We start from the raw sequence: 72089 nt of genomic DNA on the forward strand, positions 1-72089 counted from the left end.
TTAAAGAGGTACAACTCAACTCAGATAAGAAATCTTAGTTAATAGCAAGTCATCGGAATCCGTACGAAGAACGTCAAATGATTTATAGGAATTATACGTCAAAATAATTCCAGGATGCGGCTGCACACCACTGAAAGAAGTTCATTAATATGTTCAAGCCTGAGTGCACAAATAATCTTTTGTGGCACGTCCAGGAGTTCAGAAGATATAAAGTTTCTATACTTTATTTTATCAGAAGATTCCATTCAATGAAGAAGTACTTACAAGACGAAGACTCGCCGAACAAACCAAATTCTTATTGTTTATTTGACGAAGAATATTTGATTTAACTAGATACAGATGAACCAGATAGTACATCTGTGTATCAGTTATTCAAATTAAATATTTGAAGTCAAGCAGAAGTGGTAGTTCGTTCGATCGACAAATCAAGAAGAAGTTATTAAAGTTTAAAAAAGATAGGAAGCAGTTCTACTGAAGATTGGGTGATTAAATATTTTATAGACTATTATTTCACTTCTCAAATAATTATATTAATTAAGTAATTTATTTATTAAATTAATTCACTCCCGAATTAATTTAACTTATGAATTTATATGATTACCTTAATTAAGTGGATAATTTTCTATTAAATATAAACTACAATTTACTTTATTAAACACCTAAACCAACTCAGCAAGACAATTCAGGATTGTCTTGCCGAGTGGATTCATCAAACTGTCCAGACAATCAATTTGTCTGACCGAAGGGATCAAGTGGCCACAGCAAGACAATTTAATTTGTCTTGCCAAATGTTTCAAGTATCTTGCAAGACAATCCCTTGGAATTGTCTGACCGAATGGTTAAGGATGTCAGCAAGACAATCCATTTGTCCTACCGAAATTCCATGTGAGGGACAAGACAATTTAGATTGTCTTACTGCCGTGTGCAAAGACCTTGTAAGACATTTAAATTGTCTTATCTTATGTCATTTGTCTTGCCCATTTTCAAGATTGGCTTGCCCTTCTAAGTAATTGTCTTTCTGCCTTGTTTTTAGCTTGTTAGGCAATTGTAATTGTCTTCCTTTGCTTATAGCTTGTCTTGCCCAAGCTAGATTGTCTTTTCTACTTGTATTTGTCTTGTCTTTCATTTGTCTTACAATTTTCAATTATTATAATTAGTTTTCTTACCGTCGCGCGCGTAAGTTATAGTAGTAGTTGTTTATTTGTTTTTTTTTATGTTTCCGTTTCTGTTTCTCTCGCACCGTCTTGGTTTTGGTTTTCCTTTTTTTTTTAATTCTGATATTTTCTTTTTGTTTACTTATATATAATCTTATTTGTTAGTTATCATTTCTATTAATAAAATTGAATCTTAGGTTTTAATAATCTGTTTTTAATTATCATACTATATTTCAGATTATGAATTAGATTTTAGACAAGTTAAATTCTCCTCAAAATCTTTTGGTCTAATTTGATTAAGTTAAAAATTAAGTTTTCGCGAAAATAAATTTAGTCCTTTGAATGAATCTTATATTACTAAAACGGGATCGTGCACTTGCGATTAATTTCAAAATCATATTTTGAGCACATCAGGAGATGCTACGAAAGTAGCAGTAGTTGCAGTAGGAGTTATTCATTTATCTTTTGGTTCTGATAGGATTTTTGTTTTGAACAATTGTCTTTATGTACCTTCTTTTAGAAGGAATTTGATTTCGTTTTCTAAACTTGCTATGGATGGTTATAATGTTTGTTTGGATCGTAATGTTTCCATTATGATGAATAAACGGATTATATGTTCTGGTACATTGCAAGACAATTTGTATATAATTAATCCTAGTCAACTTGCACTGCAACTACAACATAGGGTATTGAACAACACATCTTCTACCTCTAATAAAAGAAAGGAACCTTCTAGTTTGAACCAAACATATCTTTGGCACTTGAGATTAGGTCATATTAACTTGAGGAGGATTCAAAGACTGGTACTAGACGGGCCTTTAGGCTCATTGGCAGTGGAGCCATTTCCAGTTTGTGAATCCTGCTTGGAAGGTAAAATGACCAATAGGCCTTTCAAGTCAAAGGGGAATAGAGCCAAAGAAGTGTTAGGATTGGTTCACTCTGATTTATGTGTACCCATGAATATCCAAGCAAGAGGTGGTTATGAGTATTTCGTCATTTTCATTGACGATTATTCTAGATATGGGTATTTGTTGCGCCGTAAGTCTGAGTGCTTTGATAAGTTCAAAGAGTACAAAGCTAAAACGGAGAAGCGACATAATAAAAGTATCAAGTCACTATGATCTAATCGTGGTGGCGAATACTTGCTTGGGGAATTCAGGGAATATTTATCAGAGAATGGGATAGAATCCCAGTTGACTGCACCAGGCATACCCCAGCAGAACGGTGTAGCAAAGAGAAAGAACCGAACTCTTTTAGAGAGTGTTAGATCGATGATGAGTTATTCGGATTTACCCAAGTCGTTTTGGGGACATGCCTTAGAGACAGCAGCTTATCTTCTGAACTTAGTACCTTCTAAGTCGGTTCCTAAAACCCCTTTAGAATTGTGGACCGGGGACAAACCGAATCTAAGACATATTCGGATATGGGGTTGTCCAGCACATGTGCTGAACAAGAGCGCGACTAAGCTAGAATCTCGTACTGAAGTAAAGCTGTTTGTAGGCTACCCCGTGGGAACAAAAGGTTATTTATTTTTAGTCCTAAGGATCGGGATGTCACTGTTAGCACCAATGCAAGATTCTTAGAGGAAGACTATATAATGAATCACAAACCCATGAGTAGTATCGTTTTAGAGGAACTAGTGGGAGGGACGAATAATGAACCTGTAGTACAAGTAGAACAACCACAGCAGACTGTGCAACCGGTCACTGATACCGCACCAGTTCCTCGTCGTAGTGGGAGGGTTGTTCGACAGCCCGACAGATTCATGTTTTTGAGAGAGTCTTCGGACTTGGTCTCTGGTGAACATGATGATGATACCCGGACATACGAAGAGGCAATACAAGACAAAGATGCAAGGCTTTGGCAAAAGGCAATGGATTCTGAGATGGAATCAATGTATTCTAATTAGGTCTGGGAGCTCGTGGAACCACCCAAAGGTGTAAAACCTATTGGATGTAAGTGATTCTACAAGAAAAAGAGGGGATCAGACAAAAAGGTGAAAGCCTGGAAAGCAAGACTTGTTGCGAAAGGGTATACTCAGAAAGAAGGTATCGATTATGAGGAAACCTTTTCGCTGGTAGTCATGCTTAAGTCAATCCGTATTCTTTTATCTATAGCAGCTCATCTCGATTATGAGATTTGGCAAATGGATGTCAAGACAGCTTTCCTTAATGGAAATCTTCAGGAAACCATCTATATGCAGCAACCAGAGGGATTCATTAAAGAAGGCCAAGAGCATCTTGTATGTAAGCTGAAGAGGTCTATTTATGGACTTAAACAAGCTTCTAGGTATTGGAACATTCGCTTTGATCAGGCAGTCCAGTCGTATGGATTTGATCAATGTCCAAGCGAAGCATGCGTGTATAAGAGATGTGAGGGAAATGCAGTGGTTTTTCTAGTGCTTTATGTTGATGACATTTTGCTCATTGGAAACAATGTTAAGATGTTGTCTTCAATAAAGGCATGGTTGTTCAAACAATTTGAAATGAAGGACTTAGGTGAAGCAGCATACATCTTTGGGATCAAACTTATAAGGGATCGCAAGAAAAGGATGGTGGCTTTATCTCAGGAGCCCTACATAGATGACGTATTAGCTCGTTTTAACATGTAGGACTCCAAGAAGGGTAATTTACCCTTCAGACATGGAGTTACTCTATCAAAAAGTCAGTGTCCTTCGACACCTAAGGAGATAGAGAGCATGAAGGCAGTTCTTTATGCTTCGGCATGTGGAAGCCTAATGTATGCAATGTTATGTACGAGGCCTGATATCTTCGTTGCCGTGGGCATGGTTAGCAGATACCAGTCAAACCCAGGACAGGAACATTGGAGTGCTGTAAAAGCAATACTCAAGTACCTGCGAAGGACTAAGGAATATATGTTGGTTTACAAGTCCTCTGATTTATTGCCTCTGGGATATTCCGATTCAGATTTCTAGACAGATAAGGATAAGAGAAATTCCACCTCGGGATGTGTTTTTACTTTGGGAGGTGGAGCCGTAATATGGAGGAGTGTGAAGCAGAAATGCATCGCAGACTCAACCATGGAAGCCGAATATGTGGCAGCCTCTGAGGCAACCAAAGAGGCTATATGGTTCCGAAACTTCCTGCTGGATTTGGATGTGATTCCTAATCTGCCACAGCAAATCACGATTTATTGTGATAACACTGGTGCTGTGGCAAATACCAAGGAACCACGGGCCCATAAGGCAGCGAAACACATAGAGCGTAAGTATCACCTCATACGACAGTTCGTTAAGCGAGGAGATATCATTGTGGCTGATATAGCATCGAAGGATAACCGGGCAGATCCTTTCACAAAGAGCTTACCAGCTAAGGCTTTTCAGGAGCACGTGGAAGCGATAGGAATCAGATACTTGGTCACATAGTTATTATAGTTGGTAGTGGATTGCTTGTAATAAATACTGATATACTCAAAAAATATCTTGAGTATAAGTGGGAGATTGTTAGGGTTATACTGAAATATTCGTTTGAAGTATATAACAATTATTTGAGAATCTTGAATTCATGTTTTCACATTGTCTGAATATTACATATTGTAGACAATCTAGTATCAAATGAGATAGCAGAAGATTAGATTGTCATACTCCTTATATAATATAATAAAGGTTCACAATCGAGGTGGTGTTAGACAAACCACTGGAACCGCTGAAGTATTATTTGGAAATAGTTAATCTTGACTATTGAATAATACTTACATACTTTGTGTATATTGAACGGGATCAAAATAGTAGAATAATTGTTTCTTTAATTCTGATAATAAAGAAATAAGATTCTACGATGTTATTATTGCTTAGGTTCTTAATCCGGATATAGTGATTGACACTTGTATTTAATGCACATGCCTTGACTCATAAGTTAAGTAATTTATTTTAAATTACGAATTTATGTATTGGGCAATGACATTATGTACAGAGTGGGATATTGTCTATAAAAGGAAACCATGTCCGGAAAATATATTCAGGTGATGATGTCCTCTTGAAAGCTCATAAAGATAATTATGCTTTAGTCCTGCAGGCAGATTTGTTCTTGCATAATTATAAGGTTGAGTACATGATCAAGGATAAAAGATATTGATTAAATTAATTGTCAGAAATTAATTTAATTAATGGACATGCGATACATGGGGAATTTATAAGCAATTAATATGGGAGCCGAATTAATTAATTAATTTACGGAATTAGGAAAGGTAGTGTAAATATTAATTCTTTAGTGGATTGAATTAATATTTAATGACATTGGGCCTGGCCCGGAATGTCATTGGAAGGCCTGACCTAATGGTCCATGATCCCTACTGTAGCCTATATATATTTTCGTTCTCCTAAAGCTGAAAGATACACCAAAACGAATTCATCCTAGAGGTTGAGAGAGACAGACGTTTTTCTCAAGGAGACAGCTAGGGTTTTGGGTTTTCGCAGCTTTAAGGAGAGGCACACCTTGGGAGATCGAAGGCCACACTTCGTCCAAGGAGAATCAGGGAATACAGTAGAAGACATGGATTTGAATCGCTTGCTCCGTAGCGATTAAGGTTAATATTCTGTTCGAACTTTTAATCAGTATCATAAAACGCAGGGCCAAGGACCGATTGTTCCTACAGGCCAGAGAATATGAAAGAAGAGAAAGAGCATCACAACTTGCTTTCAACACAGAAACAGAAGTTGATGAATGATATGCTATTGATCTTATGGAGGAATTGGAAGCTGAACTTCAACTGGAGAACAAGGATCCTCCAAAAGAAGCACCTAACAAGATGCCAAGGCTTAAAGCAAAAACCAAGATGCCTAATGGAGCTAAGGAAAGAGAAGAAGAACCAATTCAAACACCTAAAACCCAAACTCCAATCAAGGAAACAATGATTGAGCATCTTGGAGTTAACTTCTTTGAAGAGCCTATCATTCCAAAAGAGGAGCCAATTGATTTTGATAACATTCCAATACCAGCCTTTCTTGTCAAGGAAACAGTTTAACCAAAGAAAAAGGGGCAGATCAAGGCAAGAAAGTTGGTAAATGCACCCAAACCTCCAAAAGAACCTGAGAACAAGGTTGACTACCTTTACATCACCAACATTGAAGAGTTTTCTGAACTTGATCTTGAGCTAGATGATCTTCATAAAGTTAGAGCAATTGATCAAACTTCTAGATTACCTGAAAGATTGGTATTTGCTGACAAGAGCAAGGGTGATGTCATCTGGCCTCTTCAGAGAGTGCTTAAAACTGAAGGATTCAGTTCTCTTACCAAGATTTTTGCTGCAATTAAAAGAACTGGTGGTTTCACAACTCCATCCAAGCAGATGGTACTGAGGAGAATCCAAGAAATCAAGAATGAATGGAACTATGATTCTAGTCTACCAAGAAAGCTAAAAATTCCCTACACTGGAAAAAAGATTCATTATGAACCTGAACCAATCATGGAGTTTAGGGATAACAATGGTGCAAGGAAATTTTTCAGGCCTGAAGATCAACTTAAAATCTCTAGCATCAAGACTCTAAAGATTCTGTAATATAAACTCAATATAGAAAACAGTGATGAGGCATGGTTTCACAGAATTTTTCAAAAAAACATTGAGATTCTTGAAGAAAAGCTTAAGTCTAGAAGAAGATCTTCTAGGAATAAGTGAACTGCTCGGGCTAGAGGAGCAAACTCATCTGTAAATTTTCTATCTCTTCTATTTCAATTTCGTACTTTATATTTTTTTGTGTTTGGTTATCATCAAATGTAGAATTTATGTCTACATCTTCACTAGTCATAAATTGGGGGAGATTGTGAGGAATCAATATGTTTGATGATAACATAAACACTGTGTAACTTGTTCAATTAGAATCTTTATCATTTTGTCAGTTGTAATTGTTATTTTATTTGTCTTAAGAATCATCAACGGATGGATAAAATAGAATCGCTAATTGTAAATATCCAATGCCATGTAATTTTTTCTAAGTGAAGGATGTTCGATGGATGAATCAAAGTAATTCAACTGATGAAGGTTGTACTACTTTCGATGGATGAAGATCAAGTATTCAACTGCTAAAGCTGGTACAGTGTTCGATTGATAAAGTTTGTTAATATTTCGATGGATGAAGGAACTTTCAACGGATGAAGCTAACAGCCACATGGATCGATTACACTAAAATGGACATGGAAGCCCATTTGGGACAATAAAGAAGACGCAGAAACATACTTATCTTGTGCAATGCAATCTGGATCAAATCAAGAAGATGGTCAAAGATGAAGACAACAAAGAAGACATGCATATGACAAATATGTGCAGCATAGTTTAGTTTAGAGTGCAATTTTTGTATTCTAGTTAAACTTTTTAAACTTGGAGTATATAACCAAGTTAGTAGCATCAGTTGAACTTGTTCAAAATATTCTAGCAAAAACCTGAGTGTTTGAAAAGTTTGAGTATTGAACCTGCAGCTGTGAGAATTGTAATCTATCTACAGATTCTTCAATATAAACTTCACGGGTGGATCATTCAATCCACCCGTATTTTTAATACTTGGTGTTTTTACTGCTCTGATATATTGCTGTGTTGTGTTCTTGAATATTTTAAAATTTAAAAGATTGTATTCAAGCCCCCCTTCTACAATCTTTCTTATAGTTAGTGTAAAATAACACAAGTTTTTCTTCATGAATCTCATTCTATTTCTAAAGAATCCTATAGAACCGAGCTTCATCACTATCATCTTTGTTAACCTTGGCATGTAGAGATTTCAGAGTTGCAATGCTTGCAATCCCGAGCTAATCCTTTGATCTGAAAAATCTTCTTGTTCCTTCCTTGTCTCTGAACTCCATAATGGGAACTGTTTCATAATGAATCTTCTTTCCAGTGAAAGGAATTTTGAGCTTTCTAGAAAGACCAGTTTTAGATGTGCATTCATTCCTTATTTCTTGGATTCTCCTCAAAACTAACTGCTTTCCTGGAGGTGTGAAACCACCAGTTCTCTTCATAGCAGAATATATCTTTGTCAAAGTGCTAAAACTTTCTTGGAGAACCCTATGAAAAGGCCAGATTGCATCAGTTGAACTTCTGTAGACAAAAACTAATCTTTCAGGCAACCTTGAAGTTTGTCTATTCCCTTGACTTCAACTAAATCATGCAATTGAAGATCAAGTTCTGAGAACTCTACAATGTTTGCAATGAAGAGATAATCATCTTTGTTCTCAGGTTCCTTTGCTGGCTTTGGAACATTTACCATCTTCTTAGCCTTGGTCTTTCCTTTTTTCCTGGGAGGCACTCAATGCAAGTAAATGCAAGTGGTTATTATATTTTCAAGACAGAACTGGAAAAAGTTTTAAGAAGTATAGAAGAAATTAATAGAATTTGAGAACAAAGTTTTCAGAAGAAAAGAAGCAAATTACTAACAGAAGAAGAATTCAATGGAAGCTATAAACAAGCTAACAAAGAACAAAGGAAAATATCAATCTTGAAGAAAAAAAGTATAAAGAATTCATACTCATGATGATATGACTTACTTCACAAAATTTGAAGAAGTTTTTGGCATCAATGAATCAATTGAATTTATGGTTTATTGCACAAAGTATAAATGGGGGGGAGATTGTTACGTAGGAAGATTCATTTATGCATCAGAAGATCATCATAATGAAGCAATAAGGAACAATGCAGTTGACAGAAACTGATGGCCGCATCAGAAACTGATGGAACCTCATCAGTATGCAGATACTTGATCAGTATCGAGTACTACCAGTATCTGGAGATTGAGTTTGATAAGGAAAGAAAGAAGATTGATACAGTATAGCTTATTTATAAAGATATACTTCTGTTTAAGTAAATCAATTTATTAATTGTAGAAGATGTGTACTATATAAACACAGATAATTAGGTCTTACGAAAAAATGAGCAACGAACACAACACGAGTAATATTTTTTGTAATCTAGCAGCTCTTGAGAATGTTGTTTTTCTTGACAAAGTATTGTAATAATTCTTATATAAATTAATAAGAGCTGAGTTGATTTGAATCCTGTTGGTTCTTATTCAATTTTTTATTAGACATTTGATTCAACAATATATAAAATTTGGGCCTAACAGAACACAAATCAATTTTTTGCACCAATGGATCCCAACACAATAGTAGTAATACTGGTTCGCAGCACATCAAAAATGAATTCACATTTGGATGAGAGCTTTCCTATATTTACCTGTGAAGTTAGATCTGTACAAACAGTAATTCCATTGTTTTATTTGACGTCTTCTCACAGATTATATATTCAAGTGGGGAGGCATTTCATCTTTGGAACATAATGTAGCTGTCATGCTTAAGACTACACTTTTTTGTGGTGTTCCGAAAGGATAATGGTTCTTTCCTCTATACATACCTTGTTTGCCATCATGTTATCTCACTGATCAGCTCAGTATCGTATATTTTCTCAAATCGGTTTACCGGTTCAGGCCTTATTGACTTTATTTTATCTGTTTTTTCCTCATATCATAGGATAAGGATCGGCCTTTTAGAGGTCCACATTTACACAAAAAAGAACCTTGCATTTTCTTTTCTTTCCCATAATCTGTCCAATACCAGCTTTAACATTGCCACTTGTAGTGCGTAACTTCCTAGCAGCATGCAGATAAATTTTACCAATTCTAGAATTAGAATTATTGCACATTTATTCTTATACTTAGATAGGATGACAGAAGTTGTCTAGAAGTTTTTACATAACATGTTCAGAGTTTTTATGTATTTTATACTTGGTGCATTATAAAGCTTTATATAATCAATGTTTTAAGTTTGTAATGTGGAGGCTAACATATTAGTTAAACTTATTCAGAATGATATCAAGAAATTTTTAGAAGTCGTTGAGGTTAGACGTTCAATAGCATATTAGTAACTACTTCGTGTGTAATATGTGTCGAGAATAAAGTGGTTGATTCGAATATTATAAAGACAATGTAGTGTTGTTGTAATAAGGTCGGAGCCAAGGAAAATGTTAAATGTAATGAAAAAAATGCTTTGTGCCTAGGAGCCTTATGATATGATTTCTGTAATAGTAATAAATAATACAAAAAAGAGATATTTTTGTTGGTGAAAAATCATTAAACCCCTGCATTTGTGGGTCTAATTATCAAATCATCAAGCAATTTACATAATAGTCCCTCCATCTCTATATACTTTTCTCGTTTGATACGTCAGAACTATTCATAATAGGAAAAGTATTAAGAGACGGAAGGAGTACATATTTGTATTTTAAATCATTCTACAAGTTCCAAAGCCAAAGCGTCCTAAACATCAACAAAGGCATTTTTGAAATGTCATCTCAAGATGTCTAAACCGAACATAAAATTTGTTGGTTTCATTCTTATTGTAAACTTTACTAGGATGGCAAAACTCTGGAATAGAATTTTTGAATTCTAGTTTTACATATTTCAAAACTTTGCGGAAAGTTTAATAAATTAAATTCTAAGTTTGGAATAAAATAAAAATGGATCAAATAGTTATGTAAAAATACATTCAATATACGTTGACTAAATTCCACATTTATTTAATGTGATAAAGTTCAAACATATGCTTTGTGGTCATAATGTAAAACTATTTGTCATAACTCATAAAAAATAGATATACAATAAATTAGAAATTGAAAAGACAAAAAATCAGGTGGTGCTAAAACACGTTTAAAAGTCTGTTATAGTAGTTATACACACAAGCGTCTCTAGTAAGTCCATCTTCTTCATCTTCATATTCATTTTAGCTTCTTCTTGATCTTGATCTTTTTCATATGAGTCTTTGCTTTTTGTAAAACACCCAGAACAACTATTTTTATTGCAAAACATGGTGAAAATAGGAAAAACTGATCATGATGAACCACAAGAAACCCCCAATGATGAAAAAAGTGATACCACCTTGAATGATTTTTCAGCGGACTGCTTTTCAATACCCTTTCTCGAATTTTTATAAAAAATTTGGTGATGTGTAAGCGTGTCTCTACATTCTGGTTCTCAATGATTAACAGTTTTGTCAAGAATCACATCCTTTTCAATGCTTCTGAAAACGAAGTCCTAATATGTAGCTCGTCCAATCATCAACCAAGAAAAGGATTTCTTCACTACGAAACAATGCCTCCCTAGTTATAGTTTTTGAAATCGACAAACTTCTTGCTACTTGACGTAAGTATCCCGAGGAACTGAGTTTCACAGATTTTGCCAAGCACATGATAATTTATGGTTCTGTTGATGGATGTGTGCTTATATTCTAGTAGCAGACATTTGTCAAGGAAAGTCGTGGTTCTTTGAAACCCGGCAACTATGCACTGGAAACTAGTCTTTCTTCCTAAAGCAAAGCATTGGAGGGACTTTTTTTAGCATTGGGTTTTGATAATGTCAATCATAATTTCAAAATCATCTTTATCATTCCTTTCTAGCTATCGGATGGTACTTCTCGTGTTGAAATGTACTCTTCCAGTATAGATACTTGGAAAATTGGTGCTGAAAAGAGGATAATTCTCATTTGTATTGTTAGTTGTTTGCGGTGTAGGTTTACTATAAAAGGTATTTCTTATTGAACAGGGATTGAAAAAGCACTAGGCATCTTTGAAATCCTAGCAACCACTGATCCAAATACGGGTGTCTATCACAGGTATGAATACCCTAAGCATAAGAAGGAATATCCCGTGTACTTACTGAATCTTTAAGGTTCAGTTGTTGCTTTGGCTGAACCTACTTACCTTTATAGAGTCAACTTCGTTGAATTATATGTCCTGGATAGAGACACTTCAAAATGGACAATGATGTATAGTGTTAGACCCCTGACATGTGAAGGATTTTACATTCCTTAGTCCTAGACATAGGTGGATCCTGATAGGGGCAGGAGGGGTCAGTCGACCCCCTTTTAATTTTTGTTTTTAATTTCACATATACTCACATGATGCATATATTTAAATTGATCACCTTAAAATTTTACTTTTTCAATAATAAATTTTTAATAAGGGGAAAAAATATATTAAGTAAAGGCAAAAAAAATAGTAAGGATAAAAAAAATTAGTGTTGCACTAATTTTCTAAGTGTAAAAAAGAAGTATAATAATTAGTCTTGTACTAGTGTTTCTAAGTAAAGAAAAGTTTTAGATTTTTTTAGAAAAACATCAAATTACTAGTATTGAAATTAATATCATGCAACGGTAAAAAATTACATAATTTGAATATTAAAATTTTTTTACCATGTAATCATTTGGTATTCAACATTCTGATTAAGATAGACATTATTGGTTTATGTTGTGAATGGTACAAAATTACATAATATGATTATGTTAGATTTATATGTTAAATGAGGTAAAGTTTAGAAAATGTAACATATGTTTGTGACCCAAACACTAGTTGCATGATTCACAACAATGAATTTGAAAAGCTGGGGCCATCTTAGAATGAATCCTTCGATCATGTTGGGAGCCTAGTGCATTTTAAGGGGATGTTACCCTACTAGGAATCAGCACACAAAAAGTAACAATGGGTACTTCTCTTCCTGATATATCTATTATTTTTTTTGCTTTAAGATTTTCATTAAATATATATGTTCTCTCTGGTCAGGGTACTAGCTCTCATGTTTAATTTTATGATGATATTATTGTTATTGCTTTAAGATTTTCATTAAATATATCTTCTTTGTACTCTTAAAGGCTTCTTCAGATAAGCATCACTCTGTCAGGAAACTGGGAAACTACTCTTCTGAGAGCTTTGATCTGTATAGTACCATATGCTTAAGTCAGAGTTATTGTCTTTCCTCGATATACTTTTTAGTCTTGTTATTTTAGTATTGATGGTAGTAAATGTAGAACTTTGTAATCTTTGAGGCTCTGAATATTGTAATTAGAAAATTACTACTTATTGGCTAATTGCTCAAATTTACCGATTGTACATTTGGGATTCAAGATTTTTTCTAGTTCATACTTATAGTACGATAGGATTCCTCTACATGCACCGACTCTTTGTCCAAATTAGCATTATAAAGAGTGTCACCTTAAGCTATATCATCTTCCGATACAAACAAGGTCATCTAACGCAATCCTAGAAAATAATTATCAATAACCGAGAATTTGGTGCAAGATATTAATTTTCAAGAATTTTACAATTTGAGAACGCTTGAAGAAGTTATTCAGATTTCAGTATTTGCAATTTATGAAGACGTACAAGCCTTTAGGCTGGAGGTAGGGGGCGCACTCTAGACATCTAATATCCACAAAGAGGACAATGTATATTTTTCAAGATAGGAATCATGACTTGGCGTTTAGCAACCACTAATAATGAAAATATGGAGCAAATTTTGTACCCATAACAATATGTAAATGAAAGAATTATAAACTTGGCACTGTGTAGTATTGAGGACGAATAATGTAGTGCATTGGATTGTTTAAAAATTCAAATGAACATTCTAAATATTCACAAAATGATAAATTTTATGTGTTATATAGACCCCTGCTAAAAAACAGAAAAAATAAGTTGATCTCTTCACCAAAGCAATACAAAGCCATAAAATAGCCCCCAATTTTATGCTAATAGTTCTTGATAAGTAAAGAATTGAAAGCAAGATGAGGAAAACAGGGAGTGCACGAGTACCAGAAGTAACAGAGGGCCTCTACTGAAAAAGAAAAAAAATGAAGTACATAATAGCACCGAATGCTCTTCATTCTATTGTTTATATTCTCTCAAGAGCCTCTTCACATATCACTATAGTACAAGAAAAAATTTTTTTGAGAGAGATTTATCTATAAATGTGCATAAATGATAGTTGTAATCTCAGTTGGCGAAAAGAAAATGATAAATTAGCTCTTTTTTTCCTTCATATCGTTTGAATTATTGTACTCTTTGGTAGCGATGTCGAATTTTGGATTCTACATATAATAAAAAAGCTCTCCCATTGATCATGTACAAAGTCATAGAACTATATGCTTCTGATCAAAAAAAAGAAACAACTGATCTATCAACTAAAAGCTATATTTTCGGTAGTAATTTACAATGATTAAACACATGATTAATAAATAATCGAATAACAAAAGATGATGATGGTATAGTAGCACTCATATGATGATCCTTTAGAGAACTGTGCACAACCATCTCCATTATCAAACCCTACCAGATGCGCTTCTCAATCTATTTGATAGTTTTATTATAGGTCCAACGTCATGTAAAAGGAGATAAGATGAACCTGAGATCTTTCCTTCAATAGTGGGACATAAAAAAAAGATAGTCAATGGAGGTTCCGAAAAAAAGAGATAGTCAAGGAGGGAGGAGACCAAACCTTCTCCATTCCCTGAAAAATACAAACAGAATTATAGAAAGAACATAATAATTAAACTAAAAATGGCATAATTAAACTAACGTACAATTATACGTAGCTTACACAGTGAAGCCATAACACATACGTAAATAAAAAACTGCTATAAAGAAGTCAATTAACACCACAACTACTTGTGTTGTGCAGAGAAAATAAATGATAAAATAGTTAATTCCTACTAACTAAACAAATTGCAGAGTGACTTTTAGAAATTAGATGTACCAAAGCTAAGGAGAGATGTAGTGGACGGATTTTCCTGGATAATGAGGTTCAATGGTGTGATGCACCAAGTCGAAGATACCCATATCATTTCCACCTCCTAAACAAAAGAAGCTTTCTCAGTTGTCATCCTTAAAGTGTATGGAGTTTGGCTTTATGCCGACAAATATGGCCTCATTCCCCAAATTATTCTCTTGAGTTAAAGTACACGAAGGAATTTGACGAGACCTCTAAAAAATATTCAATATTTAACCGCCACATCAAAGTTAGTTGTGCGATACTTGGATGGTCGGCCGAGACCTCTTTTAACCAACTTTTCCATGCCGTGGCGCACAAGAAGCCAAAGACCACATGCTGACAATGCTTCCACCAAGTAGTTCTGTTCAGAATAATCAATTGGTACGATCGATGCAATTTTCGTCGCTTTATGGCCTCCTCTCTCTTGATCATCGTCAATGCAATACACATATACATCCCCCACACTGTTTACCGCATAAAACTTCTCCTTGTAGTAAACAATATCGTGGAAGCTGTCAAGAATGACGTCCACATCACTTCAGACTTCATTTCCCCATCTCGCAAAACCTAAAGTACCTATAATATGATAAATAACCATTACAATTGGCAATGGAGTAGCAAGGTTCTTTGCTTGGTAATTTAGACAACATAAAATCTTTTCGGATAAACTGCTCATTTGTCAGCTTCACTAATGTTTCCTGCCCGGTCCACGCACTACGCAGGAAACGTAAGCATCGATGGAAGTGATTTTTGGTGCCTCAGAAGAGGATGTAATAGATTGATTTCCAAATCTCTTCCTAGCGTTAGCAACCATTCTTTACTTTTCGATAATAATAGTTTCTCAGCGGCCTCTGGTAACTGAATATTATATGTTTTCATCGAAGAAAGACTGTATAAACCACGATGAGTACCTAGTGAATTTTTCAAATAATCGTGATTGCCAACTTCATCATCGTCATTATAATATCCTTATTCATGTAGGAATAATCCTTATTCAAGTCAAACTCAGTATCATAATGTGTAGAACCTGGTGCAACCTCTTTAGCAAGAAGAAGCATCGAAATTCTCGGAGGAAACCTCAGAAGAAGCCACCAAGGCCTCTCAGCTATGACAAAGTCTGCTAAAATGTCAACAGCTTCGGGGGCTATAGAATTCCATGATTTGTAGACAACACTAAATTTATAGTAATCGTCTCGACAACTTAATCGCGGCACTACATCAATAAGAATATCCTTAGGAAGATTATTCCAACGATCATAACGCATTGTCGTAGACTTCCTCCCATGTGTATTGTTATAGAAAAACTCAAGGCGAATAAGCGAGAACAAGAAAATAAACGACAATCACACTAGACAAAATTTTACATGGTTCGAAAATTTTAACTCCCTTGATCTCTCACAATTATGTTGTGTTGTGATTTTTCAATTACATGGGAATATTTAAGAGGAAAAAGTGGCCTAACAAATATAGGAGTCTAACTCTGAAATACCTTACTCTAATTAGAGTCTAATAACCAAATGAAATGATTTTAACCTATTAGTGCGTCAAGTAATGGATTCTAATATATATATGCAGCAGGATCGTTTACATTAATATTATGGTCTTATTAGAACTCAACTTGGCCTAGAACGATAAGTTTGAATACTATTAGATGTATAATATTTTGACAGAGGGGGCTCATTGGCCTTGTGACAGGAAAAAGAAAAATGTTAGAAACTTTGAATTTTATCTCAAACTTTTTTAACAAGTGCCTAGTCAGGGACTTCTCTAATAAAATCGGAATCATTCATTTTTCAAATTATATGCGAAACACCTAGAATTAGTTTAGTGACACTATTAAGTTATTTTAAAAATTTAAACGTAGGCACTTGTTCAATTAGAAACTAGGTTTAAAATCAAAAATAAATACTAATTATAGTCATAGATTTAGTCATGATCTTGTAATCCACAACCCACAATTAAAATATACCTTATCATATAAAAACAAATTCACTCCATTTCTAATTTGATTTTTCCTGTTAATTGACGAGAGTTTTTTTTTAATCTGAATTTACTATATTTTCCCTATCTCCCAACGATTAATTTATATACCATATAATATATTTTGACAAGATTTATTTTTATTTTAATTTCTAATTTTCATTTTAACAAGGTTTCATTAGAATAGAACTCATTTGAGAAATATATTTTTGATCAATTCAATAGAATCTATTATAGTATTAGCTTTAATTGTACACATAAAAAAGGTATTTGATGAATAAATTTATTTAATATAACATGTTAATAATCTCAAAAAACACATTCAACTAAGTTTGTTCACCCAACAATGTTCAATTACAAAATTTATCATAATATATACTTTATATATTGAGATATTTGAATAAACACTGAGATTCCTTACTGGGTTCCTTAAAAAAATTATTTGATTTTTTTTTGTAAGTGATTATACAATTTTTATTTTCTAAACTGTGAATGAAATTTTTAATTCTTATTGGCAGATGAAATATTTAATAACGAAAAATTAAGTACATAAAAAAAACTAGCTGGTATTAGATGCACTCGAACAGAAGAGAAACTGCACTTATATTTTCATTTTAACAATGAAGGCTTACTTTCCCAAGAGGTTATACAGATTTTAGATACTGGATTCAAAATGTGTCCTCCAAGGTTTTTAATACACAATATAGAGAGCACACCCCATATGTAATGCAAATGTTTTAATTTTAATGAAGTGTCGGGTTGTTTTAGTTTTAAGGTTTACTTTTTCTTATTAAATGCTTTTAAAATAATTTTGTACGGAATATGTAATTGTTAATTTATTTGTTATTGATCTTTGTTTAATCTAATTCTTAATTCTATTGTTTAAGAAAATAACTTGTATAATTAATTTTTTCTTTTATTAGTTTGTAAAGCATAAAATTAAGTACATATAACAGTGACTTTTATTTGTTATTGTCATTTGTTAACTTGTTTATGGCTTTTATAAACCTACTGTTATGCCCAAAAATCGGCATGCGTCTCGGCAGGCCCACAATCATATGGGCCCATCCATCTCTACTTATAAAAGTTATTTGGTCCCTAGTTAAAGGTGGAGATTGGGCCAAGGCTACTGGGCTCAATGATCGTTTTGGACTGAGTCCTTTGGGCTCATCATTCTAGTGGGCCGCCTCATTGGTGAGCTCCCACTACTTAGAATATTTATGAAGACTTAAGAAGGACTCCATAGGGGTCATCATCCCTGGGGGTCATCATGAAGATAGAACAGTGAGCCAAGGGCCTCACTACCTTATGACCTCATTATTCTCAGGGGTCATCGTGGATGAAGACTATAAGCCTGGGGGCCCTCATCCAATGGCTCACTCTTCAGCTTGGCCTCTAGGCCTCATCTTTTAAACTACAAGGTGGCCTCATCGGAGAGGTCACGTGCTGTATTCTACTAAGTCCTGTTGGCTCTCGTCATCAGGTCTACGCCCTCCATCTCGGGTTACATCACCCCGCAAGATGATGAACGAATTACATCACCCCATAAGATCATGAACGGGCTCCCTAACCCCATAGAAGATGATGAAGACGTGAAGGCTTGTGCCTGGACCCGTTGGGCCCACGAGTATGGATCTCGAGGTCTTTACCTCCGCTTGTTGGATCATAATCTACATTCCGACACGCTCCATGACAGCCTCTTACCATATAGGCCTAGGCCATGCGAGTATGGGCCTCTTCTGACTGTGGCCCTCAAGGTCCTACGGACCTGGGCCCTGATGGACTGGGCTGACACTTAGCCCGTGCTAAGAAGTTTTGCCCGTAAGAACTACGTGGTAGCTTGAAGCTCTTTAAATAAGGGTACGTAGGCCTTTTGTGGCTGATAACCTGATTCTTGCTGAGAAACACCTGAGAACACTTTCTCTCTTTCTCTCGAGGATCAAACACAAGATCAGCTACATCATCCATCACTTTCCATCCCATGTTCTTCGTAGTTCCTTCCTATAATCACTCAGATTCTGACATCTGTTGTTAACCAATTTCTCCCGTTAACAATTTGGCGACCACAGTGGGAGATAACAACATCTTAGAAAGAAAGATGAGTAGAAGGAAGAAAAAGTCTAAGAAAGCAGGGGGGAGGTCTAAAGGAGCCTCCGAAGGGGAGAAAAACACTACTCCTCGCACCGAGGAACAACCTCATGCTACAACTAAGGGGGAGGCCCCTCCCCCAACCCTATCATGGAGTATATGCAGAAACTCTCAAAGGAGGTGAAGACTATTCAAACTCAAGTGGCCCGGATGGACAAGCGGGGAAGTAAGAAGAAGATAACCTTCAAGAAAACTAGACGCATGGGGGCCTCATCGATGACCCCTAGGAACTTGGAAAATGATTTCAATCGAGAAGCTGAAGGCGGGGGAGCACTTGAGACTGATGAGGTACCCCCGAGTCAAGTAATAAGGGGCTCCAATCGTTCCCATCGCCAGCCCACTCCATCTGTTGCTAGGAGGACAAGTGTGCTTGATCGTGTGGGAAGAAGATTGACTGAGCATGATCTGAGGCTCAAGTTGGAGGCAAGGCAAGCATCCAATATGGAGAGGGAGCGACAGCGCCGAGAGGGGCAACCTACTCCATGACGAGAGGGAGCGGTCACTCCACTCAAGGTCCCATAGGGAAAGATCCCCTCCTCATCATTCCCGCTAACAATCTAGGCAGCTGAATAATGAGGATGAGGGAGAATCCCGGGTTCATGGCCACAGGAGGAATAATCCACCTTCATCTCTCCATGATGAGAACAATGGGCATGGTGGCCTTGATGAGGACAAACGACTTGGAAATCTGAATGTGAATGATCTAAAGAGGCTACTAGATCGCATGAAGGAAGGAAGAGGCTTCCTCAAGCTGGTGTTGCTCGCTCCCCCTTCAATAGAGCCATTCTGGAGTCACCTTCACCGATGAACATGAGGCATCACCCCGAACTCACATTTGATGTGGATGATGACCCGGCCTCATATTATATGCCGATTCAATATGGAGATGGATGTTTATCAGGTTCCCAGCCTCACACGGTTTAGGCTCTTTGCTGCCTCGCTCCGGTGACGTGCCCAACTCTTGGTTCTCGAAGCTAGCCCCGGGAATCGTGAGCTATTGGGAGTCAATGGGGGACCTCTTTATTAGACAGTTTCAATCTTCCATGGCCTATGCCCCTCCCGTGGCGACACTATCCAACAGCAAGCAGGGGAGTGGGGAGACCCTCTATGATTACTTCAGGAGGTTTAATGCTGAGGTTCCCTATGTTAGGGGAGACATTGATGAGGCCGTGAAGAACTTTCTAATCGCTGGATTGAAGAGAGGCTCAGACTTTTGGAAGAACATCCAGGCTCATGAGCCAGCTACACTACAGGACTTTTATCGGCAAGGTGAACCTTACAAGATAGTGGAGAAGTCCATGGCAGAGCTTGATAATTGGAGCCCTCCTCTTCGTGACAATTACAGGTACAAAAACATAAAGAGAGGAAGGTCTGTGACCCCTGAAAGAAAGAGGTGGAGCCCCAGTCCAAAGAAAGAACGCTTCAAGAAAGAGAAGACCCCCCCAAAGAGCAACACGAGAACCCAAGGAAGGGGACATAACCAATTCACCCCTCTGGTGGCCTCTAAAGATCATATCTATGCCAGCAACGCTGATAAGGGGATCTTTAAGAAGCCTGCCACAAGCAGACTGGGCATGATACTTGAGACTGTCGGAAGCTGAACAGAAGATCGAGGAGCTCATTAAGAATGGAAAGCTCACCGAATGGGTCAAGACCCTTAAGAAAGATTGTAAGAATGTGGCCCAACCTCCTCCTGAAAATGATATAGAGACCACCAATAGCAAGCTGGAAGCATCCACATGATCATAGGTGGCCCTCATATTAGGGAAGAAAGCAGAAAATCAATGGGTCCACCACCCACACTCTGATGCTTTGATGGTAATGATCAAGATTGTCTCTAACAATAAGCACAGATTACTTGTTGATATAACATCCTCTCTTATGATTCCTACATGAAGATGGGATTCTTCGACAAGGACATGAATGTAACTCTCAGTGCTCCATGCGGGTTCTCTGGGGGCCCCATCGATGTGAGAGGGTCTATCAAGCTCCCCGTCACCCTCGGGGAGGATCCTCTCTCCACCAGTCAGGTGGATGAATGGCTAGTGATGAATCAATATTCATCTTTCAACGCTGTTGTTGGCCGTCCCATCTCGAAAGAAATGAGGGTGGTGACCTCCATCTACCACCTGTCCATGAAATTCCCCACCCCGAAAGGTATAGGCTGTGTTAAGGGGTGCCAGTATGATTTGCGGAATTGCTACAACAAGGCCGTCCGTATAGCTGAAAGGGGAACCGATTTGAGACTCCCAGGAGCATGGAGGTTGATAAGAAAGTGAAAGGAGGAGGGCTAGGCTTCACCTGCAACATGATTAGTATAGAGGAGCTCCCAGAAAGGTATTTTAAAAATCTGAGAATACAAGTGGAGCCTTGACTATGGGTCCCACTCAACCCATCATGAACTTATTCGAAGGCATTTTTGAAGAAGCAAGCGATGAAGATGAGGAGAGCCCAGAAAATCTAGCAGCCAGGGCTCGTAAAGGGAAATGGATCATGAAGAAGACATCCCTGGTGATCCCATTGGGGAGGTCACTGTTACCACAGCGAAACTGGTCAGGCCAACTAGAGGCCTCACGTATGAGATTGAAGAGCCTATTGTTAAGGAGCCTCTCGTTGAGGAGGTTGGTGAGCCTAGCGTCAAGGCAGTTGAGATAGACCTTGATCCTCGGATGCCAGAAATGGTGGAAAGGGTAGGCACAACCGAAGATACAATGTCAATTCTAGTGGATGCTTATGACCCCTCCAAGGTCCTCAAAATCGGCTCCAACCTTGGTCCTGAAGTTAGGGGTCCTCTCGTGTAATTCTTGAAAGCCAATCTGGATGTCTTTGCTTGGTCTCATTCTGATATGGTGGGAATTGACCCTAATAAAAAGGGGCTCGTCAGAAGAGGAGGCCTATCAGCGGCGAAAGGGTTGAGGCTCGAAAGAATGAGGTTGACCAGCTCATTAAGGCTAGCCTTGTTAAGGAATCATTCTACCCAGTGTGGCTAGCTAATCCCGTTCTCGTGAAGAAGCCTAATGGGAAGTGGAGGACATGCGTGGATTTCACGGATCTCAACAAAGCATGTCCTAAGGATAGTTTTCCCCTTCCCAAGATTGATCAGCTTGTGGACTCCACAGCTGGCCACGCCCTCCTTAGCTTCATGGACGCTAATTCTGGGCACAACCTGATACCCGTGTATGAGCCCGATCAGGAGCATACTTCTTTTATCACAGATAGAGGCCTCTACTGCTACATTGGAATGCCCTTCGGCCTACTTAACGCCGGGGCCACTTATCAAAGGCTAGTGAACAAGATGTTTGAGAAGCAGATCGGGAAAATGATGGATGTTTATGTGGATGTTTATGTGGATGATATGCTCGTAAAATCAAAGGAGGCTATGGACCATATCATGTAGCTTTCGTAAATGTTTGAGATCCTCAGAGAGTGCATGATGATGCTCAACCCCCCAGAAATGTGTCTTCGGGGTAGAGTCTGGTTAGTTCTTTGGCTTCATGGTCAACCACCGTGGAATTGAGCCCAATCCGGTCAAAATTGAAGCTCTTATCAATATGAACTCCCCTCCGAATATCAAGGACGTGCAGTCTCTCACGGGCAGGATAGCAGCCCTCAACCGCTTTGTCTCCAAGTCATTTGACAGATGCTAGGAATTTTTCAAGGCCATCAAACAGGTAGGGAAAGCTTTCCAATGGACCCCCGAATGTGAAGAGGCCTTCCAGAGCATTAAGCAGCATCTGGGATCTCCTCCGCTCCTCTCAAAGCCTAAGGAAGGGGAGACCCTCATCATATACTTCGCTGTCTCTGGCTACTCGGTAAGCGCAATTCTAATGTGAGAGGAGGAGTTTGTTTAACTCCCAGTTTATTATGTGAGCAAGCCGATGGTAAATGCCGAAACGCGGTACACCAATATGGAAAAGCTATCTTATGCCCTTGCGGGGCCTCCCGGAAGTTGAGGCCGTATTTCCAGGCTCATAAAATCGAGGTGCGGACATCCTTCCCCCTCCGACAGCTTCTTCATAAGCCTGAAACTTCAGGTCCTTTACTCAAGTTGACCAATTAACTTAGCTAGTTCTATGTGGAATACAAGCCCCGCACGACAATTAAAGGACAGGCTCTCACCGATTTCATCTTGGAGTTCCCTCTGCAGAATGAGGGAGACACACTGGCCATCGTACCAGTCTCTACTCCAACTAGAGCAGCCTTCGCCCGCGAAAATGAGGCTCTCTGGTGGACTCTATATGTTGACGGAGCCTTAACCAAACAAGGAGCTGGAGCAGGGGTAGTTCTTAAAGCCCTGGGGGCCACTTGCTGAAAAGTTCTATACACTTCTCTTTCGGGGCGACAAATAATATGGCCGAGTATGAGGCCCTGGTTGCCGGTTTAAGGCTAGCTAAAGAAATGAAATTCGAGATCTTGGATATTTACAATGAATCCATGGTTGTAGTTCGACATTGGAAAGGAGGGTTCCACTGGAATGGAATTCAAATTGATGCGTATATCCAGCTGCGCAGGCGCCTGATTGGTTGTTTCAAAGAAGTGCATCTCGAAAGGAACCCAATGGAGTTCAACCTATCTAGAATTTATTAAGGAAGGCACCCTCACAGTGGACAAAAATGATAATGTCCGTTATGTGATCTATGATAATGTCCTCTATAGGAGAGGCTTCAATTCTCCTCTTCTCAAATGCATAGACGGAGAGGAGTGCAACTACATCATGTGGGAGATATATGAGGGAATTTGTGGTAATCACTCGGGGGGTGGATCCCTCGCTCGAGAAAATTGTTCACAAGCGGTACTACTAGCCCACTCTCAGGCAGGATGCTAAGGATTTCACTAGCAGCTACAATAGATGCCAGAGGTATGCCAACTATAGCAACTTGCCTGCCAGTAGGTTCACCTCTCTTTCTAGCCCTTGGCCCTTTGCAATGTGGGGCATTGACTTGATAGGTGAACTACCCCAGGCCAAGGGGGGGGTGTTAAATATGTTGTGGTGGCCGTTGACTACTTCACCAAATGGGGCGAAGCTGAGCCTCTAGCTAGTATCTCCGCCAGAAAGATCAAGGACTTTGTGCACAAGTCCATTGTGTGCCGATATGGGATCCCCTTTAAGCTCATCTCTGATAATGGCAAGCATTTTGATAGCAAGGCGTTGCGGGACTTCTGTGAGGCACTTGGCATCAAAAAGGATTTCTCTGCGGTGTGCCACCCCCAGTCCAATGGCCAAACTGAGGCCATCAACAAGATCATCAAGCACACCCTTAAGGCCAAGCTGGAAGAGGCCAAGGATGACTGGCCCGAGGAGCTCCCCTAGGTGTTGTGGTCCTACAACACTACACCCCAGAGTACAACCGGTGAGACCCCTTTCTCTCTCATATATGGTTGTGAGGCCATTGTACTGGTAGAGGTAGGAGCTGGTTCTTTTCGTAGAGACCACTTTGACCCTGAAGCAAATAAGGCCAACCATCGTCTCTACCTGGATATGATTGAAGAAGTGAAGACATATTCGCAAATATGGTTGGCCTCCTATCAGCAAATGGCTGCCAGGCACTACAATGGGGAGGTGAAGGACCGTCCTCTTCGCGTCGGGGATCTTGTTCTGAGGAAGGTCATGCCAAACATCAAGGTAGCTGCACACGGGGTCTTTGGAGCAAACTGGGAAGGCCCTTACAGAGTCAAAGCCGTCATCTGGGGAGGCACTTATCATTTGGTGAATATGGATGAAAAGATGGTTCCTAGAGCCTAGAAAGCAGAACACCTGCGCAAATACTATCAGTAGCTTGATTTCATTCTAGACTCAACATGAATGTTATTGATCTTAAGTGTAGGGGTAGTAGTTATATAAACACCTCTCCTAGTACTTATTATTATATTTAAGCAGTGGGGGCTTGTCTCACATATCTACCTATATATTTGAATTTAGTAATTTCAAACTTTTTGGAAATTTATGTTCTCTAAGCAGATTCATCATAGTTCTTTATTATCATGTGTTAAACTGTGTGCACGAGTATGTGCTGATTTGGGTGATTGGATCGTGCGAACGACCCCTCAATCATAATAGGCCTGCTCCACGACCCCAATCTTGGGCTCGCTGAGCGACCCCTGTATAGGGCTCGCTGAGCGACCCCTGTATGGGGCTCGCTAGGAGGTCCCCGCAATGGGCTCGTTACGAGACCCCTACATACTTGTGATAAAACAAGGTCGTAACCCCCTCTTTGTTAGGAGCGGTTGCAGCTTGCCACTTGTGCTACGTTGGGCTCGCTATGCGATCCAAAAACACTTGTATGAATAATGAAAGTAGAGTACCTACAGCTGATGGTTAAGAAACATTTAAGTATGACCCCCTCTCGCCTAAGAGAGTTCACACTTTGCTTCACTTGGCGCCTCAAGGCCGGGGCCATGTCACCTGCGAAAAACAAGGACAGGATACCAACATAATGGTGTAAACGCGAAGAAGGTCATGCGAGGACAAAGTACTAAAACAAGAGGACATCAATATAAACGAAGTTAGGGCTCGCCCAACAGCGACCCAAAAGCAGTTGTCAAATATCCAATGTCAAAAATTATTACTTACAACCGTGGAGCATTAAAGGTTGCCCACCTCCCTTGTTCAAAGATTAACACAACAAAACGAACGCACAACAAGAAGGAAAAACGAGGCTCAGGGCTGCTGGTCCGGTGGGGGATCCCGAACGCCCTCAGTGCGAGCCGTCCCATCACTCTCTTCAGCTCACCTCGCAGCTTCTTCCTAGGCTCGCCCCGCATCCTCTTCTTCATCCATTTCGGCCTTCAGATCGGCAGCCTCATTAACCCCTTCATGAAGGAAACCTGCCTAGAGATCTGAACGTCGTGAAGCATGGAGGGCTGATCAGTCCTCAAAGCGGCTAGCTCTTCAGCATGGCCCTCTTCGCCTCGCACAGCAGCAGCCCGGGCTTCATCCTGCCTCTTGTTCTCCTCATCCGCTCTCTTCAACTTTCCCTTGGCATCATCAAGGTCCTTTCTCCTCTTGGTCGTAGCCTTATCAACAGCATCTTTCTGCTCCTTGTACAAGCTAGCCACTTGGAGGTTCAGATCCTTGATCCTTTGCTTTTGGATTTTGTTATCCTGAGCCAACACTCCTTTCGCATAGGCAAGCCGCTTTATCTCCCATGCATGCGAGGCTTGGCAAATGAACCTCAGGTTCGCTAGCCGTGGTGTACCCATACTTGGAGATGGTCGAAGCGACCCCCCCCCCCAATGATAGGCGCGGCGACCGTGGGTCGCTAGAAAGGGAGGAAGTGAAAGCAACTGGTGGGTCGCTGAGCGTTGCCTTTTTTGGCTCAGGCTCAAAAGGGGGACTCCTCGAGGGAGGACGCCTCGGATCCGCCATGAACCCCCCTTAGGGGCCACCTTCTGTGCGCCCAAGATCGCGACATCATCGTCATCTGCGGCGAAAGGAACAGGGGCCGAGCCTTGGTAGACTTTGACATCTCTGTAAAAAAGAAAGAGGAACCAATTAGTCCACAGTAGTATAAAACGAGGACAACGAACTTGAAAGAAATGCATGAATAAAAATGCAGATGCATAGGTTAAAGAGACATGTGTGCGAGCTGTAGGCTCGCCCCGCTATCAAGCGAGCCTAAGGGTCGCGTCGCGTTAAGTCATACTCTCTTCCATCAGACGCTTTCCCCTGGCCTTCTCCTTTAGCGAGGCCTTGGTGGCCTTGGCCGCGATGGGCTTCTTTCTTCTCATCCTGGGGGGAGCCTCGTCGACAGTAGGATTAAGGAAACCGTGTTTGATGAGGTTAGCCTTTGACAGCAGCTCCAGCATGTTCCTCTTTTCAGGAATGGGGTTGACGATTTTATCAGCGACCCGCTTCTCCTCGTCACTGAGGATGGTGCGGGTCGGGGCAAATGCGAGGACAGATGACTCAACAACTTAGACCTACAGCCACAAACAGTAAACAAAGGTGAGGGGCCTTTCCGAAAGCACAGATCATAGGGAGATAATTATAAAGGACTGGTCGCTTACCAGGCTTGTAATTAAAGGAAGTTTTGATGTGAGGCACGTCGTAGGCGTAGAATAATGGCTCCTTCCACACACCCACGTTACTAGGGGCCCCGAACAACAACTACTTCCCATGGAACTCGGGCCACACGGAGAAGTAAATGTAGCCGAAGTGCTTTTTGCCGGATCGCTTCATCTGAAGGAAGTAACCCAGAGTCCTCGCGTCCAGGGTGCCAAAACACCCTCCTTATAGAGTATATACAACGCTATCATTGATCTATACGCATTTTGATTGCTTTTTATAAGGCTAGTTAGTAATATTCACAACTTGGGCCAAAGATGGGTGAAGGGGCGAGGCGACCCCTAACTTAACAAGAGCTGAGGAGAGCACGAGTCTTGAAACCCTCCCCCCATTCTCAGCAAAATTGAACCTGTAACAGCTTTGGTGAGGTCGCGGAAGAACGAGGCGACCTCCCAAGTTATACTCCTCGGCCAGAGCGGCCAACTCTCCCTCGGTCAGAGAAGTAGAGATATCCTTGCAAGCCAAAAAGCGAGGCGATTCGGGCCTCGCTGACGACGACGCATCGTCTTGGAGCACCCCGGAATAAATAGGCCCCTCTAACTCGGGCTGCGGGGTCGCTTGATACGGCTCGTCAGAATCCTTAGGAATGTAAACGTAATTGCCATAATTTACTGCTCGAGTTACATCCTCCTGCTCGGCAGAATTTGCTTCAGGGCTGGCAAACTCATCAAAGTATTCAGGCATAGGGTCGCCCTCCTGCCATTTCTAATCATCAGATCTGGAACTGCTTCCTTCGGTCTCCACCTCGTAGTATACCCTCCCCAAGGACTCATCGATACTTGAGTCACGTGGGCTCGCATCGCCAATGTTAGAGCCCACAATGCTGGGACGCCTCTTCTTCTTAGCTCGCTCCTGGGTGAGCAAACTTCGAATCTGGGCCTCGGCCACATCTTTGGAAAGGACGCGAGGAGACTCCTCCAAGGCTGAGAATCAAATAACCCGGCATCGAGGTTCAGTAGTTGCTTTCCATTCCAACCTTCAGGATCCCTCAAGGAATGGAAGTTCTCGTTCGACCAGGCCTTGTCAAAATACAAGTGGAGCCCGCTGGATTCACTCTACATCGAGGACTCAACCCGGGTCACCTCCCTAACAGCCTCCTCACTCAAGGGCTCCTCGGGATAAACAACATGGTCTGGAGTCCCCGGGGCAGCATCGGGATCTCTTGATGGATCTATAGGACCTCGTTGTTCGCGAGGACGACGGACAAGCGGGGACGACACGGGGGACGAGGCGTGGCTCGCATCGCACTCAAACATCTGTAAAAAGATGGTGGTTAAGTGTGTGCCTTAAAGACGGAAGAGGAAGAAAAGATGACTAGTGCCCGCACATCACACCCGCTTCGGCCCTATGTGCTAAGTCAGGGTCGTTATGCGACCCCAGGACTAAGGGAGGTCGCATAAGCAGGAATCGCGGGGCGAGGGCCTAATGCCTGATCGCGAGGTGGCCTCGCCCGCGAGCCGAAATGATATATAAGGAGCAAAATATACGCATTATGCACAATACATGATCACAATATAAAGAGAGGAACGAGGACTCACTTTTAGGTTCCGGAGACAAGTATGAAGAGGATTGAGGTGTTAAAGAAGAAAACGAGGCGGGGCTGCAGTTCGCGTACGTAGTAAAAACCCTAATGTGAGCCAGATTTTTAGTGAGGCGCAGCGGGGAGTAGTGTTCCGAGATTGTATGAAAATCATAACTGATTGCAAATCATTTTCATATTTATAGATGAAGGAGAGATAGAGGGACAACTTAGACACGTGGCACGCCTTTATTGGCCACCTCATCAGTGCCCCCCGCCAGCTGTCCGACAGTTATGATATTTGGGGTCTCGCACCCATGGGCTCGCATCGCATGACCATTCACTTGCAAAAGGGTCGCTCCATCCAGGCTCGCCCTCTCCAGGGTCGCTCATTCGGGCCTCGTTTCTTTGAGGGTCGCTCCCCTTTGGTTGTCCTCGCCATGGTCGCCAGAGGAGGCCTCGTTCATTTGGGGGTCACTCCCATTGGCTTGTCCCCCCACAGGACGCTGGGGGATACCTTGCATGATTTGGGGTCGCTTCTTCAGGCCTCGTTATTTGCATGTCAACATAGGATTCAAAGGCCTCGCTGAGATTCTTCCTCACATCCCTAATGACGACCAAGAATCGGGGGTAGTTGTTATGCCCAAAAATCGGCACGGGCCTCGGCAGGACCACAATCAGATATGGATCATCAAGATGGTCCCATCCATCTCTACTTATACAAGTTATCTGGTCCCTCGTGAAAGGAAGAGATTGGGCCAAGGATACTGGGCTCGATGATCATTTTACACTGAGTTCTTTGGTCTCATCATTCTAGTAGGCCGCCTCATTGGTGAGCTCCCACTCCCTAGAAGAATTAATATGAAGACTTAAGGAGGACTCCATAGGGGTCATCATCCTTGGGGGTCATCATGAATATATAACAGTGAGCCTATGGCCACACTACCTTAAGGCCTCATTATTCTCGGGGGTCATCATGGATGAAGACTATAAGCCTGGGGGCCCTCATCCAATGGCTCACTCTTCAGCTTGGCTTCTAGGCCTCATCTTCTCAACTACGAGGTGGCCTCATCGGAGAGGTCACGTGTTGTCTTCTACTAAGTCCTTTGGACTCTCTTCATCAGGGCTACGCCCTCCACTCGGGTTACATCACCCCGCAAGATGAAGACGTGAAGGCTTGTTCCTGGACCCGTTGGGCCCACGAGTATGGATCTCGAGGTCTTTACCTCTACTTATTGGCTCATAATCTACATTCTGACCCGCTCCATGACAACCTCTTGCCATAAAGGCCTAGGCCATGCGAGTATGGGCCTCTTCTAACGGGGGCGCTCCAGGTCCTACGGACCTGGGCCCTGATGGACCGGGCTGACACTTAGCCGGTGCTAAGATGTTTGGCCCGTAAGAACTATGTGGTAGCTTGAACCCCTATAAATAAGGGTACGTACGCCTCTTGTGGCTGATAACCTAATTCTTGCTGAGAAACACCTGAGAACACTGTTAGGAATCAAAAAGTTTGATGATAACATATGATATGGGTCTGAAATTGGCCCTAAAAATTATTGGGTTATTTTGAGCCAGAGTCTGATTAAAGGTCTGAGTATGAGGCCCGGATTCTGGGTTTAACACCCAAAATTCGTAACTAGCAGATTGAGGTTATAAAAAGCCCGTTGGGCATCCACGTTTAGGAAACGTGGGCTGCCCAATCTCAAGGCTCGAGCCCCCAGCCCGGCCAGGGCCCAAGACTCGAATCCTAGTCCTACTAGGAGTCTGACTGATGAGTCCAGGACTCCGAGAGTCCTACAAGAACTCTGAATTTCGTGGATAACTATCTACAGTCCTAGATAACCTCCAGCAGCTCAGGATAAGGATCAGGGATCAGTCATATCCTATCTCTGACTCAAATACCTATTTCTACTTGGACTCTAACATCAGGGATCCTACTTCTAATTAGTCTCTAACCCTGAGACATCTACATAAAGGGCTCTACCCCTCCAAAATAGAACTACGTTTTTTGACTTGATTCTTCACCCCGCTGAAGATACGTAGGCACCTCATGAGGACCCGTCTGAGTTCCGACTCGCGAGATCAGTCAAAAAGCACGAAGCTCACCACTCGATTTTGATCCATAACATTTGGCGCCGTCTGTGGGAAGAAGACAACAACCATGGTGTCCACCAGATTACGCTCAGAAATTCATGCTCCTTCAAACGGAGACAACACTACAACCCAGGATCCACCCTCTTCTCAAGTCACCGCTAGAACCTCGAATCCCGTCACTACCACACCAGCAGTCACGTTGACCCTTGCTAGCAGTGGCACAACCACCGCTGCTCAGACCTCGATTCCTATGATTTTTGGCACGCTGCTCCCTATGACTAATGTTGTGGCCACAGTCACTGATTTTGGGACTCATTACTCAACCATTGTGACGACCACAAGAGGACCAACAGATGAGTAAGTTGTTTATACGGACGACTCCTCTGAAGATTCAGAGAGGGACTATGATATTCCCCCATGAAGAAGGAGAAATGGAAATCAGAGCCGAGGCTCCCAGCACAACACTAGGCAGAATAACCTCGAGTCGCGTCGACCCACGGACCAAGAGTACGAAGCTAGGATTCGAGCTTATGAACAGGAGATAGCTCAATTGAAAAGAGACAGGGTGGCACATCAGGCCAGGCAGCCACCGCCCAAACCTCGGGAACAGACTGAAAACCCTCAGAACGCAGGTATGAATAGAATTCACTTGTTGGCTGCAGGTGATCCTGATAACCCGATCCCCCCATTCACCGAGGAGATCATGGCAGCAAGGATTTCTCGGAAGTTCAAGTTGCCCACAATTAAGGCGTATGATGGAACGGGTGACCCCGTGAATCATGTACAAACCTTCATGAATGCATTGCTGTTGCAACCAGTCACGGAGGCCATTAAGTGTCGAGCCTTTCCCCAAACCTTGAGTGGGATGGCACAACACTGGTATAGTCGACTACCCCCTAACTCTATATCCTCGTTTTGGAGATTTGAGCCGAGCTTTCATAGGCCAGTTTATTGGGAGTAAGACCTACGCTCAGAGTTCAGCCTCGCTGATGAACCTTCACCAAGGCAGGAACGAATCCCTCAGAGACTATATGAATAGGTTCACTAAGGAGGCGCTCAAGGTCCCGGATTTAGACCAGAAAGTAGCAATGATTGCCCTACAGCACCGAACCCAAAGAAACGTGGAAACGACACCGAGTACAATGCGGATAGTAAGTATTCAAAGACAGGGTTTGGTGATAAGTCCCCGACCAAAAAGAGTGCATGACCGAGGTTCACTGAGTATGCAAGGCTGAATGCCCCTAGGAGTCAGATCCTGATGGAAATTGAGAAAGACGGAAGTGTTCGATGGCCGAAGCCTATTAGGACTGACCCCGAAAAGAGAAACAAGGACTTGTATTGGAGGTTTCATAAGGATACAGGACATAAGACCGATGATTGTCGGCAGTTGAAGGATGAGATTGAGTTTTTGATCCGGAAAGGCAAGTTGTCCAGGTATACTAGGGATACAGATTGGAATCCTCGTGACAATGATAATCGTGGAAAAGACAATGATGATAGGGATAAGAAAAACTAGCCTAGAGGGCCTGTGATCAATGTAATCTCTGGAGGACCGACCGCAGCAGGCCTATCTAGTAACTCACGAAAAGCTTATGCTCGTGAAGTGATGTGCATTGTTGGAGAGCCCCCGAAGAGGTCAAAAATTGAGTTTGCTCTAGCATTCGACAATTTAGATCTTGGCAGAGTTAAGTTTCCCCATGATGACCCTTTGGTAATCACCCCGGTGATTGGAAACTCTTCTGTAAAAAGGGTACTCGTTGACAGTGGAGCCTCAATAGATATCTTATTTCATGATGCATATGAGAAGATGGGATATTCTGATTCACAATTGACACCTTCAGATATGCCTATATACGGCTTTAATAACGTGGAGACAAAGATTGAAGGTATGATCCAACTACCCGTGACAATGGGCACCGAGCCTAGACATGCCACATGTATGTTGAATTTCTTGGTCGTCAAGGCTTCATCAACCTACAATGCTATCTTTGGGAGGACAGGATACATGCTTTTAAAGCAATCCCATCCACCTACCACTTGAAGATCTAATTCCCTACCAAGAACGGAGTGGGAGAAGAAATAGGAGATCAAAAAATGGCTAGAAGTTGTTATGTGGGGGCTCTGAAATCTGGAGGGACCGGGGGGCAGGTTCCCTCAATTGAGGACTTGGATGTCCGAGAAGAAGAGGAAACGAGAGGGAAACATGCTGAGGACTTGGTTCCCATCTCCCTATATCCGGATGAGCCCGAGAAGGTGACCTATGTAGGGGCGTCGCTCCCCGAGGATATGGAATCCGAATTTGTGAAATTCTTGAGGAACAACCGGGATGTGTTTGCTTGGACCGCTGCTGATATGCCAGGGATTGATCCCCTCTTTATGACACACACGCTTAATGTGAACCCAGATAGAAAACCCGTGAAACAAAAGAAGAGAAGTTTTGCCCCTGAGAGGCAAGAAGCCATAAAACAGGAGGTCGATAAGCTTTTGGAAGTAGGTTTTATAGAGGAAATCCAATTCCTAGACTGGCTAGCCAACCCAGTCATGGTCAAGAAAGCTAATGGAAAGTGGAGGATGTGTGTAGACTTCACAGATTTGAATGATGCTTGTCCTAAGGACTATTTTCCTCTCCCAAGAATAGATACTCTGATCGATGCTACAGCTGGGCACGAGATGTTGAGCTTTATGGATGGCTTTAGTGGATACAACCAGATCCGAATGAATAAGGACGACATTCCTAAGGTATCATTCCTCATTGATTTTGGTTTCTTTTGTTATTTGGTTATGGCGTTTGGTTTAAAGAATGCAGGAGCCACATAGCAACGCCTAGCAAATAAGATGTTCAAACATCTGATTGGAATAACCATGGAGGTCTATGTTGATGATATGCTAGTGAAGAGCTTGAACAAAGCTGATCACCTTGAGCACCTGAGAGAGGCTTTTGAAGTCCTGAGGACACATAAGATGATGTTGAATCCAGCCAAGTGTGCCTTTGGAGTTGGGTCTGGAAAATTTTTAGGTCTGATGGTCTCAAAACGTGGGATTGAGGCCAACCCCGACAAGATAAAGGCCATCCTTGATATGGAACCACCTAAGTCTATAAAGGATGTTCAAAAGTTAACAGGAAGAATCGCGGCACTGGGACGTTTCATCTCGAAGTCTGGGGATAAGTGCTTGCGCTTCTTTAAGGCTTTGAAGAAAGTTAAATATTTTGAATGGACAAGTGAGAGTCAAGGGGCCTTTGAGCAGTTGAAGAAGTATATGGCAGAGCCACCACTCTTGTCAAAGCCCATAAATAGAGAAACATTATATGTCTACTTGGCTGTCTCTAAGAAAGCACTAAGCGCGGTCTTGGTTCGTGAGGATCGAAAAATCCAGAAACCCGTCTACTATGTTAGTAAGATTTTGCATGAAGCAGAGCTCAACTATTCTGTGATGGAGAAGTTTGCCTTAGCCATGATTACAGCTTCAAGAAAGCTGAGGCCTTACTTCCAGGCTCACAAAATTGAAGTCTTGACAGACCAGCCCCTTAGAAACATAATGCATAGCCCGAAACTAGTGGAAGATTAATCAAATGGGCAGTAGAGCTTGGGGAATTCGAAATTCGATACAAACCACGGGTGGCAATCAAGGCTCAAGCTCTAGCTGACTTCCTCGTTGAATGCACCATTGACCACAAGGATGTCGGGGGGCAGGAGAGTAAGGTAGAGGAACCCAAAGAAGAGGAGAAACCTAAAGAGTATTGGTTACTATTTTTTGACGGAGCTTCAAAAACAAAAAATAGTGGGGCAGGGCTGGTGCTCCGAAGCCTGGATAGGTTCACGATCGAGTACGCGATCAAGTTAGACTTTCCAACTACCAACAACAAAGCTGAGTATGAGGCCCTTATAGCTGGATTGGGATTGGCGAGAACCCTGAGGGTTAAAAACCTGAAAGTCTATGGGGACTCAAGACTTGTGGTGTCACTGGTTAATGGAGAATTTGAGGCACGAGAAGAAACAATGCTGAAATACTTGAGGATTGTTAAAACCCAGATGAAACAATTTGAAGAATGTTTGGTAGAACATATACCCATGGAAGAGAATGCAAAGGCTGATGCCTTATCCCAGTTTGCATCCTTGGAGAATGAGGTGTGCTCGGGAAGTGTTTACTATCAGGTTTTGAAAACCCCAAGTATCAATGCCAAGCTGGTAGCCCCAATTGACATGGGGGCCACTTGGATCGATGAAATCAAATCGTATCTCGAAACTAGATACCTACCACCTGATGCCAGGGAAGCACGAAAACTACAGGTAAGAGCTTTAAAGTATGCACTGATTGAGGGGATTCTCTATAAGAAGTCTTTTGTTATACCATATTTAAAGTGTTGAAGGCCAGATGAGGCCCGGGAAGCCCTGAAAGAGGTCCATGAAGGAATTTGTGGCCAGCACCTAGGTGGGAGAGCCCTGGCTCACAAAGTTACTCGCCTTGGGTACTTTTGGCAAAATATGTTAAAGGAGGCGAAGGATTATGTTAAGAGATGTGCCAAAATAACCACCAAACAAGTTGCTCAGTTCTTCTGGGAAAACATCATATGCAGGTATGGCATACCCCGAGTCTTGGTTACTGACAATGGAGCCCAGTGCAACAATCCAGAGTTTGTAGGATACTGTAACGACTATAGCATTGAGCTACGATTCACTTCAGTTGCCCATCCTCAAGCCAACAGGCAAGCTGAAGTAGCCAACAGGATAATCCTTGATGGACTAAAGAAAAGAGTCGAGAAAGCGCATGGGTCTTGGGCTGAAGAGATTCTCCCTATACTATGGGCATATCGAATAACCTGCAAGGTCTCCACCCGAGCAACCCCATTCCAGTTAGCTTACGGAGCTGAAGCCGTGGTGCCACTTGAGATAACTTATACCTTCCCCAGGGTCTAGCAGTATGAGCCCGAAGCCAATGAGGAAGGAATGAGACTCGCACTCAACATGATCGATGAGGTCCGAGATGAGGCTAACGCCAGGATCGTTGAGAGCCAAAAACGAGCTTCCTATTACTATAATCTCCGAGTCAAGGAGCGATTCTTCAGAAAAGGGGATTTAGTCCTAAGGAAAGCTGAGGCCTCAGGAGTTGGTCCCAAGGGAAAGATGGCCCCAAACAGGGAAGGTCCGTATCAGGTGAAGGATGTTATTGGTCGCGGCTCGTACAAGCTTCAGACCCTGGATGGAGTTGAGTTTCCAAGGAGTTGGCATGCCACCAACTTGAAGATTTATTATATTTGATTATCTTAGTAAGTAGATGACCTTTGAATAAGGTCTGATAGACCACTGCCAGTTAGTTTATAACTTAGTTGATTTTAGTTAATTATCTCTTCTACTATAGTTTCAATAAAATTTCTTAAGGGTTGCCCCATATCTCATGTTTTTAATGTTTTCCTTGAGTTTTTGTTTGCCTGCCTTGAACGGATCAACCCGGAACATGAATTCAACCACAAATAAGTTACGATTAACATTGATTGAGTTAAATTACAAGCTAAAGCTTGATAAGTCCGATACTACGAGTTGAGGCTTAACAAGTCCAATACTACAAGTTAAGGCTAGATAAGTCTAAATAAGTAGACCCCGCAGGGTGCTTAATAAATCCTACTCATCGGACTCGGAATCAGCCTCCGAGCTATTTGTAGAATCGGACTCCCCAACCGGATGCCTTTCAATAACATCCAAAGGTTCGACTTCCTCTTCAACAGGACTAGGAGAGTCAAGAACAATCCTCATGGGACAGAAATAATCCCATTTAGGGTTGAACATGTCCGAATGATCCTCATGAATGCTCTTAACAGCATCGTTCCACCCGATAGTATAATCCTCTGGAAAGGTGATCTCATTGTGCTTCTCCATCAGCTTCTTGAACTCATCAGAGTCCATATAGTCGTCAATGATAGCATCCTTTCCCTTTCGAGCCTCGACTAGCTCGCTTTGAGCTTCCACCAGTTCCGATTGAGTCTTAGCCACGATCTCGTCCTTTTCCATTTCCTTGATTCAAAGGCCTCCATGCCTTCTTCCAAGGATTCCTTAGCCTTCTTGTGGATCTCATCTTGTTTTTTCCAAGCTTTAGCCTGATGAAGGGCAGCTTGGAATTGAGCATTTGCCTGAGACAAGTAAACAAACGGGTTAAGGAAGACTCGAAAAACCTGAACAATAAGTGTGTAAAGATACTCACACTAGCAAGGGCCTGAGAGCCAAGGCCATCAATCCCCTCAATCTCCGACTGTAGCACCACATCATGGTAGTCGGCAGGGGTAATAGAGTGAAGGGACCAATCAGAGGCATGAACAGTCGATCCCAGCACCGAATCAGTTCTTCGAAAACCCCAAGCCGGTTTAAAGGCTTGAGACTTGGAAGCCCGAGGCTGACTGGATGATCCGTCCTCCGCCGAATGAGGTTGTAGGAAGGCGGGCAACTCCCGAGGGACCCGAGGGTCCTTACCCAACCTATGCCGCTTCATCCACCCAGTCTCCTCTTGGAGGGGCGCATTCTGCTCATTGATTTTTGTGGCAGCTGCAAAAGGAAACAAGAAATAAGTTAAGTCATGAATAATGTGTATGAACAATCAGACCTTGGCTCTGCGTTTTATGATACTAATTAAAAGTTCGAACAGAATATTAACCTTAATCGCTATGGCGCAAGCGATTCAAATCCACGTCTTCTATTGTATTCCCTGATTCTCCTTGGACGAAGTGTGGCCTTCAATCTCTGTTATTCAAACAATTCAAACAATAAGTTAGATTGTAGAAAGTGGGTTGAATACAATCTACAAAAATTTCAATAACTTTTTGCACAGCAGATCATATTCAAATTACAAGAGAATATAAAAGCTAAAACAGAAATTTAAAGAACAAGGATCTTAAAAATTTCAGGTGGATTGTTTGATCCACCTGAGAGATTTTTATATCAAGATTCTTCCAAGTAAAAATACTTGGCTGCTTACAAAAGAATGAAGAGCAGAAGCTTACAATTTCTTGCTAACTTTCTCTAATACTTTGCTCTTCAGTTCTTGGTGTTTGATACTTTGAAATGTGAAATTACAAAGTGAATATATACTACTACAAACAAAACTAGTCTGTAAAAGTATTTTCCTACTCACTTTATAGCTAGTACAAATATAGAATTTCTTGAACTTGATACTGCATTTGGCAGCTTGAAATTCTTGTTGCTTTGCCAGAAATGGTAGGCTTCGAGGTTCTCAATATTTGACTAAACTCCTTTTGGTTTAGCTTCCAAAGCTAGTGTAGCCTCTGTCACATCAACCCATGTGAACTTTGTCTTTTCCCTGACTTGTAGCTGTCAATTGCTGATAATCAATTGCTGATAATCAATTGATGATACACTGAAATAGCAGTTGATAGTCTTCTTTGAGTTATGGGATAATGATGATGTTGATGTAGCGGTTGATAATCTTCTTTCCAAATAGCCATTGATACTTCAAATTACCGATCGATCTTCACTTCACTTGAATAGATTACATGACTTCTCATATTTACAATTATGTCAACCTATCTAAACATCCATTGATAGATCAACTGCTAATCTAAAAGTACACATTATTTTTACATCAACTGCTAAAATGCTCCAGCTTTGTTACAATACCTCATCAGCCGTTGATGGGTCAATCTGATCAATTGATATTGTCTTAGCATGCTACCAATTGATCAGCTACATGCAATCTTATTCTAAGTAAGAATAAAATACCTTGTATCATCAAGCATCACATATTCCTAACAATCTCCCCCTATTTATATCTGTAGGAATTTCAGATATAAATTTGAGGTGCTTGACAATTACAAAACACATAATAAAGAAAACAAATATCTTTGCATTAAAGAGAAAAATTTAAATTGCTGAAAGATAAGAGTTTTACAAGGATTGGATTTTTGCTCCTCTAGACTGAGCAAATATTCATTGTTTCCTTTTCTTCTGTCTGGACAATTTCTTGTTGATCTCCCTCTCTAGATCTTCAATGAACTTGGCCTCTTCTGTGATCTTAGAATTGAGTTTGTTCTGCATTGCCCTCAAGATGTCTATATCAGCATTTCTAGCATGATCCTTTAATCTGAAAAATCTTTTAATGCCTTGATCATCTCTAAAAGTCATCAGTCTTGAGGGATGATTGTGAATGCAGCTACCAGTATTAGGGAGGGACAATCTTAAAGGGAGATCAGAAGGTTCATTCCATTTCTTCCTTATATCTTCAATTCTTTTAAGAATTTCACTTCTGATTCCCTGTGAGTATGAAGTTCTGTTGTCCAGCTTCAGGTACACTGTCTTCAAATCATTGTAATCTTGATCTAAGATCCTTTCTAGTGGCCACACAATTCTTGTTTGAGGTGAGTAGAGGAACTCCAACCTTTCTGGAAGCTTCTTTGTTCTTGTCAAGGCCTTCACACTTAGCAATTCATTCAGATACAGATTGATTGGAGGCTGTTCACTGATATGAAATGCATAAGCATAAGTAGATTTAGGAACCTTGACAATTTCTGGCACAGGAGGGATCATCACTTCTCTTGAGGGAGATTTAATTTGAGTAGGTCCAACTGGATCATGCCTTTTAGGATTTCCTCCTTTATTTTTGATGTTACTAGGCATGCGTTTGGCTTTACCTCCAGTTTGGTTTTTCTTTGGCCTTAGAGAGTCTGCCAGCTCATCCTCTTTAGTTACAAAGATTTTTGGAAAATTCATGGATGAGATGTCAAACTCTATAGGTTATTCTTTTAGCTCTTCTGGATTTATGAAAGGTTCTGATTGAGCAGTAGAAGCAGGAGGTGGATCTTGTCTTGGAGACTTAACTTTTTCTTCTTCATGTACCACAGTCAAGTTTGGTACATTTTTCTTCACACCAGCCCTGGTCTTCTTTCTAGCCTTCTTTTCCATATTTTTCTTGGCTTCATCCAGAATTTGTTGCTGAATAGCAATGTTGGACTCATTAGCCAAATCACCAACTTCTTCTCCAAGTTCTTGCAGCAACTCTGCAGCAAATCTTTCAATGTCTGCATCTTTATTTACAGAGTGCCCTTGAGTTCTTTCTTGTTCTTCTTTGGCCTTAGCATACAAGGGGTGTCCAGGAGGCACACATATAACTTGATTGTTCCTTGTAATGTAGGCAAATTCAGATCTCCACACAGAGTCTTGATCTAATTTGCCAACAACTAGCTTTGGCTTGACAGGCTTCCCTTCTGCAAGATCTTTGGCTTCTTGCTCAGCCCTCTCCTTTTCAGCTTTCTCTCTCTCTTTCCTTTCTTCCTCAGTCTCATCCCACTTCTTGCCAAATTTACCCATATGAATGGCAAGACCAAGTAGCTTAGATTTATCGGATTTTGGCATGGGGAAATCTATAACTTGTTCTTACCATGTGGCTTTATTGGGGATGGAGGATCAATCAGGCAAGGCTTGAATTCATTCACAGAAGATGCCTCACCTTGACATTTTATGCTCTTGACTGTGACAGTCTTAGCTTTCTTTGGTGGCTTCTTCTTCCTTTCAACTGGAGGAGCTTTGGATTTTGACACAGGGGCAAGTTGCTCCCCCTTAGATAGTGGCTCCCCCTCAGATGTAGGCAATTGTTCTCTGGAGGGTAGAGGCAGATTTGCAGGTGGATTTTCAGAGATGGTGGTTGATGGTAGAGCTGATGTTGATGGTGGTGTAGTAGAGACATTAGAGATATCAGCAATAGGAACAGGAACAATGAGAGAAGTAGAAGTAGTAGTTCTTGAAGACTTCTCCCCCTTTTTGGAATCAACAAGCACATCACTGGGAATTGGGATGTTCTGAGCTTGGAGGAGAGTAAGAAGTAACTTCTGTTGAGTGTTTTGATTGATAAGAACTTGATTGAGTTGACACTCAACATCTGATACTCTTTTGTCTAGAGCATCAATAGAAGCAGCAAGTGGAGAATCTTGATGCAACTTGGATCTTATGTTGGCCATTGTGTCATAAGACATTCTAGCATCCAGATTTTTCTCATTATCTTTCTTAACATCAGAGACTGCAGTATGAAGATCTCCAATTTCTTGCCTGAGTTGAGTAAGATGAGATTTGTGAAGTCTCAAATTATCCTTCACAAACATAGAGAGGGTTTTCTTCATTGGATCTTCATCTTCAGCCCACTCCATTGCTCTCTTATATTGCCTTAGAATTTCCATTTTAGTGTCACCAAAATTGAAGTTTTGGCTGAACACCCAATCTGGCATTTCTGAAGGCCCAGCTACTTCTTCATCTTCATCATCATCTTCATCAGCCAAGGAGTCATAATATTTAGAATCACCCTGTGTAGAGAGCATGCCTTTAGGAACAGCAGCATGTTCAATTTTTGCTCTCTCCAGTGCTTCAGATGTGTGAATCAACCCCAAAGTTTCTTCTGCTAGGACATTGGATTGGCCAGCCATAATTTGATAGGCTGACACTGGATGGGTGAATGTAGAGGCATCCAAGGGGTCCACAGCAGATTCCATCCTTGTTTCTTCTGTACCTGCATTTCTCTCATGATCTCTATATTCTTGCATCAGGGTCTCACCCTGGCTCACCACACTCTCACCTTCACCATCTAAGGTGGTAAACACAATCTCTCCTTTTTCCTGGGAGGAAGAAGTTCCCAGCCTCTCACTCTCATCCTCTCCTTTTGCCTGTCTGCAAGACAGCCTCTCCACTAACTCACTTTCTCTCAGACCTAAAAGTGCAGTAACAATGATAAGTTCTTCACTGACAACTCTTGTGACAGCAAGATGATCTAATTGAATTGCATCTGCCAGAGGAACTTCTTCTATCAATGGCTGAGGAATAGCCATTGATGCTACATTGTCATTCATCAACGGCTGATTGCTGTCAAGCACAACCGTTGACAGAACTGCACTTACCGATTGGTGAGAAATACCGATCGATGATGTGAAAGAATTAGCAATTGATGCATTAGCAGTTGATGCATCAATAGTGACAACTAGTGAATCTGTGAAGAGTGATGGATTTGGTAATTCCACAACTTCACTAGTAGTCACAGAAGAAATTGATTGATGACCCAACAAATCCTGTGAAGGATGATCACCAATTTCAGAGATTGACTTCTCCAAGAACAGAGTTGGAGAATTTGGGTGGGGGATGTTGTATAGTAAATCAACATCCTCCATATGGAAATCCGAGATTGGAAAGAGTGTTTCAACAGGAGGGGACTGTGACTCCACATTTGTTGGAGCCACATCAATCTGAATTTGAGAAGTGGTTTGTACTGTCACAAAATCTGTGATTTTGGACTGTACAGTGGAGTGTGTGTCAAGTGCCCTTTTCTTGTTTCTCCTAGAGAAGGTTTTAGGAGGTGTTTGGTCAGTGTCCCTGCCCCTTTTGTTCTGTGCTCTTGGAGGAGAGCTCTTTTCAATAGTGGCACCTTGTTGAGAAGATGTCACTAGTAGTGTGTTTGATTCCATGTTAATCACCACATCTTTTTGGGAAGATGTGGGATGGCTTGGCTGGACATCACTCACCTCTCCTTCCTTATTCTGGGGGCTTCTTTGATGATCACCCCTCCCCTCACCACTCACCACCTTCACACTCCCCTCAGGTTGTGAAGAAGCTGTTACAACTGGCATCTTTTGGGAGACACCAGAGGTGGTTTTCTTAGATTTGAACTTAGAAGTTTTCTTAGTTTTGACAGCTTGGGTAGGAAGTTGGGGGTGTTCAACTACCATTGCTGCACTGGAAGTAGAAGAAGGTTGAGGATTGGAAGAAGTAATGGGAATAGAGGGTACCTGCATCAGTGATGGAAGTGACAAGGGTACTTGATCATTTGCAAGTATCCTCATCAGATCACCACAGACTCTTTTGCTTTGCACCCAGCAGTCCAACTTGTTTTCTGGCTGTGCAATTACTAAATCCTTGACTAGATGATTAGCAATGATCATCAAGAATCTAGCAAAATAAATATTATTGGGCCTTCCTTCATGAGGACCCAATTTAGCAACAATTTCATATAATACTAAATCACCAATGTTAAAATAATCATCAGTTATAAGCATGTAGAACATGGATTGCATAGACATTGTGAAAGCATCATAATTGGAAACTTTACCAGAAAAGACTTTGATAAAAGAATCACAAAGAAAACTCCACTCTTTGAGCATATGGCGCCTAAGAATCTGTCCTAAGCTAGATAAATCACCATTATAGTGCATATTCCTAAGCATGCTGACAATTTCATTATCACTAGGTAATCTATCAGTAGAGTTCCTAGGCAGATTAAGAGCAGCCCTAACAGTTTCACCATCAATATTGTAGCTAGTATCATTGATAGAAACAGACAAGGTTTTAGAGGTTGAGTCATACCTTCCGGACGTCCACATTTGCTCAACAATCTCACAGAAGATAGTTGGAGCATGAAGCATGGCATATGAAAACTTACACTCCTTAACAAAATCCATCATGGTATGAAAAGCTGCAGAATGTTTCCCATCTTTGTCCACGTAGGCGACATGATTGTTCTGCTCATAGACAAACCCAGTTTGACTTGTGATTTTGACAACAGGCGACATGAGAATGCTTAAGAAAAAGATTAGGGCTTGTAGGAGTTGAGAGAGAAGGAGAGTTAAGAGTTTGCAAATGCAGGTGAAAAGAGAAATGAAACTAAAGGCAAACTATTTATACTCTCAGTAAAAGTAAATAAAGTAACCGGTCAAAAAGTAGCCAAGCGTCACCGATCGATATATACATATATGTATGTATATACCGATCGATAATTAAATTGGGAACTGACGATTGCTATTTTAACATATCAATGGCTAAATAAAAGAGCCATTGATATGTCAAAATTGTATTTACTTATCCAGTGATATGTGACACACTATCAATGGCTAAAATAGCGATCGATAGTGGATAAATTGAGAAAGATAGTTCAATATCCTATCTGTCACTTATCATAGGCTGCATAAAATAGGTAAAATATTAACTAGAGAAATTTAACATACCAAGTTCACTTACTAATCTTGAGAATGTAGATTCATCAAGTGGTTTGGTGAAAATATCTGCTAGGTGCTTTTCACTGGGAACAAAATGGAGTTCAATTGTTCCATTCATTACATGTTCCCTAATGAAATGATACCTTATGTCAATGTGCTTTGTTCTTGAGTGCTGCACTGGATTTTCTGTTATGGCAATGGCACTTGTGTTGTCACAGAAAATAGGAATCTTGGAAATGGTCAATCCATAATCAACCAATTGATTTTTCATCCACAGAATCTGTGCACAACAACTGCCAGCTGCAATATATTCAGCTTCTGTAGTTGATGTAGAAACTGAGTTTTGCTTTTTGCTAAACCAAGAGACTAGTTTATTTCCTAGAAATTGACAAGTGTCAGTGGTGCTTTTTCTGTCAATTCTACACCCTGCATAATCAGCATCTGAAAAACCAATTAAATCAAAGCCAGAATCTCTAGGGTACCAAATGCCAAGATTTGGAGTACCCTTGAGATATCTGAAAATCCTTTTAATTGCTATGAAATGAGATTCCCTAGGATCAGCTTGGAATCTAGCACAAAGACATGTGGCAAACATTATATCAGGTCTACTGGCTGTTAAATATAAAAGAGAACCAACGATGCCTCTATAACTTGAAATGTCCACTTTCTTTTCCTTAGTGTTCAATTCAAGTTTAGTGGCAGTGGCCATGGGAGTTTTAGCAGTTGAGCAATTTATAAGATCAAACTTTTTGAATAAGTCATAGACATATTTAGTTTGACTTATAAATATGCCATCACTCACTTGTTTGACTTGCAAACCAAGAAAATAAGTCAATTCTCCCATCATGCTCATTTCATGTTTACTTTGCATTAGCTTGGCAAACTTTATACAAAGTTTCTCATCTGTAGAACCAAATATAATGTCATCCACATAAATCTGAACAAGTATACTAGAACCATTAACATTTCTATAAAATAATGTCTTATCAACAGTACCTCTTGTGAAGTGATTCTCAAGAAGAAACTGTGATAAGGTGTCATACCAGGCTCTAGGTGCTTACTTCAATCCATAGAGAGCTTTCAGGAGAAGATATACAAATTCTGGAAAATTTGGATGTTCAAAACCAGGTGGCTGACTTACATAAACTTCTTCTTCAAGCTCACCATTTAGAAAGGCACTCTTGACATCCATTTGATAGACTTTGAAATTAGCATGGGCATCATAAGCAAGAAAGATTCTTATGGCTTCAAGTCTGGCTACAGGAGCAAATGTCTCATCATAATCTATTCCTTCTTCTTGATAATATCCCTTAGCAACCAGTCTTGCTTTGTTCCCTGTCACCACACCATTTTCATCCATCTTATTTCTGAATACCCATCTTGTACCAACAATTGCTCTATCTTTGGGTTTGGGTACCAGCTTCCACACTTTGTTCCTTTCAAACTGATTCAGCTCCTCTTGCATAGCTAAAATCCAGTCAGGATCAAGAAGGGCTTCTTCAACCTTTTTAGGTTCTTCCTGAGAGAGAAAGCTGCTGTATAGACATTCATCCATAGTAGCTCTTCTTGTTTTGACACCAGCAGCAGCATCTCCAATAATAAGCTCAAAGGGATGATCCCTTGTCCATTTCCTTTGTGGAGGAAGATTTGATCTGGATGAACTGGCTTCATTTGTGAAGTCAGTTTCATTTTGAGAAGCTCCCCCTAAGTGTATGGACCTTGAATTAACAGCCATTGATGAACTAGTATTGGATAAATCATTAGCCATTGATGTAGATTGAGTTACATCAACTGTTGTTCTGGTATTGGGTAAATTATTACCAATTGATTGAGGAATTACACCAGAATTTACACTTTCAACACAGTCATCATCATCACTTTCCAGTTCAATTATTCCTTCAGATTCATTTTCAAATTAAAGAACATCATGAAATCCTTCATCATCTAAGCCTTGTATTTTCTTGTCATCAAACATCACATGGAAGGATTCCATAACAATGTTTAATCTTAGATTATAAACTCTATAGGCTTTTCCAGCAGCATATCCAACAAATATTCCTTCATCTGCCTTTGCTTCAAATTTACCAAGATTTTCACCTTGATTTCTTAACACAAAACACTTGCATCCAAAGACATGCAGAAAGTTCAATGTTGGCTTCTTCCCTTTGAACAATTGATAGGGAGTTAATCCTTGTGCTTGATTGATCAAAGAGATATTTTGAGTATAACATGTTGTGTTAACAGCTTCAGCCCAAAAGTAAGTTGTCAATTTTGATTCTTCAAGCATTGTTCTAGCAGCTTCATCCTTGGAGTGAAGAAAATAAGTCCAAGTAAATCTTATAAAATCATCCACAATCACCATACAGTACTTCTTCTTTGAAATGGACATTATGTTGACTGGTCCAAACAAGTCCATATGTAGAAGCTGTAGCGGTCTATCAATTGATGATTTCAGTTTGCTTTTGAAAGAGGACTTTCTTTGCTTTCCAATTTGGCAAGCATCACACAGACCATCCTTGGAAAATTCCAACTTTGGCAGTCCTCTAACAAGATCTTTTCTCACAAGATCATTCATAGCTTTGAAGTTTAAATGAGACAATTTTTTATGCCACAGCCAACTCTCATCCAAGCTTGCTTTGCTGAATAAGCAAGTAAGAGAATCTGCACTTGTAGAGTTGAAATCAGCTATGTAGACATTGCCTTTCCTATTTCCAGTTAAAACCACTTTGTTATCTTTCTTATCAGAGATAACACAGGCTTTTGTTGAGAACCAAACTTGATGTCCTCTGTCACATAGTTGACTGATGCTAAGCAGATTGTGCTTAAGCCCTTTCACTAAAGCAACATTGTCAATGATGACATTCCCTTTTGAAATTATGCCATATCCCAAGGTAAATCCTTTGCTGTCATCTCCAAAGGTTATACTTGGGCCAGCTCTTTCCTCAAAATTGCTGAGCAGGGTAGAATCTCCAGTCATGTGTCTTGAGCAGCCACTATCAATATACCACAGATTCTTTCTACCACCCTGCACAGATTCAAGACAATTTAAGTTGATTTTGGTACCCAAGCAGTCATGGGTCCAGTTTTGTTAGACACAGCCTTAGGTTTAGAAGAGTTATTTTCCTTGGATTTAGAAGGTTTAGAAACAACTTCATCCTTAGAGTTAATCTTCTTAACTTTAGACATCACAACAGAGTTAGAGGAACCAACATTAGTAGAGTTCACAGAAAATTGATTTGCATAAGCATGATTCATGTTATCATGATAATTGGGCATAGCAGACATGTTAAAAGCATTAAAGTATGGATTAGGCATGAAAGGCATATTAGCATATTGAATGGGGGTAGGAAGAAACATAGGCATGTATGACATGTGAGAGTTCATCATAAAATTAGGCATGCAATGATCAGATAGAGCATTTTTGCAATTAACAGCAAGATGATTAACACTACCACATTTGGAACATCTGACAACATATTTGTCAGGAGTGTAATCATTCTTTTTGTTGATCCCAACTTTGCCATTCCTAGAACTCTTCTTCTTCCCTTTTCCAGCTTCCATTCTTTCTTCACCATGACCAATTCCTTCTTTTTCAATCTTCTTGGAACTACCAGATTCCTTCACAAAGTTCTTATTGATGGGCCCATATTTTTTATCCAACTTTTTGAGTTTGTTTTCATCAACTGCTGTTTGATTCTTTGATGGATAGCTTTCATCCATTGATTGAGAATCTATCAATGGATGATCACTATCCACTAAGAGATCAGATTCATCTAACAGTTTTTTGTTCTTTCTCCAGGCACTTTTACAAGTTTCCTCAAGAACTTGTGTAGAGCACATGTTCTCAAGAACATTCCTAGAATCCTTCCATTTAGCAATAATCTCTTGTTCCCTTTCCAATTGCTTTTTGAGAATCTCTTCTCTTTTTAGAACAGCCAACAACTTATCTTTGGCAAGCTCAGAAGCCTTTTTGAATTTATCCATTTGGATTAATTCAGTTTCAAGCTTTCCATTTTTTTCAGCAAGCAAATCATTAGTCCCTTTAATTCTAACATTTTCTTTTGTTAGAGATTTAAGAGAGACTCTAAGGTTATAGATTTCATTAGACATGTCATCAATGATTTGTTTACATTCAGATTTAGTGAGATCAGCTGTGTTGGTTGTTTTTACCTGTCCATTGCTGGTGGTGGAAGAATCAGCATCATCTCCAATTGCCATCAAGGCAAGATTGACATGCTCCTCAATGTCAGAATCACCTTCATCAGCAGCCCAGTCACCATCCTCAGTTATAAATGCCTTTTCCTTGCTTTGCTTGAGTAGATAGAAATATTTTCTTCTGTAATCTACATTCTCTGAGGAGGATCCTTTCTTTTCAGCAGAAGGTCTTCTGCACTCATTAGAGAAGTGTCCAGGTAGACCACAGTTGAAGCATTTGAATTTTGATCTATCAACCATACCAGATGGTTTGGATTGATTTCCTCTATTGAATGGTCTAGAGCTGACAGCATTTCTTTTGAATTTGAGTTTGGAGAATTTTCTGGCAAGAAATGCTAGATGTTCATCAAGATCATCTAGCTCATCTTGAGCTGAAGGTTCTTCATCTTCCTCAATGACTTTTCCTTTCTTCTTTCCATCATCCTTCTTTCCTTCACAAGCAGAGCTGCTTGAGGTCTTTCCAGCAATCACAGACTTTAATGCCTTCTCCTCTTCCTCTTTCTTTTCTTCCACAAGAGCCACAGTTTTCTCCCTCTCGGAGTTCTTTTCCAGTTCTTCATCTTGATGTATTTCAAGCTCATATGTTTTAAGAATACCATATAATTTGTCAAGAGAGTATTCATTAAAATTCTGAGCCTGTCTTAGAGCAACAGTCATGGGTTTCCAATCTCTAGGTAAAGCTCTCAAGAATTTGAGATTTGAATCCTTGACCATGTAGATTCTACCATACAACTTTAATCCATTTAACAGTTTTTGAAATCTGTTAAACAAATCATTTAGAGATTCACCAGATTTAGAGTGAAAGCTCTCATACTGTTGAACAAACAGCTGCATTTTGTTTTCCCTAACTTGATCAGTGCCTTCACATAAAGTTTGAATAGTGTGCCATACTTCCTTTGCAGTTGGACAGTTGATAACACTATCAAACATGTCATCATCAATACCATTGAACAGAATGTTCATAACCTTGTTATCCTTGTGCACTTCTTTCTCATCTTCCTCAGTGAACTCAGAAGGATTTTTAGGCACTTCAACATCTTCAGCTTCACTTCCGTCACGTCTCAGGGCAGTGTTGATTTTAACTGGAACATGTGGTCCTTTCTCAATACAGTTGATGTAGCTAGGATCCAAGGAGAGAAGATGCATCCTCATTTTCACTTTCCAATGAAAGTAGTGTTCTTTGACCAGCATTGGAATCTTGACTCCTTCATCTCTTCTTCCCATTGTTGATTGTCTTTAGGATCTGAAAACTTCTTGTATGTTAGAAGCTCGGCTCTGATACCAATTGTTATTCAGACAATTCAAACAATAAGTTAGATTGTAGAAGGGGGGTTGAATACAATCTACAAAAATTTCAATAACTTTTTGCACAGCAGATCATATTCAAATTACAAGAGAATATAAAAGCTAAAACAGAAATTTAAAGAACAAGGATCTTAAAAATTTCAGGTGGATTGTTTATATCAAGAACCTTCCAAGTAAAAATACTTGGCTGCTTACAAAAGAATGAAGAGCAGAAGCTTACAATTTCTTGCTAACTTTCTCCAATACTTTGCTCTTCAGTTCTTGGTGTTTGATACTTTGAAATGTGAAATTACAAAGTGAATATATACTACTACAAACAAAACTAGTCTGTAAAAGTATTATCCTACTCACTTTCTAGCTAGTACAAATATAGAATTTCTTGAATTTGATACTGCATTTGGCAGCTTGAAATTCTTGTTGCTTTGCCAGAAATGGTAGGCTTTGAGGTTCTCAATATTTGATTAAACTCCTTTTGGCTTAGCTTCCAAAGCTGGTGTAGCATCTGTCACATCAACCCATGTGAACTTTGTCTTTTCCCTGACTTCTAGCTGTCAATTGCTGATAATCAATTGCTAATATCATCAATTGATGATACACTGAAATAGCAGTTGATAGTCTTCTTTGAGTTATGGGATAATGATGATGTTGATGTAGCAGGTTGATAATCTTCTTTCCAAATAGCCATTGATACTTCAAATTACCGATCGATCTTCACTTCACTAGAATAGATTACATGACTTCTCATATTTACAATTAAGTCACCCTATCTAAACATCCATTGATAGATCAACTGCTAATCTAAAAGTACACATTATTTTTACATCAACTGCTAAAATGCTCCAGCTTTGTTACAATACCTCATCAGCCGTTGATGGGTCAATCTGATCAATTGATACCGTCTTAGCATGCTACCAATTGATCAGCTACATGCAATCTTATTCTAAGTAAGAATAAAATACCTTGTATCATCAAGCATCACATATTCCTAACAATCTCCCAAGGTGTGCCCCTCCTTAAAGCTCTGAAAACCAAAACCCTAGCTGTCTCCTTGAGAAAAACGTGTGCCTCTCTCTGACTCTAGGATGAATTCGTTTTGGTGTATCTTTCAGCTTTAGGAGAACGAGAATATATATAGGCTACAGCAGGGATCATGGACCATTAGGTCAGGCCTTCCAATGACATTCCGGGCCAGGCCCAATGTCATTAAATATTAATTCAATCCACTAAAGAATTAATATTTGCACTACCTTTCCTAATTCCGTAAATTAAATATTTAATTCGGCTCCCATATTAATTTCTTATAAATTCCCCATGTTTAAGATATCGCATGTCCATTAATTAAATTAATTTCTGACAATTAATTTAATCAATATCTTTTATCCTTGATCATCCAATGAACCTTATAATTATGCAAGAACAAATCTACCTGCAGGACTAAAGCATAATTATCTTTATGAGCTTTCAAGAGGACATCATCACCCGAATATATTTTTCGGACACGGTTTCCTTCTATAGTCAATATCCCACTCTATATATAATGGCATTGCCCAATACATAAATTCGTAATTTAAAATAAATTAATTAACTTATGAGTCAAGGCATGTGCATTAAATACAAGTGTCAATCACTATCCGGATTAAGAACTTAAGCATTAATAACATCATAGAATCTTAGTTCTTTATTGTCAGAATTATAGAAACAATTATTCTATTATTTGGATCCCGTTCAATATACACAAAGCATATAAGTATTATTCAATAGTCAAGATAAACTATTTCCAAATAATAGTTCAGCCGTTCCGGTGGTTTGTCTAACACCACCTCGATTGTGAACCTTTATTATATTATATAAGGAGTCTGACAATCTAATCTTCTGTTATCCCATTTGATACTAGATTGTCTACAATATATAATATACAGACAATGTGAAAACATGCATTCAAGATTCTCAAATAATTGTTATATACTTCAAATGAATATTTCAGTATATCCCTAACAATCTCCCACTTATACTCAAGATATTCTTTGAGTATATCAGTGTTTATTACAAGCAATCCACTACCAACTATAATAACTATGTGACCAAGTATCTAACTCCTATCGCTTCCACATGCTCTTGAAAAGCCTTAGCTGGTAAGCTCTTCGTAAAAGGATCTGCCCGGTTATCCTTCGATGCTATGTCAGCCACAATGATATCTCCTCGCTTAACGAACTGTCGTATGAGGTGATACTTACGCTCTATGTGTTTCGCTGCCTTATGGGCCCGTGGTTCCTTGGTATTCGCCACAGCACCAGTGTTATCACAATAAATCGTGATTTGCTGTGGTAGATTAGGAACCACATCCAAATCCAGCAGGAAGTTTCGGAACCATATAGCCTCTTTGGCTGCCTCAGAGGCTGCCACATATTCGGCTTCCATGGTTGAGTCTGCGATGCATTTCTGCTTCACACCCCTCCATATTACTGTAACATCTGGGATTACCCGTGTAATTATTTTAATGATTAATGAATATTATGTGAATATTATATGAATTGTGTGAATTAATTGTTTCTTGTCCTATTAATATGGCTGTTTGTATACGATCAAATTTGAGGAATATCAATTTTTATATGCTCTATACAAAATATAGTTTATTTAGATATTTTTATATTGATTTATGTATTGTCGTATGATTTTATATTTGGTTTATGGATTTAATTACGTATATTATATTTAATTATTAATTATTTTGATTTTCGAAAACCGTCAAACCGTAACGGTACCGAGATTTTACTTCCCGAAAATTTCGACAAAACTCACCTTTAGCTTAATTTGAATATTCCGGACACTTTTCATGTTTTGACTTTTTCGATCCGGAGTACGGTTTTCCCCGGAGTCGGTCCGGCGGAGCTTTTCGGGCATTTTAATTACCGATAATTATCTGGTTGTCTCGATATACGTGAAAACCAGATATTTTGATTATTATATTATTTCTTTTATCGTAATACGTGCAAGCGGGACCCGCATACTAATGATTGATTAAAAAGCCCCGTTTTAATAATTATCTCGAAAACCGGTACCGATTGGACCCGCTTTATTAATATAAAGCTATTAAACATTGTATTTTCGTGTCATATATGATCTAGAGGGGTATTAATTATTCGTAAATATAAATAGTCTTAACCGTACTTTATTTCATTCGGGAAATCATAATACCAGTTAAATACGGGTTTATCCAGAGAGTGTTCTTCGTGTTCTTGAGATTCAAACGAAGATTTGGAAGCGTTATCGGACTCGGATTTTAGCGCTCAAGTACTCAAATCGAAGGTTTTGAGGAGTAGAATCTGATTTTAGCATCAAAAACATCCAGAGATTATCAGGTGAGAATCGATTAAGGGTTTTTAATTCGAATTAATTTAATTCAAATTAGGGCTTTTTGATTTTGAAGTTGTTTGTGTGATATCTTGATTGTATGTTGTAGATAATCTTCTCCTGATCGTTTTGGTATATTATATGCACGATTTGGAGTTCAATAACGTGTTCAATTTTGAGTTCAATTTTCGAATTTGAAGAACTAGGGTTTATAATCGGATGAAGATTTTCAATTGAAATTAGGGATTTCGTATTCTTTGATTCTGGGTGTTAATTGTTAGTATCATTGGGTTGCTGAGGATGAGAGGAAGCTATGGGTGGGGTTAAAACGGATGCACGACGTCGGAATAGATCACCGGAGTCTGGAGAACAACTCGCCGGCGGCGAGTTTTCTCAAGACTTTTCCGGCTGATTCCGGCCGTTTCTGATGAATCTGATTGCATGGATGAGTCGTGGAGGTTTAGTACTGTGTATCTGCACTCTATGGAGGCCGTTGGTGGCCGGAATCGCCACCTCCGGCAAAGCCAGGGCGGCGACTGCAAAACTTGCAGTTTGCCCCCTGAACTTTTGGAGGTGGTGAAGTCCAGCCACCCAAGTTCAAATTCTGCCATTTTGACCCCTAAAGTTTTGAATTGTTGCAGCTAGCACCCTGCGACAAAAGTTCTAAAACTTTACAAAATAAACCTTTTCAATTTATTTTTAAAAATCATTTTTAAATTATTTATTTTAATTTCAAAAATAGTTTTTAATTATTTATTAATTCAAAAATAAATCTGAGTTAATTTATTAATTGATTTTAATTAGTAATTAGTTATTATAATTGGTCAATTAATTTAAATATTAATTGATTAATTGTTTTAATTAATTATTAATTGATTTTAATTGATTAATTAATTAGATTTAATTATTTTAAATGATTTTAAAATTCCGAAAAATAGTTTCGAGCTTTGAAATATTTTTCTAAAATATGATTGAAGCTCGTTAATTGATTTCAAATGATTTCGGACTTGATTTCGAGTATCCAAAATTGATTATTTATTTATAAAATGATTCTTTGACCCGTTTTAATTCCGACAAAATGTTTAAAAATCCATATCAAATGCCAGAAAACTCCTTTTGACTTCAAACCTTCTTTGAAAAAAATAAATTTGATTGAATATCTTATGTAATATGTGCTATGTGTTATCTGATTGACGTGTTATATGTATATGTGAATGTCACTGTTTTTGACATATCTTTTAATCCGTAAATCGGATTTGGGTGAAACGAAGGGTAGATAGAAACTCGTTTCGAAGGTGTGATAATAAGAATAGTATGAGATCATATATTGATAGATAATTGTTGTGATTAGCAGAAGAAGCGAGACGTAGAAAGGGAAAGCAAGTGGTGATAGAGTAGTATATCGAGCAAGTGCAACTGAAACTTGAGATTAGCTATATAAGGCAAGTTTCCCAAGACTTTCCTTCAAATATATATTGTATCTGTTGTGATTACTTAGTGATTATTCTGATTAAGCCTGGTGACCCCTTTGAATTATAGCATGGATTGCTTACCCTATTAATTCTTGAACCTTCAACCAGATCCTTTGAACTATAGCATGGATTGTTTACTTTATTGATTCTTGAACCTTTGACCAGATTCTTTGATACCTGCTACGAAACCTATTTCAATTGTAATCCTTCCATTCTTGAAACTTCTAAATGATTACCATTTGAACCATATTTTGTTTCAATGATATACCTTCGATATCTCAATCAGCTTATCGATTACATATCCTTCAGACCTTAACCAGTTGATCAACACCAAATAACATTTGTTATGATATATATACCTTACAGTTATTTGTTTCCTTCCATAAACCCAAGTTTCTTTGATCTTAAAGGCATTCATTTATACTTGGATCCTTTTGTGAACCTAGATACCTTCTTCATATAAACGATAAACTTTGATATGCTTTGCCATCCAATTATGCGATATCCGATTCCTTGATAAACCCTGAAGTTATTCCTCATTCCTCCTTTGAAATGCATTTGAGATACTCTTGAATTGCACTCTACTTCTGCTTCAAAGTTAAATCATGATATTGATGATTATGTTTTATTGAATTATATTGTTGATCATCTTGAATTATGATAGAATTGGATAGTTTTCTTAAATGGACCAAATAAATGGTCAGACAAGATGAGTGGTCGCTTTAGGCCAATGTGTGCCTTGGATCCAGTAAACGAGCATGGCGGGGCCTGCTCGGGGTTAGTGTCTGACTGATCAGCAGCCTAACCTTTGATTTTAAAAATAAATTTAATATCCAATTCTAATTGATACTCTAAAAACAAATCTTGATATTGAGATTGATTCCATTAGACACTGGTTTCCCTCAGCTTATGATTAATGTTTTAAATTGATATTGCTATACTTGCTGAGCTTGTTAAGCTCACTCTTGCGATACTTTATGTTCTTTCCAGTGAAGGCAGAGAAGGTTGGTAATGATGACCCTCAGGCTAGTGGTAAGGCCAGGATTCCAGGCTGAGAGACGGAGGGAGCTATCAGCAGCACTTGGCTTTTTATATATAAACTAGTTTGAGTAGCGGAAAACATTTGAGGTGTAAGCTTTGTAAGATTTAAGTCTATATTTTGGGATTTTGGTTTGTAATAATTAAAGTTATGTTGTGGCTTGTTTTATACTTTAACCTGTTGCGATCCATGGATAGTGAAGGGTCACTGCATATATTATATTAATTACAGGTTTATGTTATGTTGTGGACCCCAAACTTCTGACCCGGGTTTGGAGGGCGCCACAAGTTGGTATCAGAGCGACAGGTTATAAGTCAATGAAACAAGCCTAGATTGTTGGGTAGAGGGTTAAGATTAGAAATGAGTGATAGGTAGATAGAACGTGGAGAGGTGAGTATTAGTGAGAAGTAGGCTCTTGTGCTATCAGGGATTCTTATATGCGTTTTGTTATATTGATTTACAGATATTCATGATGTCAGACCCTATCATTCCTCCATATTCACAACATTCAGACACCACAGTTAATGGACCCCCACCTCCTCAGAGACCTGAGCTTCGCCCTCCTGTTTCACCCTCTTTAGAGGATGTGTTGGCCGCATCAGCAATTGTTCCTTCCAGAAATATACCCTCGACTTATCATGCTAGGCCTTTTATACGTGGACCCCCACCCAGTACCCCTAGTTCCACCCGAGGTTCTTCTATCCACACTTCTTTCTGTACTGCATCAGACCCTGTTCCTTATCATGAGTTTGAGGCAATGAGGATGGAGCGTCAGTACTTACTTGGACAAGTCAGAGAGATGGAGTGTATCATACAGATGATGGACCCTAGTAGAGCTGAGCGAGAGTTGAGGCAGAGGATTGTGGATGTAAGGATGAATGCGATGGAAAAGCTTAATACAGTGGCTGAGGGTTATGGTGATTTAGCAGACTGGGCTATTTGGATGATGAGAGAGTTGGACACATTTGGAGGTCCTACTTTTCCTGGGAGCTAGATGATAGTAGTTGTAGAGTGGAGGTGCCATGTACATTAGTGTGTAGTGTGTAGCATGTATCAGGTCAGCAGATTTTGAAATATATACATATATATAGACTAGCATAGCTGACTAGTTGATAGGGTTGTTGTTGCTGTTGTTATAATTTACTTTTGACGAAGCGCATTGACGCTTGTATCTCCAGCACTGACTTATATATATCAGCGTCTTTTACCTTATAGTCTTATCCTTTCCTTTACCGCACTTGTTTTATTTTACTTTACTTTCAGTACCGATCATAAACTCTTGAGATAATATTGCACCCCTTTCCTTTATTGTTTTACATTCGGTAAAGAAGTATGCAATTTATTTAGTTGAATAATCTCAAAAAAATGTTTTCAGAAATTTATAACTCTGTTTTCTTAAAAACCTTTTATAAAAAGAGAATTTGAAAAAAAAAGGGCTAAGTGAATTGTTTCTTCTTTACAGAATGCCTCCAACAAGATATACTCGTGCCAACAGCAACCCTGAAGGCACAAACAGTATCAATAATAACAATGACAACCAGAATGTCAACACAGGCACAGTAGATCCTGTTGTTGCCCAACTAATTCAAATTTTGGCCCAACAAACTGCTCATCTTACCCGACAACAGCAACATCAAGAGATTCCTAGGGTAACTTTTAAAACTTTCCAGGCAGTTCATCCGCCAGAGTTTAAGGGCTCAGCAGATCCGGTTGCAGCCCAAACATGGTTAAAAGAAATGGAAAAGTGTTTTGAGTTAGTTCCAGTAGGTGAGGAACAGAAAGCCGAAGTTTGCTAGTCATTACTTAAAGAATGAAGCGACGTATTGATGGGAATCTGTTAAGAACATGGAAGGTACGGTTGAAATTACTTGGGAAAGGTTTAAGGAATTGTTTTTTTAGAGAAGTATTTTCCTAGGTTTCTTCAGGATCAGATGGAGTTGAATTTTTTTGAGTTAAAATAAGGAAATATGTCTGTGGTTGAGTATGAGAATAAGTTTGCGGAATTGGCCAGGTTTATGCCAACTTATGTAGAGACAGATAGACAGAAAGCAAAGAGGTTTCAGCAAGGTCTGAAGCCTTGGATTAGAAGCAAGTTAGCTATTTTACAATTGGATACTTATGCGGCAGTTGTTGAGAAAGCAATGATTGCGGAGACTGAAAATGAGTCGTTTCAGAAGTCTAAGGAGGATAAGAAGAGAAAGCCGGACAATAGAGAAGGGCCATCCCATCAAGGGAGGTTCCAGAAGAAAGTGAAATTTCAAGCAGGAAGGAGTTCCAATTTTAAGAAACAGAATGTAGGCAGTGGTGGACAAGGTAGTCGTTTTATTATAGGAAATCAGGCCAATCAGCAGAGGCCTTCTCTACCAGAATGTCAGATATGTGGCAAAAGACATGGAGGAGTGTGCAACAAACTGAATTTGGTGTGTTTTAAGTGTAACCAGAAAGGGCATTATTCTAGGGAATGTCAGAATCAACTAATGATAAGAGATCAAGCAAGTAAAAGCTCAACAAGTAAGACCCCAGCTATAGGATATACATGTTTCAAATGTGGAAAGCCAGGACATATGGCTAGAGATTGTAAGACATCAGCCCCTGTTAGTAATATACTCAGGATCATGGGAACTGTTCCAGAAGTGAATGAACCTCCTAGGGCAAAAGTCTTTGATATGTCAGTGAAGGATGCTATTCAGGATGCCGATGTGGTGGCAGGTACGCTTAATGTAAATTCTTTAAATGTTAAGGTGTTAATTGATTCCGGAGTTATTAGATCGTGTATTTCTCAAGCTTTTGTTGATAAGTTAAAATTGTATAGTTGAGTTGTTGAATAAGGTTATGAATGTAGCTAATCAGGATTGTACTCCTGTTGATCGAGTTTGTCTTGATTGTGAGATTGAGATCTTAGGAAATAAGTTTTGCGCCGACTTGATACCTTTCAAGTTGGGGGAGTTGATATAATCTTAGGGATGGATAGGCTGTTTAAACATAGTGCACAGATAGATTGTAGAAATAAGAGGGTAATACTAAAGGCACCAGACGACAAGGTAATAACGTTTAGAGGACAAAAGCAAGTAAAGAAGTTCTTAACCATGATTCAAGCAAAGAGGATGTTACGTCAAGGATGCGAAGCCTATATTGCTTATGTAATTAATAAAAGTTAGGAATCAGTAAAACTTGAAGATATCCCTGTAGTAAATGAATTTCCAGACGTGTTTCCGGATGAGTTACCAGGACTTCCTCCAGATAGAGAGATAGAATTTACAATTGACTTAGCACCTGGAACGGAGCCTGTATCTAAAGCCCGTATAGGATGGCACCCGTAGAAATGAAAGAATTGGCAAAGCAATTACAAGAGTTATTGGAAAAGGGAGTGATTAGACCGAGTGTATCCCCATGGGAAGCACCAGTGTTATTTGTAAAGAAGAAAGATGGAAGTATGAGGTTATGCATAGATTATAGAGAGCTTAATAAGCTTACTATCAAAAATAAATATCCTTTACCCCGTATTGACGACTTGTTTGACCAATTGAAAGGAGCAAGATATTTCTCTAAGATTGACCTTAGGTCAGGATACCACCAGCTCAAAAATCAAATCTGAAGATATACCTAAGACAGCTTTCAGAACAAGGTACGGTCACTATGAATTTTTAGTGATGACTTTTGAATTAACGAATGCACCAGCAGCTTTTATGAATTTAATGAATAGAGTCTTTAAGAAGTATTTGGACAAGTTTGTGATTGTTTTTATAGATGATATTCTGATATATTCTAAGACAACTGTGGAGCACACGGAACATTCAAGAACCGCCTTAGAAGTGTTAAGAAAGGAGAAATTGTATGTGTTGTGAGAGGAATTGATACAACACCCCCAGAACCGTATAGCACAATTATAGGGATATCTATTACAACTACGAAAATCACGGCTAGCTCTTAGGGGCTACCGTTAACATAAACTAACAAAACTAATGAGAAACAAGTGTGTTTAAGGGCTGAGCTTGCAAAGAACCAAACAACGAGGCCGGAATTATGGAATTCCGTCCTGCAATTGCCCGGAAATATATGTCACAAAGGTTACACGTGCCTCTCTTTAGAGTGTAGAACTCGTGAATATGATTCAAGTCCCTCTGCAAGGTGCCTACATACCCTATATTTATAGGGATCAAGCCCATGTAGTTCTTGATTTAGGACTCTGAAGAGATAAGCTCTTATCCCCTCAAGTTTAGGATAAAACAGCCTTCTTTCAGTAGTTATCCAGCGGTATCCCACTCCAAGTAGGTCACTCGAAGCCTTCATCTTGCATAATTATCCGAATATTCTTGAATTATCTCCCCCGATTGTAATTATCCCCATAATGCATGTATTTATCTCTTAATTCGTAGATAAATAATAACTGATACACTCCCAATATGTCTCCAATTCGTCCTCCTAGAAACAAGGAAGAAGAGTCCTGTTTGGAGTCTGCCTGCCATTCTGCCCAGGCGGCGGAAGCCCTGCCAGCGGCATCCCCTAGCTGCAGCCCCATAACTGCAAGCCAGGATGCACTTAGCGGTAACCCCTAAAACGCCTTCAGGTGCAACCCCATTCTGACGGCAGCCTTCATTACGCTTCCAATGTAAGTCCATACACCTTCTTGTACACCTTCAATGGTCCACCCAGCCATGGCGAAGCCCATTATTCTTAACCAAATGATTCCAATAAGCCCAAGTGAAGCCCAAATAACATGATGGGCTATAAAATAAGCCCAGGGAGATTTTATGGCACAACAACTACCCCCCGGTTCCTTGAAGTATTAAATACGAGAGGAACCTAAGAACGGTAACCCTCAATCATCCAGCTGCAAGCCCTTAAATTATGCCAGAAATTAATCATAAATTATTTCTAAGCTTACGTGAGCATAGCCCGGTGCAAGAAACAAGAAATAATTCAGACATAATTCCCACACATAATTATAAAACCAATTATATTAATTCGGCACAACCACCACAAGCCTTGAATATTTATCCCGAAATAATAAAAATTATTTTCCGCAAATATGTCCAAGCTTCCACAATTTTTGTTCCAACTCTCTAGCTTCCCGCGTATGCCATGTCAGTTTGTGATAAGGCTGATCCCAAATATTTAGGGGTTTAATTTGAATTCAAATTGATTTGAATTGTAACAGAAAATCCCCTAAATAGGCGGTGCAGCTGTAGAGTCCTAGCCTGCCTCTACCTCTTCAGCCACCCACCTGGGCCTCGGGAAGCCCTGCGTCATCAAAGCCTTCTCCACGCCAAGCCAGTCACGGCACGCCACCTGGCGCAGCTGTCCCCCACTTCCCACAGCTATATATACACCTACACACAGCCTTGCCTTACTTTTTTATATCTCTCCAACTCTTCACTCTCCCACTTCTCACACTCGAAGCATCCCAGGCGCAGAGCTACTTCGCTTTTCCGGCGTTCTCTTCGGCTTTTCTTCTACTTCCGACCAAAGGTATGTCTCTTGACCTCCGGCTCTCCTTTCCATTACATTCATCCATGTTTGTGGCCAAATGCTTGTATGATCCATGCTTGTTTGTCTCTTCTCTGCTTTTCAATTGCTCACCTCGGTATGCGTACACACACCCACATTTGTCCATCTGAAGTTACTTCAGTAGATTAAACCGCCAATATGCTCTGCATGCCAATATAGTTAAATATGTACACTCGTTCTCTGAATGCACACACACCACATGCTTTGATTTGGCCCCGATTATGTTATGTGTATCCCGTGACCTGACTGCCACTCTCGGCGTTGCTGTGACGCCTTGTCGATTCGCAGCCCCAATTACGATTTTAGGCCATAAACCCTAGGTTCCCAATCAGCCTTCAGAGGAAACCCCTCTTTTGCGATCGAACTCCATTTGTGTGTCTTTATCTGCCTTGGATGTTTTATTGTGTGATTTGCTGCGTTGTACTTGCTTAGATTGTAGCCTAGGGTAATTATTGGATGTTGACTGTTGCGGTTGGGGTTAGGGTTAGGATTAGGCTTCCCGCTCCGGGTCCCTTGTTGGGCCTCCCGAAGAAGATGAGCCGTCCTCCGTGGCTTGTGCTGCCTCCTGCGAGGGATGTAATCCTCTCACACTTCAGGGCTCCAACTGAAGCCTCTTCATTCCTCCTTCACACTCGTAGGGCTCCACCCTTGCAGCCCAGTCTTCCGCAAACCCCTTCTCCTTCTCCCTTTCTGTTTCTCTTTCTTCCAACCTCCCCTCATCTTGCTGTGTCTTTTCGTTAACCCATCCTTTCCTATTGTAGATGTCTCAAGGATCCATGTCCTCACACTCTTCTCAGTCTGCCACCAGCAAGGCTCCCGTTGTTGCGGTTGACACGGGATCCTCCTTTAGCCAGGACCTTCAACCTGCCCGGCCCAGTTTAGGGGTTAGCTCCAGAACCCGCTCCAGGCGCAATTTGGTGGTGAAGGAGCTCAACTGGACAACCTCTGAGTCTAGTAAGGCTGATGGGACCTCGGGCCTCCCGCTGGACCCTGCTGCTGAAGCCCTCGAGGGGAGCCCCGAGGAGGCTGAACGGGAGGCTGAGGCTTCCGTGGAGGTGATCGAGCCTCCAGCTATAGTCCTGGCCTGCGAGCATATGGACTCCATTATGACTCCTGTTCGGCTGCAGTCCCTATTGGAGTCCTGCAACCCTGGCTGCACCTTGGGGATCCCGAAGCCAGGAGAGAGGTGTCACCGCTTTGACACCCTCAAGCCAGGCACCGGCTACCCCAAAGCCGTGCTTTCCGCCCAGTTCTTCAGGCTGGGTTTGTCTCTCCCCCTCCATCCTTTCATCCTGGAGGTCTTGGACTTCTATGAGGTCTCCCCCATGCAGCTTACCCCCAACTCCTACCGCATGGCGGTCTGCCTCTACATCCTCTATGACATCCACCATGGGGTGAGGATGTCTGCTTTGGAGTTGGGCTGGTTCTTCCAGCTGAAACTTACTGGCAGGACCCCAGGGTTCTTCTACCTCACTGCCTGGAACACCCATCACAAGAAGGGCATCAAGGGTAACCGCCAGTCGATGTCGGACTGGCAGAAGCTCTTCCTTTACTGCTATGACTGCCCAGTCTACAGGAAGGACTTCAATCTCTCCCCCAGTAAGCCAGCTTTTCCTTAACCCATTGTCTAGTTCAGCCCTTTAAGGTTCCCGTTTAGTTTCCTTATGCTTGTATTTGTTGTAGACATGCCAGTGCAGACTCCTCTGGCGGGAGAGTCCCTTGAGAGGGCCAAGCATGTGTTGGGGCTATCCACCGGGCTAGGTGATGGCTCCAGCCTGCTTACTCCAGAAAATCTGGAGAGGCTCGGTTTTTCCACTACGGTGGTAGATGCATCCCCCGTTGACGAGGGGGGTGCAGATGTGGAGGCAACGGGAAGCCCAGGTTTCCTCTTAGCTTGCACCTTACATGATATTTGCTTTATAAATTCCCTTCCTGCATGCTTTATGATTTTTATGCCATCTGCTATGCTTGCATCTCCCCATATTTCCGTATGTGTTTGCATATTATCTAATTGTTTCTCCTTGTTTCTTTCTGCAGATATGGCTTCCAACATTCCCAAATTCATCAAGCGCTCCACCAAGTATGAGGATTTGTTCGGGGAGGCCTCCGATTCTCAGGCCCCTCTCCCTGTAAAGCCACTCTCTCAGCTCCCTTCCCCCTCTCTGGAGCAAAAGAAGACCTCCTCCGGGGGTCGCAAGCGGGACCCCTCTAAGACTGCTGAGGCGGGGTCTTCAGCTGAAGGCCGCTCTAGCAAGAAGCCCAAGCTGGCCCTGGCACGTAGTTCTCCTGCCCCTTCCTCTACCCAGAAGACTCAGCTCTTCCAGAGGATGCTCTCCGACCAGGTATCTGAGGCCACTATCCGGGAATGGGATAGGCTTTCCATTGCCGAGGCCACCCGAGACAAGATGGTGGCCAACGCTAAGAGCCTATTCCTCGACCTGAAGATGGGGGAGCATGTCGCCGATACCGCCCGGGTGAATGAAACCATGAGGGCGGACCTCAAGCAAGTCAGGGCTGATCTGGCTTCCGCTGTCAAGGAGAGGGACACCTTCCGGAAGGCCAACCTCAAGTTCAAGGAGGCGGAGGGCGAAGCTCGGCGGCTGAAGGAGAAGGAGGACATGGTGAGGAAGGGCCTTGAGGAGGAGGTTGACGGCCTGCGGAGGCAGGTCAAGGAGCTGGAGCTGCAGGTGAAAGGCCTTCAGGATGCGGCTGCCACCATGAAGGCTGGGAGGAAGGAAAGGGAGGCCACGATATTTGAGGCGGGGGTTGCCGCAGGGGTGAAAGACTGCGTGAAGTCGGCTTTCCGCTTCTTTCCTGACAATGACTGGGCAAAGTTGGGGCCTGACGCTGCGGTGGCCCTGGAGGAAGCAAAGGCTGAGAACGAGGCCGGCATGAATAAGGCCTTGACTGCTTCTCAGGGTCTCTCCGGTTCCGGCGGCGACAAAGGGGTTACGGCCGAAGATCAGCCAAAGCCCGCAGAGCTGGTTTCTGCGGGTCTCGTGGTGACGCCCCCAGAAGGGGTTCCGGCCGTAGCCCCGGCGGTAGCCTCTCAGGACCCCCCGGCCGTTGATGAGAAGGACTCCTCCTCCCCTGCTGCTCTTTGACCTCCTCTCCCCCTGTTTTAATCAACCCTTTTTAATTATGAATTGTGAATTTGTGCGTGGCGCTTGTCGTCACGAATTAAGTATTCTTTTGGATGAGGGTGCGGGCACCTCGGAATGCCCCGTAAGATATTTTTTTATTGCTACAAGGGCCTCCCCCTGTTGGTGTGGGGAGGAATTTCCCTTGTAGCTTATTTTATATGTAACTGCTTTCATTTCTTCATTCCTTGCCTTGTATGCCTTTGGATATTATTGTGTTGGTCGCCTAACTTTCCCATGCAGGTAGAAAGAATGAATATAGGGGATAACCCTTGTAATGAAAGTGGACACCTTGTCCACCTTATGGGGGTTGCGACCCTTGGGGCCTTGTTCTCCAAGGTCGTTTCCTTCTTTGCGAATGTATGTTGATGTATGTGTTAACTCACCAATAGCGTACATAAAAGCACTTGATTTTTTCTTGTAATACCCCGTTCAAGGATAGTTGAATCCAATCTCACATGTGTGAGAATCCAGGAACACCTTTGGGCTTAAGCTCCGAAATGACCCCTAGGTGTAAGCCTTTTAAGTAGTTTCCGAGTATAGGTTTTGAGATAACCTTATAACGTAGGCCTTGTAATAATTCCTCCAAATAAGTTCTGAAGTAATTCCACCGAGTTGGCCTTGTAATAACGTCACCAAGTGAGCCTGATGAGCCCGGATGGGCTTTAAACCTGGAAGCCGCGGTAAGCCTTCGGTCTTGAAAGCCTCCATGGGCTTTAAACCTTGGAGGGCTACCGCAAGCCCAACGTCACGAAAGCCTGAACAGCTTTTGCCTTGAAAGCCTTGATAGGCTTGAAACCTTGAAAGCTTGAAAAAGCTTTAGCCTTGAAAGCCTTGATAGGCTTGAAACCTTGAAAGCTTGAAAAAGCTTTAGCCTTGAAAGCCTTGATAGGCTTGAAACCTTGAAAGCTTGAAAAGCTTTAGCCTTGAAAGCCTTGATAGGCTTGAAACCTTGAAAGCTTGAAAAGCTTTAGCCTTGAAAGCCTTGATAGGCTTGAAACCTTGAAAGCTTGAAAAGCTTTAGCCTTGAAAGCCTTGATAGGCTTGAAACCTTGAAAGCTTGAAAAGCTTTAGCCTTGAAAGCCTTGACAGGCTTGAAACCTTGAAAGCTTGAAAAGCTTTAGCCTTGAAAGCCTTGATAGGCTTGAAACCTTGAAAGCTTGAAAAGCTTTAGCCTTGAAAGCCTTGATAGGCTTGAAACCTTGAAAGCTTGAAAAGCTTTAGCCTTGAAAGCCTTGATAGGCTTGAAACCTTGAAAGCTTGAAAAGCTTTAGCCTTGAAAGCCTTGATAGGCTTGAAACCTTGAAAGCTTGAAAAGCTTTAGCCTTGAAAGCCTTGACAGGCTTGAAACCTTGAAAGCTTGAAAAGCTTTAGCCTTGAAAGCCTTGATAGGCTTGAAACCTTGAAAGCTTGAAAAAGCTTTAGCCTTGAAAGCCTTGATAGGCTTGAAACCTTGAAAGCTTGAAAAAGCTTTAGCCTTGAAAGCCTTGATAGGCTTGAAACCTTGAAAGCTTGAAAAAGCTTTAGCCTTGAAAGCCTTGATAGGCTTGAAACCTTGAAAGCTTGAAAAAGCTTTAGCCTTGAAAGCCTTGATAGGCTTGAAACCTTGAAAGCTTGAAAAAGCTTTAGCCTTGAAAGCCTTGATAGGCTTGAAACCTTGAAAGCTTGAAAAGCTTTAGCCTTGAAAGCCTTGACAGGCTTGAAACCTTGAAAGCTTGAAAAAGCTTTAGCCTTGAAAGCCTTGATAGGCTTGAAACCTTGAAAGCTTGAAAAGCTTTAGCCTTGAAAGCCTTGATAGGCTTGAAACCTTGGAAGCTTGAAAAGCTTTTAGCCTTGAAAGCCTTGATAGGCTTGAAACCTTGAAAGCTTGAAAAGCTTTAGCCTTGAAAGCCTTGACAGGCTTGGAACCTTGAAAGCTTGAAAAGCTTTACTTCCCACCGGTGTAGCCAGGTTATCAAGTCGTATTTACGAGTTTTAGTGTATTTAGCGTTTTCGATGTCCGAATTTATTTGAATTTTAAGCTTCACGAGTAATGTTAATGATATGCCTACTACCCCCCGAGTTCTTTAGCATAATTTTAATTATGGTGGAGAACTAGATGCAATTGAAGCCCTAAATAATTTTTAAAGCATACACGAAGTATTCAATTAACAATCATGGTAAGCAAGCAAGCATATACAACATTTTTGTAACGAAAAGCTGCGAAATTTTATTGAATCACATGGTAAAAATTGACATATCATAATATTGGGGGGTGCAACGACACTACCCCCCGAGCGTCCTAGCAAATAAAGCAGATAGTAGCCTGATAATTCTCCTAAAAGCATGGCGATTACAACTAATAAATCGCTTTTATTTCCTGACCTTTAAGCCGAAGCCTACAGAAATACTACCCGGGTGAAGCTACTGGTAATACCTCTTTAAGTGCTGGGCGTTCCACGCCCGTGGTATGAGTCTTCCATCCATGTCTGTGAGGTGATAGGTACCTTCCCAAAGCACTGTTTTGATGATATATGGGCCTTCCCATTTTGCACCGAAGGCTCCATGAGCGGGAACCCTCATGTTAGGCATCATTTTTCTGAGAACTAGGTCTCCCGTTTTGAGGGGTCGAGCCCTTACTTTCTTATCAAAATATTTACGGGTCCTCTGTTGATATGCAGCAAGTTTCAACTGAGCCGTATCCCGTACTTCTTCAATCAGATCTAAGTAGAGCCTGTGGTTGACCTCATTATTCTCAGGGTCGTAGTTATCCCTTCGAAAAGATCCTGCTCCAACTTCTACGGGGACCATGGCTTCACACCCGTATGTTAGGGTGAACGGGGTTTCACCGGTGGTAGACCTTGGAGTGGTGTTGTAAGACCACAACACCATGGGAAGTTCTTCCGGCCAGCATCCCTTTCTCTCTTCGAGTTTGGCTTTCAGGGTGTGCTTAATAATTTTGTTTACGGCCTCCGTTTGACCGTTGCTCTGAGGGTGGCACACCGCGGAGAAGCCTTTCTTTATGCCAAGATTTTCACAGAAATTCATCATTTCATTGCTGTCAAACTGTTTCCCATTGTCTGATATGAGCTTGTAGGGAACCCCGTATCGACAGACGATCGCGCGGCAAACGAAGTCTACCAACTTTTTTGCAGTGATGGAAGCTAGGGGTTCAGCTTCAGCCCATTTAGTAAAGTAATCTACAGCCACGACTGCATATTTCACCCCTCCTTTCCCCTTCGGTAATTCACCAATCAGATCTATACCCCAAACGGCAAACGGCCAGGGGCTTGTCAGGGTCTTCAGGGGTACCGCGGGGCTCTTGTTTGTATTAGAGAACCTCTGGCAGCTGTCACAGGCCCTGGCGAAGGCATGAGCATCCTTGTGGAGGGTAGGCCAGTAGTAGCCTTGACGGAGGATTTTGTGAGCGAGGGAGGCACCCCCCGAGTGATTCCCGCAGATCCCCTCATGCACCTCGCGCATAATGTATTCACATCTTACCCCGGCAACACACCTGAGGAGGGGCCGATTGAATCCCCTTTTGTAAAGGATTCCATCATAAATTACATACTGGGCTGCCTTGTATCTCAATTTCCTGGCCTCATCTTTGTCTATAGGCAGGGTTCCGTTGGCTATGTATTCATGGATTGGGGTTGTCCAGAGGTTAGTCTCATCAGCTTCAACATCCATGACTTCAATTTTGGGGATGCTAGGCTGATATTGGATTTCGAGTGGGATCACCCCGAGCATGTGTGCATCCCTCTGAGAGCCTAATTTGGCTAAGGCATCGGCATCTGCATTCTCAGACCTTGGTATTTGCTCTAGCTTGATTTCCCTGAATTTCCCGATTAGTTCCTGGGCATATCGCATATAGAGATCGGTACGGGGACCCCTAGCTTGGAAGCCTCCTCGGATGTGCCAGACTACCAGCATAGAATCACTGTAAACATTCATGTTTTCCACTCTCATTTCCAAGGCCAGCTTCAGGCCAGCTATTAGGGCTTCATACTCCGCGTCGTTGTTAGTGGCATTGAAGTCGAAATGAATGGAGCTTTGCAGCTTATGGCCTTCCGGACTGACTAAGACAATGCCAGCCCCGGCCCCATTTCCATTTACAGCCCCATCGACGTACAGGTTCCACCAAGGGGAACAATTCTCAGGTATGGCTACTGGAGACTGGGTTTCAGGTATGCATTCCATCCCTTCGACTTCAAAAGTGGGTGGAAATTCCAAGATGAAGTCAGCTAGTGCTTGCCCCTTTATTGCGGTTCTAGGCTTGTACTCTATGTCAAACTGGCCTAGCTCGACTGCCCATTTCATGATTCTTCCCGAGGTTTCCGGCTTGTGCAAGACCTGTCTGAGAGGGAAGGATGTTCGTACTTCAATCTTGTGAGCCTGAAAGTAAGGCCTTAGTTTACGGGAAGCCAAAATTAGTGCATAGGCTAACTTCTCCATATTTGAGTAGCGGGTTTCAGCATCAAGTAATCTCTTGCTCACATAGTATACTGGCTGTTGGGCTTGCTCTTCCTCCTTGATGAGGACAGCGCTAATTGAGAACTCGGAAACCCCTAGGTAAAGGATCAAGGCTTCACCCTCCGTTGGCTTGGCCAACAATGGCGGGCTTCCGAGTTGCTCCTTCAGCTTCAGGAAAGCAGCCTCGCATTCTGTCGTCCATTCAAATTTCTGCCCCTTTTTTATGGCTGCAAAGAATTCTCTACATTTGTCTGAGGATTTTGAGATGAACCGGTTTTAGGGCGGCGACTCGGCCTGTAAGGCATTGCACCTCCTTTACGTTCCTAGGCGACCTCATTTCAATTAAGGCCTTGATCTTCGCAGGGTTAGCTTCGATTCCCCTGTGATTGACAATGAAGCCCAAGAACTTGCCGGATTCAACCCCAAATACACATTTTTGGGGATTCAACTTCATCCTGTAATCCCTCAGTATGTCGAACATCTCTGACAAGTGTGTAACATGATCGTAAGCTTCCTTTGATTTTACCAACATGTCATCTACATACACTTCCATAGTTCTCCCAATCTGATCTTTAAACATCTTATTGACCAGCCTCTGATATGTAGCCCCAGCATTTAGTAACCCAAACGGCATGCCTATATAGCAATAAAGCCCCCTGTCGGTGATGAAGGAGGTGTGTTCCTGATCTGGCTCGAACATGGGGATCTGATTGTAGCCCGAGTAGGCGTCCATGAAGCTTAACAGTGCATGCCCCGCAGTGGAATCCACCAATTGGTCAATTCGAGGGAGCGGGAAGCTGTCCTTAGGGCACGCTTTGTTCAGATCAGTAAAGTCTATGCAAGTCCTCCATTTTCCGTTAGGTTTTTTCACCAACACTGGGTTCGCTAACCATGTGGGGTAAAAAGCTTCCTTCGCTAGGCCTGCTTTCAGTAGTCGGTCTACCTCTTCTTGGAGAGCGGTAGCCCTTTCCCCGCTAATTGGTCTTCTCTTCTGTCTGACTCCCTTCCTGTCTGGGTCAATATTGAGGTGGTGGCACATGACTTCTGGGTGAATCCCGATCATATCCGAATGGTTCCAAGCGAAGACGTCCAGATTATTCTTTAAGAATGCGGTCAGGGTTTCCCTTAGGTCCGGTCCCAACTGTTCCCCTATTTTTAGTTCTTTAGTGGGGTCGGACTCATCCACCAAGATGGACAGGGTATCCCCAGCTGCTCCAGTCTTCACCTGGGTTTCCGGCATCCTTGGGTCGAGGTCGATCTCAACGGTAACCTCTTTGTTGCCACCCTCTTGGGGTCGCGTACCCAGGATTTCATGAACGGGAAGCCGTGTTCGGTTTCCGAGTTGATAGGTTACCATAGCACTATTGAAGTCACAAGGTGCCTCGCACCCACTTTCTTGCTTTTTATTCTGGGGCTGTTTTCGACCATCCCCTTCAAGGTCACTGTCAGTAGCATCTTCCACAATCCCTTCAACCAGGGTTTCGGCTGTATCAATATTCTTTGTTGGGAGTGCATCCGTGGGTGCAAGCCCTTCATGCACGGCATGCGAGGCTTCTAGATAAGGGTCTTCCCCCGGATGTTGCACGATAATCACCATGTTGCAGGTTGCTTTCACAAACTTTATTAAAACCCTTCCCTGAGCCTTGGTTTTGGGTTCCTCTTCAATATCCACCTGCTTGTAACAGCTCTCCGGGATGTCTTCATCCATTTGTTGGGCTTCTTTGCAGGCTTTTACTGCAGACCTCAAAGCCCTGCTATAACATTCCCGGGAGTCAGCTTGACATCCTCGTACACATCCTACCCCATTGGGGGTTGGGAACTTCATGGATAGGTGGTATATTGAGGTTACAATCCGCATGTCCCTTAAGATAGGTCTGCCCAAGATTCCGTTGTAGGAGATGTCTTCGTTCACTACCATGAACTCTGCAACCTGAGTGACAGCCCGGGGTTCCACTCCAAGGGTGATCGGGAGTCTTACCCTTCCAACGATCTGGACAGCATTCCCTGTGAAACCATACAACTCATTATAGCAAGCCATCATATCTTTATCCGCCATTTTCATTCTTTGGTACGCACTGTAGGCCAAGATATTGACAGAGCTTCCGTTATCGACGAGAAGCCTGTGTACATTGACATTTCCGATCACGGCTGTTACCACCAGGGCATCGCTATGAGGATGGTGTACCGCGCGTGCATCCCCCTCAGTGAAGGTAATGTCCATAGTCTCCCCTTTAAACATTTTGGGAGGCCTTTCAGACAGATGGCACACATTGGTTAAGGGCGGCCCTCGGGCTTCCCGTACATATCTCTTCATAGCACTGCGTCCCTGGCCTCCCACGAAGGGTCCTCCGATGATCATTCGTACACTGCCAGCCCGGGTGTTACGGTTGGCTTCTTGGTTATTTGTCCTTTCAGCTCTCTTTTCCTTATATTTCTTAGCCTCTTGGGCTACAAACTCCGTCAGGTATCCTGTTCTGATAAGATCCTCTATGTGGTCTTTAAGATGAACACATTCCGCCGTGTCATGCCCGTTCAAATCGTGGAAAGCACAATATTTTCCCTGATCTTTCTTTCCAGGGGGTCCACTTCGAAAGGGCTTCCGGAAAAGTCTCGCCTTGTCTCCGACCTCAAAAATGTGATCTATAGAAGCCGTTAGTGGTGTGTATTCGTGATACCTCGCTTCTCTTGCCTTTCTCATTGTCAACCTTGACTTGTCGAAGCCCTGCGAGCTGGTTGTGTTCACGGTAATGGGCGAGGTCTTGCCATCTCGGCTCGAGGATTTTTCACCAGCAGGTCTTACGTAGGGATTCCTCTTGTAGGTGTTCCTCCTATCGGGGCTGTAAGACCTATCCCTCTTGTTTTTCCAGCTGCTGCGGCTTTCAGACTTTGACTCCTTTTTCAGCTTAGCTAAGGATTCCTCGATCACCTTGTGGGGTTCAGCTCTAGCAAAGAAGTCCGCTAGGGTTTCAGGCTCTCGCCCTTGCAACTCCTTCCAAAAATCTGTTCCGGGCCTTACCCCCGCTATCAAGAAGTTCTTCAGGGTTTCCTTTGAAGTTGGTCTAACCCGGGGTACTTCTGCGTTGAAGCGCTTGAAATACTCTCTCAATGTCTCATGCTCCTTTTGCTTAATATTGGCCAGAGTGTTTGCAGGCGGGGCGTAAGTGACAGAAGCCCTGAATTGTCCCACAAACTGTTCGCACATTTTCCTCCAGGAGCTGATGGAATCAGCGGGAAGCCTCTTGAACCAGTGATGAGCGTCATCCCTGAGGGTTGCAGCCAACAAGCGACATTTTGTGAGGTCTGGAATTTGGTAGACCTCCATCTCAGTGTCGAACCGGCTAAGATACTCCACGGGGTCCGTGGTTCCGTTAAATCGCAGGTCGCCCACCCCTCTGTAGATACGAGGTAGGGGTGACTCCCTAACCTTCTTAGTAAAGGGTGACTTTACGGTAAGCTCGGCTTTCGACTTCTTATCGGCTTTCACCTTCTTTAGGGCTTCCAACAGTTCTTCCATCTTGCATTTATCATCCCCATCATCAAGTGCAACCTCATAGTCATCATTCAGGGGCTGATCTTTCTTTTTGCTCACTTCATTATCATTGTGCGACCCTGAGCTTTCCTCGTCGTCATGAATGGAGATAACCTTTGACGGCCTTTGGTTTTTGTCCTTTGACCGAGCTTCAGACACGGGCTTCTCCGGTCGTTGACTGGGAGGAGCCCTATGTTGCGAGCCTTCAGGTCCATCCCCGTAAGGGGCCTTGTTGCCAAGCCTGTGCCGCAAGTCTTGCTCGGTCAGTTTCCTCCCAAGGCGGTCGAACACACTAGCAGCCTGTGAGTGCTCTCTATCATCCATGTCGGGATTCGCTTCCTTCTCGAGGTCGCCACCTTCTTTCCTGCCGTCTTCTGCACCGAAATCTAGCTTGGTGGGAGTCACCTTGCTAGCCCTTTTTGACCTTGCTGACTTCCTTTTCAAGGAGGCAATCCTCCTACTCATTCTCTTCATCTTTGCCTTCATCTCCTCGCGGGTCAATTCTCCGCTTGGAAGATCACTTTCATCCTGTGTAGCGCCTTCCGGCGTCTTAGGGTTTTCAGTATTTTCGGGAATTTCTGACATCTCTCCTCTCTAAGATCAGTAATCCCCTCCTT

The 72089-nt window shown here is 41.3% G+C and overlaps 3 protein-coding genes across 3 annotated transcripts; all 3 read left to right on the top strand.

Annotated features, from left to right (window-relative positions):
• The first annotated feature begins 23163 nt into the window (after window positions 1–23163).
• Window positions 23164–24124, top strand: LOC135149493 (uncharacterized). The gene is made up of 3 exons (XM_064085220.1): window positions 23164–23306; window positions 23470–23555; window positions 23775–24124. Exons 1-3 carry the CDS (start codon window positions 23164–23166, stop codon window positions 24122–24124), a joined length of 579 nt encoding a protein of 192 aa, XP_063941290.1.
• A 7976-nt stretch (window positions 24125–32100) lies between these two features.
• On the top strand, window positions 32101–32535 carry LOC108201327 (uncharacterized). Its single transcript, XM_017369622.1, has one exon. It carries the CDS (start codon window positions 32101–32103, stop codon window positions 32533–32535), a length of 435 nt encoding a protein of 144 aa, XP_017225111.1.
• A 920-nt stretch (window positions 32536–33455) lies between these two features.
• LOC135149494 (uncharacterized) lies at window positions 33456–35410 on the top strand. Its single transcript, XM_064085221.1, has 3 exons — window positions 33456–33986; window positions 34040–34797; window positions 34864–35410. The coding sequence occupies exons 1-3, from the start codon at window positions 33456–33458 to the stop codon at window positions 35408–35410; spliced, it is 1836 nt and encodes a 611-aa protein (XP_063941291.1).
• The last annotated feature ends 36679 nt before the right edge of the window (window positions 35411–72089 follow it).

The sequence above is a fragment of the Daucus carota genome, chromosome 9 (genome assembly GCF_001625215.2).
Source record: "Daucus carota subsp. sativus chromosome 9, DH1 v3.0, whole genome shotgun sequence".
Lineage (NCBI taxonomy): Eukaryota > Viridiplantae > Streptophyta > Magnoliopsida > Apiales > Apiaceae > Daucus > Daucus carota.

Excerpts from the sequence above, each read along its gene's own strand:
- LOC135149493 (XM_064085220.1), top strand. The coding sequence starts at position 23,164 with ATGGCCGAGTATGAGGCCCTGGTTGCCGGTTTAAGGCTAGCTAAAGAA. Across the intron at positions 23,307-23,469 it reads AATGGAATTCAAATTGATGC|GAGAGGCTTCAATTCTCCTC; the intron begins GTATATCCAGCT and ends TGTCCTCTATAG. Across the intron at positions 23,556-23,774 it reads GATATATGAGGGAATTTGTG|GCCAAGGGGGGGGTGTTAAA; the intron begins GTAATCACTCGG and ends GAACTACCCCAG.
- LOC135149494 (XM_064085221.1), top strand. The coding sequence starts at position 33,456 with ATGATGTTGAATCCAGCCAAGTGTGCCTTTGGAGTTGGGTCTGGAAAA. Across the intron at positions 33,987-34,039 it reads AGCTGAGGCCTTACTTCCAG|CCCGAAACTAGTGGAAGATT; the intron begins GCTCACAAAATT and ends CATAATGCATAG. Across the intron at positions 34,798-34,863 it reads CTACAGGTAAGAGCTTTAAA|GCCAGATGAGGCCCGGGAAG; the intron begins GTATGCACTGAT and ends AAAGTGTTGAAG.
- LOC108201327 (XM_017369622.1), top strand. The coding sequence starts at position 32,101 with ATGTGCATTGTTGGAGAGCCCCCGAAGAGGTCAAAAATTGAGTTTGCT.